Source organism: Taudactylus pleione, unplaced genomic scaffold, assembly GCF_031769625.1.
Source record: "Taudactylus pleione unplaced genomic scaffold, aTauple2 ptg000190l, whole genome shotgun sequence".
In the NCBI taxonomy this organism is placed as follows: Eukaryota; Metazoa; Chordata; class Amphibia; order Anura; family Myobatrachidae; genus Taudactylus; species Taudactylus pleione.
In genome coordinates this window covers 5608637-5680725 of record NW_028284592.1, presented here as the reverse complement: position 1 = coordinate 5680725, position 72089 = coordinate 5608637, and positions in this window count along the sequence as shown.

Sequence of the window (72089 nt, the reverse complement as noted above, 5' to 3'; positions counted from 1 at the left end):
AGCATTGCTGACAGGTGCAGACTTTCTATTATCGCTGTATGAAAACATCACAGGGAAGTCTCCTGTGATTAATTGCTGCACCTGTTCACTCACCTGGTCTACTAGTCCAATGGCTAGAGACCAATCCCTACTGAAGCCAATTCCTGTGTGCAACCCATGCCCTGAACAATGAGTTCATACCAGGATAGTTCAAGGTTTCAATAGTACTTTGTTACCTTTATTGTGTCCTCCGTGGCTTCCTCATTGCCTCATTGATTCCAGCATTTACCATCCTTCGCTGAATAACGCTCACCTGTCAGCTTCACAGCTTTTACGCTGCTACAGACCAGCATCACAGTGCTCACACTGATCTGCCGAGTTTTAGCTATTGCTGTATTCCTATCCTGTCAGCGCTGCAGCTTCCACACTGTGCACAGATCCATTACTCATCTGCCACTGTGTCACCTACACATCATCTTGGAAACATCCACTGCAGTGCTTAGTTACCTGCCAGGCCTGCAGTTCCCAAACTGCATACAAGTCAGCCTTACCATCACACTGCAGCCTGCAAGTATACTCTACTATTTATCTGTGAACTGTATACATCCTCGGTCTATACTTTCATACCGCTGGGACATTGCTTGTTGTTCTGTTCTACTCTGTGCTCAGTAGTTATCCAGGTGTATAGTGTAATACCCTGCTAGTGCTATTGGTTTCCCTGCACTGTATGCTGTTATAATACTGAGACTGTATTACTTTTCCTAACATTCAGTTTCAGAGTTTTGCACTAGTTCCAGTTCCAGGTCTTGCATCAGACCTGTGCCAGGGTTACAGCTTTCTCAAGTTATATCCTGGACACATAAAACTCCAATTCCTGGTCTGAGTTCTGAGTTCCTATGTACCAGTACTATGCTATTCTGAGTTCCGGGGTCACCCTTGTGGTTGGAGCATGTTTCTAGTCTAGTAGGCCTCCGTGGTCACTAGGCGAGGGAGTGCCCAGTTATCTCTCTAATCACCCCAGTTCCAGTTTAACATCTCTGCACGTCACTAGTCTGTGGTTCCTACACTTGCAATAGTTTCTAGCCTCCTGTTTGTTAATGAGCCAGAGCTGGATCAAACCATCTAGTTTCACAAGCACAATTGCCAGACCAAGGGATCCCGAGCCAGATCTACAAAATAATCAGACTGTGACAGTGCGTCAAGTGCACGAAAGATAATCCTATCCTATTGGTTTTGTGATTTCTGTGAGTTGCTTCGGTACCCAGCATGAACACTTTTTCCTGTACCACAGTTACTCATGAACGAGGTTGTGCACAGTACCCACTGAGATGTTCAGTTTGTTAGCAATATCACTAACTGAAATGCATCTGTCCTCCTGAATCATACCTTCAATTTGGCACAAATTGTCATCTGTGGTGCTTGTGCTTAGCCGGCTGGATCGCTGCTCATCTTCAATGTCTGTCCTGCCGTTTGCACCAAACCCAAACCTGTTTCCGTGAGATGATGTTATCACCGTATACCTCAACAAGTTTCCGATTAATTTCAGCTGCTGATGTGCCCTTTAGATGTAGAAATCTGATCAAACAATGCACCTCAATTTTTGACCAGGTTTCCACCAGGTTTCCGCCAGGTTTCCGCCAGCCCTACCATCTTAAAACAGATATTTGGACTGCATGACTGATATGAGGTGCAGTCTAATGGCTGTGAAGGGAAGCAGTGGTCTGCCTGCTCTGCCCTGGCAGGAAATTAGAATAAAATAGAGAATATTACACATGTGAAAGGTGTTACCTTAATTATTGAACCACCCTCGTCTATATCACTCAATTTCTGAATGTTAAATGTACTTTTTTTACCAATAGTTTGCACCATCTTCAGATGGGGTAAACTGCTTTAAGTCTATGGAGGCTTACGAGCAGGAGAAAGATCTTTTGATCTCCCTGTAGCAGCCTCCGGCCAGAGGCAGATGCTAATACTGTGCGCATGCCGGGGATATAACGCGCACGGACAGCGGTTACCGCAACCCTGATCCTGCGAGTTCCCCTTTTGTACATAGTGGGGATATTTTCATTAAAAATGAAAATATCCACCGCAATATGAAACCTTAATAATAGTGTCATTTTCACGATTATTAATTAGGGGTGAGCGGGTTTGGATTTCTGAAATCCGAACCCCCCCCCAGCCCCCCCGATCCGAGGCCGATCCGAGTCAGGCTCAACTTTTCCCGCCTGACTCGGATCTGAAATCGAGGCAAAACGTCATCATCCCGCCTTCCGGGTCTCGCGGGTTTGGATCCTATATAAGGTACCCGCGTCGGCGCCATTTTCTCACTCGGCTGTGGACAGTGAAGAGGGAGGGTGGGAGTTAGGGCTGGCTGGGCTGTGTAGTGTAGTGTAGTGTAGTGCAGAGTAGTGTTGTGCTGTGCTGTGCTGCGCTGCGCTGTGCTGCTGTTGTCCATAGGGGCTGTGTCCACTACTTCAAAGTCCACAGGGGCTGGCTGTGTTGTGCTGTGCTGCTGTTGTCCATAGGGGCTGTGTCCACTACTTCAAAGTCCATAGGGGCTGGCTGGACTGTGTTGTGCAGTCAGTTGTCCATAGGGGCTGTGTCCACTCCAAAGTCCTGTGCAGTGTCCCAGTCCTAAAGGGGTGCTGTAGTGTTGTCCAGGGGGTGCTCTGTCCGTCAGGGGTGCTCCCCCCAAGTGCTAAAAAAATATATATATTTTCTGTGTTTGTGAATTGTGTGCGCAGTAGCCGAACGTGCATCAACAGAGTAGTGCCAAGCGTGCGCCTGTGTCATAAGTAAAGGGCCGGCTGGCTTGACCGTTAAAGGGTGCTGTAACCCCCAAAGTACACTCCAAACCAAATAAAAAAATATTTCTGTGTTTGTGAATTGTGTGCACAGTAGCCGCACGTGCATCAACAAAGTAGTGCCAAGCGTGCGCCTGTGTCATAAGTAAAGGGCCGGCTGGCTTGACCGTTAAAGGGTGCTGTAACCCCCAAAGTACACTCCAAACCAAATAAAAAAATATTTTCTGTGTTTGTGAATAGTGTGCACTGTGGCTGCACATGCATCAACAAAGGAGCAGCGCCAAGCGTGCGCCTGTGTCCCATAAGTAAAGGGCCGGCTGGCTCATTTCTTAAAGGGTGGTGTAACCCACAAAGTGCACTAGTCTCCAACAAAAATAAAAAATTATTTTCTGTGTTTGTGTGCGCCTTAGCCGCACGTATATATCAAATCGATATAACATAAATGGAGGACCAAACTTTCTCCGATAAAAATAAAATAGGGAAAGATCAAGAACCACTTCCTCCTAGTGCTGAAGCTGCTGCCACTAGTCATGACATAGACGATAACATGCCATCAACGTTGTCTGCCAAGGCCGATGCCCAATGTCATAGTAGAGGGCACATACAATCCCAAAGATGGAAGCCCTCCTCCCACTAAAAAAATCAAATGAGTTAAGCTGGCAAAAGCACAGCGAAGAACTGTGCGTTCTAAGAAGATATCACAAATCCCCAAGGAGAGTCCAAGTGTGGTGGCGGTTGCGATGCCTGACCTTCCCAGCACTGGACGGGAAGAGGTGGCTCTTTCCACCATTTGCACGCCCCCTGCAAGTGCTGAAAGGAGCACCCACAGTCCACTTGCTGATAGCAAATTGAAGATGTCACTGTTGAAGTACAACAGGATGATGATACTGGTGTAGCTGGCGCTGAGGAGGAAGTTGGCGAGGAGGATTCTGATGGTGATGTGGTTTGTTTAAATCAGGCTCCGGGGGAGACAGTTGTTGTCCGTGGGATGAAAAAGCCCATCACGGTAATGCCTGGGCAGAAGACCAAACATTCCACCTCTTTGGTCTGGCAATATTTCTATCCAAATCCGGACAACAACTGTCTTGCCATATGTACCATATGTACAGGTGAAATAAGTAGGGGTAGGGACGTTAACCACCTAGGAACATCCTCCCTTATACGGCACCTGCAGCGAGTTCATAAAAAGTTACTGTCAAGTTCAGAAACTTTGGCTAAGAGCGTAAGCTGTCCAGGGACACCTAAATCACTTTTTCCTGTTTTATCCAAGGAATCGGTGGATGAGGAGGATGAGGACGACATCTTGCCTCCGTAGAGCCAGTTTGTGCAGGGACACATTAATTGCCAGCTTGTTTTGTGGGGGCCCAAACGAACCAATCATTTCAGCCACAGTTGTGTGGCAGACCCTGGCGCTGAAATGATTGGTTTGTTAAATGGTGCATGCCCTATTTATACAACCATAAGGGTGGGTAGGAGGGCCCAAGGACAATTCCATCTTGCACCTCTTTTTTTTCTTTGCAGTATGTACTGTTTGGGGCCTAGTTTTTCAAACTGCCATCCTGTCTGCCACTGCAGTGTCACTCCTAGATGGGCCACGTGTTTGTGCCGCCCACTCGTGTCGCTTAGCATAGTCATGCAGCTACCTCGGAGCAACCTTTTGGCCATAAAAACAATTTTGTGAGGTGTTCAGAATAGACTGGAAATGAGTGGAAATGAAGGTTATTGAGGTTAATAATTGAATAGGAGCATAAAAACCCACAAATTCTGTGATTTTAGCTGTTTTTATGCTTTTTTAAAAAAAAATACAGATCCAAACACAAAACCCAGAACCCAAAACACGGAAGGGTGGTTTTGGCAAAACCAATCCAGATCCAAAACACGAAGAAAGATCCAGATCCAAAACCAAAACACAAAACACGAAAAGTGGCCGATGCACACCCCTATTATTAATACATAAGCCCTTAAATATGAAATAATTAGTGTTTCACACAGAAAATATTCAAATTGTAATACCTATTCCCAAACATTATACATTATTTTATTAATTATAATTTTTAGGCGAATGCTGAAGCCAGCCCCAAGTTATCTTTTTTCTATCTTCTTTTGCCAACATTATTACATTTTGTAACATTTTTTCATTGGAAAAAACAGAAATCTTTTCTGGGACAGAAAACTATGAAAATATCAACATATACCCCGTCTACATACATTTCAGGAAGCACTGTGCAGATGCACATGTAAACACTACCAAAATGAATCTTCTTCCGGCTCTGCCAAAAGTTTTCTGGCTCCCAAACTCATAAACTGTACTTCAAAGAGGTTACTCATTGCATGTTTATATTGTTGCTATAATTGGTCGGAAAACAATAAATCTATGACCTAACTAGAATGTTTAACTAATATCTTGATGGCTTTTGAATGATTTTTTGGCTAGAGGTACAAGTATCGTTGGCATTCTTTTGGCATTATTATGGCTGACATATTAATAGCGGTCTTTTACCTGGAAGCAGATGTGGCATGTTTTATCCAATAAAAGAGAAGAGAAAAAAAAAACATTTGATACCTCCTCATTTTAATCCCACAGCTCTCATAACCTGATACTCTTTTCCATGTGCTTCGTCCAACAAATGAACAGCAATAATTTATAAATCTGTTTCTGGCTTTTTACTGGCAGAACAAAACAAACATAAAACACTTATAAGTTCCTTATATGCCAATGAAATTATTATGAAATAATAAAAATGAGAGAAGTGAGAGAAGGATATTAACCACTGAGTCTGATTGGATTATTGCCTTGTTAGCTTTCTTCTGTGTTTGATTTCTAAATATTGGAAAATGGGGGTCTACTGAATTGAAAGAAGTTTAATTTACCTAAAACAAAATGCTATCAGGAAATATATTTTTTAATTAATTAGACATTAACATGATCAGAAATAGCATAATATAAACAGCATGCATACCTCTGAATATTACATAATGCGCACTGGGGTGCTTAAATAATATGATTAAAATCCCCATGTATATTATCATATGACACCAACAGATTCATTGATTAAGCGCTCTTAGTGTATCTGAACTATCACCATCTTAATAAACTATGTCTATCACAATGATAGATATATTATAGGCAGTGATTCTGGGTCGGGTGCAAAGTGGCTGTGCGAGATGCAGCAGAAGCCTAATTCACTACCTTATGCTAATGCCAGTTTCCTGTAGATCTAATGTGAGGATCTGTACAGCTTGAAGCTGGAAGCTGCGCCGCTCACTGTTTTCCTGTCCACAGCCACCACAATCATCATTAGGATCGACACTTTGACCAGCCCCATGCTAGATGTAAAAGATCATCTGAAACATTGCCCTTCTCCGTACGTAGGACTCAGAATAGCAAGGAATTCAAGCTACATGGCCACAAGACAGAATAGCTCAGTGTGATCGCATTGTCACCACCCAATTCACACCCAAAAGTGCCCAATTTATGGAAATACAAAACCGGAAAAGATTGTCTGAATAGGAAGAAGTATTCACAAATTCGCATATACACATGCACTGTATGCTAAAACTCGCTATTTGTGTCCACGAAAAAATAGATCCATCACACTCAGAATCTGCTCCATATATAGTAATTGCTGTCTATTTTTGGAGAAAAAAATACAGTCCTTCAATAGCTTCATTTACTTTATTTCAGTCCAGTTTTTTAACTGAGTAAATATTTATGCATTGTCTATTTTACACTTTCCAAATTTATTAATGCTACGCACCGCATAAAAATGGTAAAAGAATAGTATATCAGGATAACTAGACATTTTTATTAACAAGTACCAATTTATGTCTGTAAAATGTTACCAAGAACACCATTATGAGTAGTGTAACAATGGTATTTTTTTTTTTACTGTAGTTTTTTATGGCGCTACATCAATGAGTATTTTTTCATGAGTGATTTTTCTGCATCTGAAAATTTCTGCCGAGAATCCCTAAGTATTGAACGTTTTTTGAGGTCTGAATATTACCTGGCACACACAGCATATTCACTGCTATTAAACAATGATTTGTAACTGCTTTTTGTCTATGTATGTCAAACCTCAGTGTTCAGAAAAACACTCAACACGTAGTGATGATTAGCAATGATCTTCCCCAGTGGATAAATTGCTTATCGCTCATGAGAATAGATTCCGCATTGTATTGCTGTGGAAAAATTGATGCAGAAAATGTTTAAAAATGTTCACTGACCATACTCTATTTCTATAAATGCGAATCAAGACCAAAGCACCTGGTGAATTATGGAATGTCTTACATATTATATGAAGGATGTTTGTTCCAAGTTACACTTAACAGTCTTAAGTTACCTTAAAAGTGTTTCTTGGTATCGTACACTTACAATAGCCTGAGAAACAGTGAAGTAAAATATATTATATATTTTTATTTTAATATTTTATATATTTTTATAATTGGCCCTCTAAAATGAAAGGAAATAAATAATGCTGAGAAATTGTATGGCAACACTGAGGGCACTTGTATACTGTAAGGAATAAGATGATTGTCATATCATGTAGGTGGTTAAATTACATATTACCCTATTGCTAATATAATAAATATGTCTGTAAAATTTCTTATTGTATTGGTATAATACTATAATTCAAGCCTGGCCAACCTGTTGCTCTCCAGCTGTTGTGAAGCTACAAATCCCAGCATGCTCTACCAGCTGATCGGTGGAGGGTATGCTAGAACTAGTTTCACAACAGCTATAAAGTCACAGGTTGGCCAGGCCTGGAATACTTTATTATTTTTGATTTGGCTACATTTAAATGTTATGGTTTTTAACTGCTTTATCCTAGGCTGAGGGATCACAATGTTAGGAAAAGGAACACTTTCAATTATTAGTAAGGGACCCATTTATCAATAATTGCATACCGCAATGCGATCTGCGTGCAATATTGGTGCCGGGATGTATTAATAGCACAAGCACGGACCATGGCTCCAAAACGAGCCTGTCTCTGCGATGTGCTTGGAGTGAAGTGACTGCATCATTGGTCTCTTCAGGGGCAAACACAGGATTTTTCCAGGGGGGTTTCCACACACACACATATATACATACACATACATATATACACACACACACACACACACAAATATACATATATGTGCACACATGCATATGTCACACATACCTTACAAACAAATACATATGTCACACATACATTACACTTACCTTGCAGCAGCTGCGGGGATGGGACCTAGCAGGTTGGCACCATGTCATTAGGCTCCTCCCCCTAGCTGCAAAGTACCATGATTTGCAGATCAATTGAGAGGAGGTTTGGCCAAATGACACGATTCTACTAGAATTGTGTCATATTGGCTCCGCCTCCTCCTTATTAACCCACGTATCACAGCATTTTGCCGTGAGGGGGGCGGGGCTTAATAACATGGTGTCTGCTCTCGAGGCTTTCAAGGGGGGGTTTCTGGGTACTCAGAAACCCCCCTGCATGCGCTGCTGCAATCCCTCCATAATACATCTGGAGGATACCTAATATTTGCAGGTATCCCCCGAAAATGGGTGTCATCATGGAATATGCTGCAAATATTTAATGAGAAATAGGCCTCTAAGTGAGGTATCTGATTTAGGTTATATTAAATAAACTGCTGTGGCTATGTAGGTATGTTTCCCGCATGGGACACAGTGGATTACTTGTGCTGGAAGAGGAGGCGCTGTGGCATTTTAAATTAGGCACCTGTTTGTGGCTCATGGAGCGGCGGACAATCAGCGAGGGAGAAAACCGAAAGACAGGAGAAAACCTATTAAAGAAAAGAAGAAAGAAGAGCCTGCAGAAGTAGGATTCCCGGTGGTAGAAAAAAGACAGAAGACACCAGCTAGATAAAGAGAGAAGAAAAGGCGCCGCTAGCCAGGAAGGGTCAGCGGCAGCAGTGGCAAACGCAGGATTTCTAGAGGGGGGTTTTCAAATGCTTGATTTTAGAGTGAGTGTGGCCAGTCCATGAAGAGGGTATAATTAGTACTTATCCAGCTTTAATATGCGTCATACAAAGTATATTGTGTGTATTAATATTAGGGGTGAGCGGGTTCGGATTTCTGAAATCCGAACCCCCCCGAGCCCCCCCGATCCGAGTCCGATCCGAGTCAGGCTCGACTTTTCCCGCCTGACTCGGATCTGAAATCGAGGCAAAACGTCATCATCCCGCCTTCCGAGTCTCGCGGGTTTTGGATCCTATATAAGGTACCCGCGTCGGCGCCATTTTCTCACTCGGCTGTGGACAGTGAAGAGGGAGGGTGGGAGTTAGGGCTGTGTAGTGTAGTGTAGTGTAGTGTAGTGTAGTGCTGCTGTTGTCCACTACTTCAAAGTCCATAGGGGCTGGCTGTGTTGTGCTGTGCTGCTGTTGTTAATAGGGGCTGTGTCCACTACTTCAAAGTCCATAGGGGCTGGCTGGACTGTGTTGTGCAGTCAGTTCTCCATAGGGGCTGTGTCCACTCCAAAGTCCTGTGCAGTGTCCCAGTCCTAAAGGAGTGCTGTAGTGTTGTCCAGGGGGTGCTCTGTCCATCAGGGGTGCTCCCCCCAAGTGCTAAAAAAATAATATATTTTCTGTGTTTGTGAATTGTGTGCGCAGTAGCCGCACGTGCATCAACAAAGTAGTGCCAAGCGTGCGCCTGTGTCATAAGTAAAGGGCCGGCTGGCTTGACCGTTAAAGGGTGCTGTAACCCCCGAAAGTACACTCCAGTCCAAACCAAAAAAAAATTATTTTCTGTGTTTGTGAATTGTGTGCGCAGTAGCCGCACGTGCATCAACAAAGTAGTGCCAAGCGTGCGCATGTGTCATAAGTAAAGGGCCGGCTGGCTTGACCGTTAAGGGTGCTGTAACCCCCGAAAGTACACTCCAGTCCAAACCAAAAAAAAAATTATTTTCTGTGTTTGTGAATTGTGTGCGCAGTAGCCGCACGTGCATCAACAAAGTAGTGCCAAGCGTGCGCCTGTGTCATAAGTAAAGGGCCGGCTGGCTTGACCGTTAAAGGGTGCTGTAACCCCCGAAAGTACACTCCAGTCCAAACCAAAAAAAAAATTATTTTCTGTGTTTGTGAATTGTGTGCGCAGTAGCCGCACGTGCATCAACAAAGTAGTGCCAAGCGTGCGCCTGTGTCATAAGTAAAGGGCCGGCTGGCTTGACCGTTAAGGGTGCTGTAACCCCCGAAAGTACACTCCAGTCCAAACCAAAAAAAAAATTATTTTCTGTGTTTGTGAATTGTGTGCGCAGTAGCCGCACGTGCATCAACAAAGTAGTGCCAAGCGTGCGCCTGTGTCATAAGTAAAGGGCCGGCTGGCTTGACCGTTAAAGGGTGCTGTAACCCCCAAAGTACACTCCAGTCCAAACCAAAAAAAAATTTATTTTCTGTGTTTGTGAATTGTGTGCGCAGTAGCAGCACGTGCATCAACAAAGTAGTGCCAAGCGTGCGCCTGTGTCATAAGTAAAGGGCCGGCTGGCTTGACCGTTAAAGGGTGCTGTAACCCCCAAAGTACACTCCAGTCCAAACCAAAAAAAAAATTATTTTCTGTGTTTGTGAATTGTGTGCGCAGTAGCCGCACGTGCATCAACAAAGTAGTGCCAAGCGTGCGCCTGTGTCATAAGTAAAGGGCCGGCTGGCTTGACCGTTAAAGGGTGCTGTAACCCCCGAAAGTACACTCCAGTCCAAACCAAAAAAAAATTATTTTCTGTGTTTGTGAATTGTGTGCGCAGTAGCCGCACGTGCATCAACAAAGTAGTGCCAAGCGTGCACCTGTGTCATAAGTAAAGGGCCGGCTGGCTTGACCGTTAAGGGTGCTGTAACCCCCGAAAGTACACTCCAGTCCAAACCAAAAAAATAATTATTTTCTGTGTTTGTGAATTGTGTGCGCAGTAGCCGCACGTGCATCAACAAAGTAGTGCCAAGCGTGCGCCTGTGTCATAAGTAAAGGGCCGGCTGGCTTGACCGTTAAAGGGTGCTGTAACCCCCGAAAGTACACTCCAGTCCAAACCAAAAAAAAATTATTTTCTGTGTTTGTGAATTGTGTGCGCAGTAGCCGCACGTGCATCAACAAAGTAGTGCCAAGCGTGCGCCTGTGTCATAAGTAAAGGGCCGGCTGGCTTGACCGTTAAGGATGCTGTAACCCCCGAAAGTACACTCCAGTCCAAACCAAAAAAAAAATTATTTTCTGTGTTTGTGAATTGTGTGCGCAGTAGCCGCACGTGCATCAACAAAGTAGTGCCAAGCGTGCGCCTGTGTCATAAGTAAAGGGCCGGCTGGCTTGACCGTTAAAGGGTGCTGTAACCCCCGAAAGTACACTCCAGTCCAAACCAAAAAAAAAATTATTTTCTGTGTTTGTGAATTGTGTGCGCAGTAGCCGCACGTGCATCAACAAAGTAGTGCCAAGCGTGCACCTGTGTCATAAGTAAAGGGCCGGCTGGCTTGACCGTTAAGGGTGCTGTAACCCCCGAAAGTACACTCCAGTCCAAACCAAAAAAAAAATTATTTTCTGTGTTTGTGAATTGTGTGCGCAGTAGCCGCACGTGCATCAACAAAGTAGTGCCAAGCGTGCGCCTGTGTCATAAGTAAAGGGCCGGCTGGCTTGACCGTTAAAGGGTGCTGTAACCCCCGAAAGTACAATCCAGTCCAACCAAAAAAAAATTATTTTCTGTGTTTGTGAATTGTGTGCGCAGTAGCCGCACGTGCATCAACAAAGTAGTGCCAAGCGTGCGCCTGTGTCATAAGTAAAGGGCCGGCTGGCTTGACCGTTAAAGGGTGCTGTAACCCCCGAAAGTACACTCCAGTCCAAACCAAAAAAAAAATTATTTTCTGTGTTTGTGAATTGTGTGCGCAGTAGCCGCACGTGCATCAACAAAGTAGTGCCAAGTGTGCGCCTGTGTCATAAGTAAAGGGCCAGCTGGCTTGACCGTTAAAGGGTGCTGTAACCCCCGAAAGTACACTCCAGTCCAAACCAAAAAAAAATAATTTTCTGTGTTTGTGAATTGTGTGCGCAGTAGCCGCACGTGCATCAACAAAGTAGTGCCAAGCGTGCGCCTGTGTCATTAGTAAAGGGCTGGCTGGCTTGACCGTTAAAGGGTGCTGTAACCCCCGAAAGTACACTCCAGTCCAAACCAAAAAAAAATTATTTTCTGTGTTTGTGAATTGTGTGCGCAGTAGCCGCACGTGCATCAACAAAGTAGTGCCAAGCGTGCGCCTGTGTCATAAGTAAAGGGCCGGCTGGCTTGACCGTTAAAGGGTGCTGTAACCCACAAAGTACACTCCAGTCCAAACCAAAAAAAAAATTATTTTCTGTGTTTAGCCGCACGTATATATCAAATCGATATAACATAAATGGAGGACCAAACTTTCTCCGATAAAAATAAAATAGAGAAAGATCAAGAACCACTTCCTCCTAGTGCTGAAGCTGCTGCCACTAGTCATGACATAGACGATAACATGCCATCAACGTCGTCTGCCAAGGCCGATGCCCAATGTCATAGTAGAGGGCACATACAATCCCAAATGGCAAAGTTCAGGAAAATGACCTTGAAAAAGACATTTAAATCAGCTGAAGAGAAACGTAAACTTGCCAATATGCCATTTACGACACGGAGTGGCAAGGAACGGCTAAGGTCGATCCCTAGTATGTTCATGACTAGTGGTTCAGCTTCACATGACGATGGAAGCCCTCCTCCCACTAAAAAAATCAAAAGAGTTAAGCTGGCAAAAGCACAGCGAAGAACTGTGCTTTCTAAGAAGATATCACAAATCCCCAAGGAGTCCAAGTGTGGTGGTGGTTGCGATGCCTGACCTTCCCAGCACTGGACGGGAAGAGGTGGCTCTTTCCACCATTTGCACGCCCCCTGCAAGTGCTGAAAGGAGCACCCACAGTCCACTTGCTGATATGCAAATTGAAGATGTCACTGTTGAAGTACAACAGGATGAGGATACTGGTGTAGCTGGCGCTGAGGAGGAAGTTGGCGAGGAGGATTCTGATGGTGATGTGGTTTGTTTAAATCAGGCTCCGGGGGAGACAGTTGTTGTCCGTGGGATGAAAAAGCCCATCACGGTCATGCCTGGGCAGAAGACCAAACATTCCACCTCTTTGGTCTGGCAATATTTCTATCCAAATCCGGACAACAACTGTCTTGCCATATGTACCATATGTAAAGGTGAAATAAGTAGGGGTAGGGACGTCAACCACCTAGGAACATCCTCCCTTATACGGCACCTGCAGCGCATTCATAAAAAGTTACTGTCAAGTTCAGAAACTTTGGCTAAGACCGTAAGCAGTCCAGGGACACCTAAATCCCGTTGTCCTGTTGTATCCAAGCGCCTGCAAACCACACCGTCAACTCCCTCTTCGTCAATTTCCTCCTTAGTCAGGATCGGAAGTAGTCCTGCAGGCCATGTCACTGGCATGACTGACTCTCCTATCCGGGATTCCTCTGGAGGATCCTGCATTGCTACGCCTACTGCTGCCGCTGCTGCTGTTGCTGCTGCTGGGAGTCGTTCATCATCCCAGAGAGGAAGTAGGAACACCACTACTTTTACTAAACAATTGACCCTCCAACAGTCCTTAGCGAGGAGGATGAAGTACGACAGCAGTCATCCTGAAGCAAAACGTATAACTGAGGCCTTGACCGCTATGTTGGTGTTAGACGTGCGTCCGGTATCCGCCATTAGTGCAGTGGGATTTAGACAATTGATGGAGGTAGTGTGTCCCCGGTTCCAAATCCCGTCTAGATTCCACTTCACTAGGCAGGCGATACCGAGACTGTACAGAAACGTCAGAAAAAGTGTCCTCAGTGTCCTGAAAAATGCCGTTGTACACAATGTCCACTTAACCACGGACATGTGGACAAGTGGAACAGGGCAGACTAAGGACTATATGACTGTGACAGCCCACTGGGTAGATGTATCACCTTATGCAGCAACAGCAGCAGCGTCACCAGTAGCAGCATCTCAGAAATGCCAGCTCGTTACAAGGCAGGCTACGCTGTGTATCACCGGTTTCAGTAAGAGGCACACCGCCGACAACCTCTTAGAGAAACTGAGGGAAATCATCGCCCAGTGGCTTACCCCACTTAGACTCTCCTGGGGATTTGTGATATCTGACAACGCCACCAATATTGTGCGGGCATTACATCTGGGCAAATTCCAGCACGTCCCATGTTTTGCTCACACAATAAACTTGGTGGTGCAGAATTTTCTGAAAAGTGACAGGGGCGTGCAGGAGACGCTTTGGGTGGCCCGAAAAATTTCTGGCCACTTTCGCCATTCAGCGACTGCGTGCCGAAGACTGGAGCGCCAGCAAACACTCTTGAACCTGCCCCGCCATCACCTGAAGCAAGAGGTTGTGACGCGGTGGAACTCAACCCTCTATATGCTTCAGAGGATGGAGGAGCAGCAAAAGGCCATACAAGCCTATACATCCACCTATGACATAGGCAAAGGAGGGGGTATGCACCTGACTCAAGCGCAGTGGAGAATGATTTCCGTGTTGTGCAAGGTTCTCCAGCCCTTCGAACTTGCCACACGTGAAGTCAGTTCAGACACTGCCAGCTTGAGTCAGGTCATTCCCCTCATCAGGCTTTTGCAGAAGCAGCTGGAGAAAGTGAAGGAGGAGCTAAGACGGAGCGATTCCGCTCGGCATGTGGGACTTGTGGATGAAGCCCTTCATTCGCTTTGCCAGGATTCCAGGGTGGTCAATCTGTTGAAATCAGACCACTACGTTTTGGCCACCGTGCTCGATCCTAGGTTTAAAGCCTATGTGGTGTCTCTCTTTCCGGCTGACACAAGCCTGCAGAGGTGCAAAGACCTGCTGGTGAACACACTGTCAGCTGAAGCGGAACGTGACACGTCAACAGCTCCTTCTTCATTTTCTCCTGCAACTGGGGCTGCCAGGAAAAAACTTAGGTATCCTAAGCAACCCGCTGGCGGTGATGCAGGGCAGGCAGGACCAAGTTTGGACATCTGGTCCGGACTGAAGGACCTGGCAACAATTTCTGACATGTCTACTGTCACTGCATATGATACTGTCACCATTGACAGAATGGTGGAGGATTACATCGGTGACAGCATCCAAGTAGGCATGGCAGACAGTCCATACCTGTACTGGCAGGAAAAAGAGGCAATTTGGAGGCCCCTGTACAAACTGGCTCTATTTTACCAGAGTTGCCCCCCCTCCAGTGTGTACTCCGAAAGAGTGTTTAGTGCAGCCGGGAACCTTGTCAGCGAAAGGCGTAGGAGGTTGCTTCCACAGAATGTGGAGAAGATGATGTTCATCAAAATGAATTATCAGCTCTTCCAGGGAGACCAGCCTCCAGAAGGTACAGAGGGACCTGTGGTGGTGGATTCAAGTGGGGACGAGTTAATACTTTGTGAGGATGAGGATGTACACACTGAAGAGGGTGAGGAATCGGTGGATGAGGAGGATGAGGATGACATCTTGCCTCCATAGAGCCAGTTTGTGCAGGGACACATTAATTGCCAGCTTGTTTTGTGGGGGCCCAAACGAACCAATCATTTCAGCCACAGTTGTGTGGCAGACCCTGGCGCTGAAATGATTGGTTTGTTAAAGTGTGCATGTCCTGTTTATACAACATAAGGGTGGGTGGGAGGGCCCAAGGACAATTCCATCTTGCACCTCTTTTTTTTCTTTGCATTATGTACAGTTTGGGGCCTAGTTTTTCAAACTGCCATCCTGTCTGCCACTGCAGTTTCACGCCTAGATGGGTCACGTGTTTGTGCCGCCCACTCGTGTCGCTTAGCATAGTCATCCAGCTACCTCGGTGCAACGTTTTGGACATAAAAACACTATTGTGAGGTGTGAGGTGTTCAGAATAGACTGGAAATGAGTGGAAATTAAGGTTATTGAGGTTAATAATAGCATAGGAGCAGAAAAACCTACAAATTCTGTGATTTTAGCTGTTTTTATGCTTTTTTAAAAAAAAATACAGATCCAAAACACAAAACCCAGAACCCAAAACACGGAAGGGTGGTTTTGGCAAAACCAATCCAGATCCAAAACACGAAGAAAGATCCAGATCCAAAACCAAAACACAAAACACGAAACACGAAAAGTGGCCGGTGCACACCCCTAATTAATATACAGGACCAGTGATCACAGTAAGCCATAAGATGTGTCAGTAGGGCCATCCTGCCTAAGCTTAATTTTTTTTTTTTTTAGATGTGGGCACCATTCCAGAGTATTAGAGCAAGTCTGGGAGTCTGGAAGCAACCTAGCACTGCCCTGGACATATATGTACATATTGGGCTCTATAGCAGCATATTCCTAACAGTGAATATTTTCCAGATCTCCTAGTTGGTGCACAGGTTATTTATTACTGGCTGATACATGTTAAAAGATCCACAGGTGGTGCTAATTATTTCATTTGTGATACTGAGAAGAACATGCAGCACTTGTAAAATTCTATTATATTACTATTTCTATTGTAGTCATGGTGTGGGCTGGGGAGGGGGGGGTTTCCAGGCAGAAGGAAACCCCCCCTGCGTTTGCCCTTGGGCAGAAGATCCAGAAGCCCTGTGACCAGCAGAGGTCTCTTGCAAAAAATGGCCTTTTACCCTTTGCTGTCAATGTGAAGCCTTCGCCAGTCAAGCTGATAAGATCAGCTGTGAAGCAGTGCTGATCCCTGCAGGGTCAGTGCAGATGTTATCTATCTTTGTATGTGCTCATTCAGGTCAGCCAGAACAGGTAAGGCACCGGTGGCACGCCTTTATTTATTAGCCACTACTCCACAAGGGTGTTGCCACAAGTTGAGTAAGCACTAGGCCCATTTGAATGTTTTAATTCAGGCTATAGGCCCATGCTGCATATTTAAAAACGGTCTAGACCCATGCCGCAGTTCCCTAGCTACTGTAGAAGTGTGAAGGGGTTGTCGGCTCCCGCAATGTTCCCCACACCACCTGTTTGCTGTTTGCCTGCCAGAGTAACCTGTCTTGTGACCACAAGATACCATGGGATACAACTTACAAGCAGTCCTATGTGTGTGTGTATATGTGTGTGTTCCCACCGCCAGCCCCTGATAGAAGGTGACTCCTTAGTCCATTTACTGTGTACTAAGCACAGCACTCACTAGCGCCCCAGACCATAGCCCCCATCACCTCATCACTGGTTCTCCCAACAGTCAGGCCATCATTAAAGGTATTTTGGTTTCATTGCACTTGCATAATACTGTTATTGTTGTTAGCCATAGGTGCATAGTGAGGGATAGTGCACACAAATAGCTGTAGTTGTGTTCCACACCAGGGGTTCAGTTTTAGGGCCTGTGTTGTAGTCAGGATAGTGTTAACCATGTGAGTGGGGCCTGAGGGTGAGAATGTGTGGAGGGAGGTAAGCGCCAGACTACAAATGCACCCATGCAGACTCCACACATCTTACAGCCATACCACTTCAACAAACAGGGCATATGTCCTTTTTTTAAAAGAAGATCCAAGACTATGTGGCACTGGGCAGTGGCACCATAGGCCAGTATCTGTTTCCCAGCACATTACTGCTAGTGTGGAGCAGCAGCTGACAGTTTCAGGTTAGAAACAGATGTCTGCTTCTTTTTCATGTAAGTGGCCAGCACTCCATGTTGGAGCACTAGAATGACATTACAAACACTGGAACACATTGTTTTAGGCACTCCCTATCCTCAGGCGCTTAGATGAACACCTAGGGTATCAGAATTGGGCAGGAACACCCCTTTATATGCTCTCTACTCCATTTTGTGGCTTTTGAATATATCTCTAGTGTAGTGCAAGAGGAGGAGGCAAGGCTTAATAATATCATTATGTCTCCTAGTGTGATAATGTCATCAAGCTATGCTCATCCGAGTGAAAGCTACTGTTACTTAAAATTATTTTAGGTAAGTCCCATTCCCTCCCCCCTTGAACGCTTGCAGTGCAGTCCCTCTTGACCTTAGACTGTCTACTTTTTTCCAAATACAATTAGAATTAGTGTATTATGTATTCATAATCCGTTTAGATTCGTCATTGGGATTCCCAGTTCCCCATATTTGTATCAGAAGGAAATTAATATTTTCCATATAGCTACTGTTTGTTTACAATATTGGCTGATATTTTTTGGATTTATACACCTATCCTAGCAGGTATTTTATGAACTGAATTAGATATGTTGCAATATCATATAATTGTCATATTATGCAAACAATCAAAGGAGCCTTTTATTGAATATAAATATAAATTGTATTATAATACTATTCTGGTTATGTTGTATATGGTAGCCATATATGGTAATCACTTTACAGGTGCCTTATACCATTGGAGCCAGATCTGCGGGTGCTGGGAGTACTTGAGAGTCCCCAATATTAGAAAGAAAAGAGAATAGCACTCTCTTAGTTGGGGCACTCACCCTACCCAAATTAAACTAAAACTTACCGTAGCTTTTAATAATATTCATTAAAACACATCCATAGTAGAATGCTGCAGCAAGAAGTCATAATTCAAAAAATATAAATCCAACAATAGTAAGGTTAAAAACATATTAAATTATGAATGGCAGATGTTGATCCCGCTACCTATCCACATAGAGAGTTGGTACTATCAGCAGTCTGTTAGAAACTTCTGAGATATAATTGTCTCAGATCTAAAGGGGTATAACGTACTGGGAAGTATAGATTACTATTTTGACCATGCAATACAAAATAGTGTTGTCACAAATCTAAACTCTGATCTATTCTATCTTAAAGAATAGCTGTGTGGTTATTAGTTTGGTGGAAACAGCTTTATAGAGTTATAGTTATCATATCTTTTTTACTTTCTATTTATCAATGCCCACTTAAAAGTGCTTGTAAATATAAATGTATGCCACATATCGCAACAATAAGAAATTGAGGGGTCTATTTACTAAGCAGTGTTAGGAGACAGAGTGAAAAGTGATAAGGAAGTGATAAGGTGCCAGCCAATCAGCTCCCAACTGCCATCTCACAGGCTGTGTTTGAAAAATGACAGTTGGGAGCTGATTGGCTGGCATCTTATCACTTTCTTATCACTTTTCACTCTGTCTCCTAACACTGCTTAGTAAATATACCCCTGAATATTGGATCACTGCATCAAAAATGTAATGCAGGGACAAATGCTCCGATAGGAACCTGTCACTAAGAAGCTTGAAAAGTAAAGTTATCGCTTATGCAGACCCATTAAAGCAACTGAGCATGCACTGCCATCTTGCCAAACAACTATTACCAGATGGAAAAACTTTTGCTATTGGTGCTAACAATAATATATTGCAAATCTATGTGTGTGCAACAAATAAAACCAAGGGGATTTAGTCATGATTTGATCAAAGCATTTAAGCCTGCAGCTATCAGTATCTGCGGTTAGGAAGATCTTTTTGCTTGCAGATTCCAGCCTGAGACATTGCAATACTTACTGCCTGTCTGTGAGCAATGTCAGGTGCACGCTAATTAATTCTCCTACACAGCTGCATCGTTAAGGGAGGCTTGCTCTAATTTGGGCCTGTTCCTGTTAAAACCCAGCCAGTCCATCATTCCATGCCGGTGATAGAAGTTTCTTCGTACTTCCGGTTCCTGTCTCCTGTATGTCAGTCGAGTTCCTGAGTCAGTCTTGCTGTGTTTTGTGTGTGCTGTTTATTCCATTCAGGCGGCTCCTCCCGCATCTCGTCCACACGTGCTGCTTGTACCATCTGGGCAGCATGGAGCGCTTCCTACCCCAGAAGCGTCTGTCACCATCCGGTGGCTTGTGTCAACCCGGCCGCACCAGTCGCAGTTTAGTGTTCCAGGTGTGCAGTCTAGCACACTGTCGCCAGTGTCATCCCGGCGAAACTGGTAGCAGCTCTGCGTTCCAGGTGCGCAATCTAGCACACCGTCGCCAGTGTCATCCCGGCGGCACTGGTAGCAGCTCTGCATTCCTGGTGCGCAATCCAGCACACCGACATCAGTGTCATCCCGGCGGCTCTGGTAGCAGCCCCATGGTCTCTGTTGCATACCTCTCCTGAGTCTCATCAGCCCAAAGGACCCAGGTCACTATCAGCCCTTAATAAGGCTGCGTCACATCATCAGTCCCTTGGCCACGACTATAAAGGCCACAATCACCCCCAAGGATGCTCCAACAGCCCAAAGGCTGCATCACACCTCCAGCCTTCTAGGCTATCATCAGTTACTCTACATACTTTGGTGCTTCCCTCCTGTTACATTGTCACCGGCCATACAGATTTGTAGAGCCACAGGTTGCAGTCATGGATCCCGGTCAGAATCTAGCTCAAATTCTGGCGGCGGTCCTGACACAAAAAATCCAAGAGCTATCCCTCCGGGTAGAGGAAACATGGGCAGATCCACCCCCAGCTTCAGTTTCCACTCCAGTTCAGTCCCCTGAGCCTAAACTTAATCTGCTGGATCGATTTTCTGGTAACCGTAAGGATTTTCTTAATTTTCAAGGAATTTGCAAACTGTACTTTAGGCTTCGGCCTGGGTCTTCTGGGTCTGAGATTCAACGAGTCGGTATTATAATTTCCTTGCTTCAAGGTGACGGCGAATGACTCAGGATGGAACGACCCTGCACTTTGGAATCAAATCCGCCTTGGTCTTTCTGATCAGATAAAAGATATCCTTGTCCAGCATATGGTTCCGGAGACTTTGGATGACTTCATGCATCTTGCTATTCGCATAGATCGCCGCATCCGTGAACGAAGAATGGAGCTGGAGCTTCCAACACCTGTTCCTCGGTCTCCAATTTGGGTAACTCCTCCGGACTCTGGAGAACCCATGCAGTTGGGTGCCAATCGGCTCTCTGCTGAGGAGAAATGTAGAAGATGCTCCCAGGGCCTCTGCCTATATTGTGGAGGGAAAGGGCATACGACCCTGAATTGTCCAGTTAAGTCGGGAAAAGGCACGTTCTAGGTGTTTTAGGAGGGCTACACCTAGGCCTTGCATCTGTCTCTCCAACAAACTCAGTCCTAATTTCCCCAATAATTCAAGGAAAAGATGGTCAAGTTTCAGTTCCGGCATTTCTAGACAGAGGTGCAGCAGGAAATTTTATGGATAACTCTTTCTTCGGCTCATTGGGACTGACATCCAAACTTCTTATACAACCTCTCTCTGTAGTGGGGCTTAATGGTGAAGAACACTCCAGAGTTTTCGTGACCTCTCAAACATCTCCAATCCAGTTATCCATTGGAGCTCTACATTCTGAGGAGATCACGTTTTTGTTGCTTCAGTGTCCACTGGCCCCATTATTGCTAGGTCTTCCCTGGCTCAGAAGACATGGGGCCTGATTCAGAGCCGCTCGTAAGCGGCCGCTCGTTCGCTCTGAGAGATGTTCGCACAACTGCGCATGCGTATGGGTCGTAATGTGCATGCGCAAACCAGTCATTGCGGTCAGAAATCGTGCGCTCGCAAAACAGCGAGGGGCTGCTAATTTGATTGACAGAATGTACCGTTTGTGGGTGGTAACAGGGGAAGGTGCTTGAAAACGGGGGAGTGGAGATCCGAACACAGGCGTGCCTAACGGTCAATAGGGCATTTAATGGGAGTGCATAATAAGTAAAGGAGCATCATCGACCACGTCACTTGGTTGTCTTTTAGCCTGAACTGCTCGCAGTGATAGCGGTAAGAAAAACCTACCACAAGCACTGTGAGCAGTTCAGATACCTTTCGATGTACCCAATTAATCTAATAAATACCGGAGATGACATGTGATGCGAACGGCAAAGGGGCGTCTTTACAAAATAGCGAGTGCATTTTTCATTCGCTCGCTCAGACATAGAGACGTCAACAAACCGCAAAGAGCGAGTGCTCAATTTAAATAGCCTGCCCCTTTTTTGGAATGACCGTCCGCAAATAGCGTCCGGCTCTGAATCAGACCCATAATCCTGTCATTAAGTGGCTTACTTGAGAAATTCTTCAGTGGAGTGAGACCTGTTCCTCTACCTGCATCATGTTACCTGTCCGTCTAGCTGCTGCCATCAACCGAAAACGGCTTCTGGGATTCCGGCTCCTTATCAGGACTTAGCAGATGTATTTTCTAAAAAAAAAGGCAGATACCCTTCCACCTCACCACTCCTATGATTGCGCTATTGACCTGTTTCCCAGAGCAAAACTTCCCAAAGGCAGACTTTATGCTCTATCTCTTCCTGAGAGCAAGGCTATGGAAGAATATATTCAGGATGCGTTGGAGAAAGGCTTCAATCGGCCTTCCAAGTCGACGGTTAGAGCGGGCTTCTTTTTTGTGCAGAAGAAGTATGGCTCTCTTCAACCTTGCATAGATTTTCGAGGACTAATTAACATCACAGTGAAGAATTCCTATCCTTTGCCCTTGATTTCTGTGTTGTTTGATCTTCTCCAAGATAGATCTCAGATACGCATATAATCTGGTCCACATTAGAGAAGATGGCAAGTCGAAAACAGCTTTTAATACCCATTCCGGTCATTATGAATACTTAGTGATGCCGTTCGGCCTCTCTAAGGCCCCAGCTGTCTTCCAGGACTTCATCAATGATGTGTTGAGGGAGAAACTCGGGGTATTTGCAGTGGTCTACCTCGACAATATTCTAATTTATTCCAGCTCCCTGGAGGAACACCGCAAGCATGTCAGACTGGTGTTGCTCAAACTCCTGGAAAACAACTTGTATGCGAAACCGGAGAAGTGTCACTTCGAAATTCAAGAGGTGTCATTCCTGGGAAACATTATCTCCTTTCAGGGATTCTTGATGGATCCGAGCAAAGTTAATACCATCTTGGATTGGGTTCAGCCCATCAGTCTTAAAGCAATACAACGCTTCCTTGGCTTTGCCAATTATTATAGAAGATTCATTAATTCCTTCTCGTCCATAGTTGCGCCCATTGTGGAGCTTACTAAGAAGGGAGCTGATGTGGCAAACTGGCCAGCCAAAGCTCTTCAAGCCTTTGACTCCTTAAAAACTGCCTTTACCTCCGCTCCAGTTCTTCGGCATCCTAACCCAAAACTTCCATTTATTGTCGAGGTAGACGCCTCAGAGATCGGTGTAGGGGCTGTATTGTCACAGAGGGATCCTGAAAATGGCAAACTCCATCCCTGCGCTTTTTTCTCCCGGAAATTCACCTCTGCAGAGAGAAATTACGATGCAGAGAATCGTGAGCTGTTGGCCATCAAGTGGGCATTTGAGGATTGGAGGCACTGGCTGGAAAGAGCAAATCATGTCATCACAGTGCTCACCGATCACAAATATCTTTCCTATATTGAGACCGCCAAGAGGTTGAACGCCAGACAGGCATGGTGGGCATTATTTTTCACTCGTTTTAATTATGTCATCTCATTTTGACCTGGCTCCAAGAATTTAAAGGCAGACGCACTGTCCCGCAGTTTTCAACCAGTCCAATCACTCACCGTTCTGGAAGAAACCATCATCCCTACCTCCAACATTCATTTGCGGTGACTAGAGATCTAGCGGATGTCAATTGCACCTGCCAGACTGAAGCTCCTGCAGAAATGCCTCCAGGGTTCTTGTTTGTTCCAGAAAGGTTTTGTCATCCTGGCGGCACTGGTAGCTACTCTGCGCTCCAGGTGCGCAACCTACCTCACCGTCGGCAGTGTCATCCTGGCGGTGCTGGTAGCAGCTCTGCGTTCCAGGTGCGCAGTCTAGCACACCATCACCAGTGTCATCCCGGCAACACTGGTAGCAGCTCTGCGTTCCAGGTACGCAATCTAGCACACTGTCACCAGAGTCATCCTGACGGCACTGGTAGCAGCTCTGCATTCCTGGTGCGCAATCCAGCACACCGACGCCAGTGTCATCCCGGCGACACTGGTAGCAGCCCCATGTTCTCTGTTGCATACCTCTCCTGAGACTCATCAGCCCAGAGGCTGTAACGGTCCTGGGGCCCCAGGGCACTATCAGCCATCAAGGTTGCTGCAACAGCCCGAAGGCTGCTTCACTCCATTAGTCCCTTGGCCACGGCTACAAAGTCCACAATCAGCCCCAAGGCTGCTCCAACAGCCCAAAGGCTGCATCACACCTCCAGCCCTCTAGGCTGTCATCAGTTACTCTACGTATCTTGGTGATTCCCTCCTGGAATCATTACATTATCACCGGTCATACAGATTTGTAGAGCCATAGGTTGCAATCATGGATCCCGGTCAGAATCCAGCTCAAATTCTGGCGGCCCAAATATAGGTCCTGACACAAAAAATCCAAGCGTTATCCCTCTGGGTGAAGGAAACATGGGCAGATCTATCCTCAGCTTCAGTTTCCACTCCAGTTCGGCCCCCTGAACCTAAACTTGATCTGCCGGATCAATTTTCTGGTAACCGTAAGGATTTTCTTAATTTTGGAGAAAGTTGAAAATTGTACTTTAGGCTTCGGCCTGGGACTTCTGGGTCCAAGATTCAACGAGTTGGTATTATAATTTACTTGCTTCAAGGTGACCCTCAGACCTGGGCCTTTGGTTTGCCTCTGGCTCACAGTGCTCCTCAGACAGTGGATGCTTTTTTGCTGCTCTGGGCCTTCTCTATGATGACCCAGATAAAGCGGCATTAGCAGAGTCAAAACTTCTGGCTCTGTCACAAAATCAAAGAGATGCAGAAGACTATTGTACGGAATTCCGTAAGTGGGCGAATGACTCAGGATGGAACGACCCTGCACCTTGGAGTCAATTCCGCCTTTGTCCTTCTGATCAGATAAAAGATATGCTTGTCCAGCATACTGTTTTGGAGACTTTGGATGACCTTATGCATCTTGCTATTCGCATAGATCGCCGCATCAATGAATGAAGAATGGAGCTGAAGCTTCCAACACCTGTTCCTCGGTCTCCAAATTGGGTAACTCCTCCGGACTCTGGAGAACCCATGCAGTTGGGTGCCAATCGGCTCTCTGCTGAGGAGAAACGTAAAAGACACTCCCAGGGCCTCTGCCTATATTGTGGAGGGAAAGGGCATACGACCCTGAATTGTCCAGTTAAGTCGGGAAAATTCAAGTTCTAGGCATTTTAGGAGGGCTACACCTAGGCCTTGCATCTGTCTCTCCTGAAACTCAGTCCTAATTTCCCCAATAATTCAAGGAAAAGATGGTCAAGTTTCAGTTCCGGCATTTCTAGACAGAGGTGCAGCAGGAAATTTTATGGATAACTCTTTCTTCGACTCATTGGGACTGACCTCTTATACAACCTCTCTCTGTAGTGGGGCTTAATGGTGAAGAACACTCCAGAGTTTTCGTGGTCTCTCAAACATCTCCAATCCAGTTATCCATTGGAGCTCTACATTCTGAGGAGATCACGTTTTTGTTGCTTCAGTGTTGATTGGCCCCATTATTGCTAGGTCTTCCCTGGCTCAGAAGACGTAATCCTGTCATTAACTCCCGTAGTGGAGAAATTCTTCAGTGGAGTGAGACATGTTCCTCTACCTGCATCACGTTACCTGTCTGTCTAGCTGCTGCCGTTCAACCCAAATCGGCTTCTAGGATTCCCGGTCCTTATCAGGACTTGGCGGAGGTTTTTTCTAAAAAAAAAAAGGCAGATACCCTTCCACCTCACCACTCCTATGATTGCGCTATTGACCTCTTTCCCGGAGCAAAACTTCCCAAAGGCAGACTTTATGCTCTATCTCTTCCTGAGAGCAAAGCTACGGAATAATATATTCAGGATGCATTGGAGAAAGGCTTCATTTGGCCTTCCAAGTCGCTGGTTGGAGTGGTCTTTTTTGTGCAGAAGAAGGATGGCTCTCTTCAACCTTGCATAGATTTTTGAGGACTAAATAACATCACAGTGAAGAATTCCTATCCTTTGCCCTTGATTTCTGTGTTGTTTGATCAGCTCCAGGGGGCTTCCATCTTCTCCAAGATAGATCTCAGATACGCATATAATCTGGTCCGCATTAGAGAAGGTGACGTAGGCAAAACAGCTTTTAATAACCATTCCGGTCATTACGAATACTTGGTGATGCCGTTCGGCCTCTCTAAGGCCCCAGCTGTCTTCCAGGACTTCATCAATGATGTATTGAGGGAGTATCTCAAGGTATTTGCAGTGGTCTACCTCGACAATATTCTAATTTATTCCAGCTCCCTGGAGGAACACCGCAAGCATGTCAGACTGGTGTTGCTCAAACTCCTGGAAAACAACTTGTATGCGAAACCGGAGAAGTGTCACTTCGAAATTCAAGAGGTGTCATTCCTGGGAAACATTATCTCCTTTCAGGGATTCTTGATGGATCCGAGCAAAGTTAATACCATCTTGGATTGGGTTCAGCCCATCAGTCTTAAAGCAATACAACGCTTCCTTGGCTTTGCCAATTATTATAGAAGATTCATTAATTCCTTCTCGTCCATAGTTGCGCCCATTGTGGAGCTTACTAAGAAGGGAGCTGATGTGGCAAACTGGCCAGCCAAAGCTCTTCAAGCCTTTGACTCCTTAAAAACTGCCTTTACCTCCGCTCCAGTTCTTCGGCATCCTAACCCAAAACTTCCATTTATTGTCGAGGTAGACGCCTCAGAGATCGGTGTAGGGGCTGTATTGTCACAGAGGGATCCTGAAAATGGCAAACTCCATCCCTGCGCTTTTTTCTCCTGGAAATTCACCTCTGCAGAGAGAAATTACGATGCAGAGAATCGTGAGCTGTTGGCCATCAAGTGGGCATTTGAGGATTGGAGGCACTGGCTGGAAAGAGCAAATCATGTCATCACAGTGCTCACCGATCACAAAAATCTTTCCTATATTGAGACCGCCAAGAGGTTGAACGCCAGACAGGCACGGTGGGCATTATTTTTCACTCGTTTTAATTATGTCATCTTATTTTGACCTGGCTCCAAGAATTTAAAGGCAGACGCACTGTCCCGCAGTTTTCAACCAGTCCAATCACTCACGGTTCTGGATGAAACCATAATCCCTACCTCCAACATTCATTTTGCTGTGACTAGAGATCTAGCGGATCTCATTTGTACCTGCCAGTCTGAAGCTCCTGCAGAAATGCCTCCAGGGTTCTTGTTTGTTCCAGAAAGGTTTTGGAAAGCAGTGCTTTTGGACTTTCATTCTTCTAAACCATCAGGACATCCAGGCATTGAGAAAACTCGTTCTGTTTGGTGGCAGTCTATGGGTCAAGATGTTAGGGAATTTGTATTGGCTTGTGATGTCTGTGCTCGCATCAAGTCTCCTCGCACAGCTCCTCCCGGGCTACTGCTTCCTCTTCCTACTCCTTCCAGGCCATGGACCCATATTGCCATGGATCTACCATCTTCTTCCCGCTGCTCTGTTATCTAAATGATTGTTGACCGGTTTAGCAAAATGGTTCATTTTGTTCCACTCACCAAACTGCCTTATTCTAAAGAATTATCTTTGTTATTTGTTCTCCACATTTTCAGACTCCATGGCTTACCGACCGATATAGTTTCCGACCGAGGGATACAGTTTGTGGCACGGTTTTGGTAGAATTTCTGCTCAGCCTTGGGTATCAACATCAGCCTGTCATCCGGTTACCATACACAATCTAACGGGCAGATGGAATGGGTGAACCAGTCATTGGAGCAGTATCTCTGGTTCTTTGTCTTCAAGTACCAGAACGACTGGGTATCTCTTCTTCTTCCTGTGGCAGAGTTTGCTTTCAATAATTCCTGTTACTCCTCATCGTCTGTTTCACCTTTTTTCTGCAACTCTGGGCTTCACCCTAAAGTGAGCTCTTTTGAGGCAGTTTCAACTGGTATCTCATCATCCACATCTATTGCAAGATTACGGTCAGTTTAGAAAAAAGTTCACCAATGTCTGATTAAAGCATCCTATCGTGCCAAAACTTGGGAGCATAAGCATCGACTACCATGCAATTACCATGCAACTTCAAAGTGGGAGATTTGGTGTGGCTGTCCTCAAAAAATATCAATATCCATTAGCGGTCGTAGAAATTGGGTCCCGGGTTCATTGGGCCATTTAGGATTATCTCTCGAATCAATCCTGTGGCCTTCCGTCTGAAGCTTCCTACTAACCTGAGGATTAACAATACATTTCACTGCTCCATACTCAAGCCGGTGTCCTCTTCCCTCGGGTATAGCTCTAGATGGCCAGCAAGACCTCCACCCGTCCTTGTCCAAGGACATCGAGAGTTTGTGGTGCTGAAAATTCTGGACTCCAGACTCTCACGAGGAGCCCTTCAGTTCCTGGTGCACTGTTAAAACCCAACCAGTCCATCATTCCATGCCGGTGATAGAAGTTTATTTGTACTTCCGGTTCCTGTCTCCTGCTTGTCAGTCGAGTTCCTGAGTCAGTCTTGCTGTGTTTTTTGTGTGTCCCATTTATTCCATCCAGGCAGCTCCGCCTGTATCTCGTCCACATGTGCTGCTTGTACCATCTGGGCAGCACGGAGCGATTCATACCCCAGAAGCGTCTGTCACCATCTGGTGGCTTGTGTTAACCCGGCGGCACCAGTTTAGCGTTCCAGGTGCGCAGTCTAGCATACCATTGCCAGTGTCATCCTGGAGGCACTGGTAGCTACTCTGCATTCCAGGTGCACAACCTAGCACACCGTTGCCAGTGTCATCCCAGGGACACTGGTAGCAGCTCTGCGTTCCAGGTGCGCAATTTAGCACACCGTTGCCAGTGTCATCCCAGGGACACTGGTAGCAGCTCTGCGTTCCAGGTGCGCAATTTAGCACACCATCGCCAGTGTCATCCTGGTGACACTGGTAGCAGCCCCACATTCTCTGTTGCATACCTCTCCTGAGTCTCATCAGCCCTAAAGGCTGCAATGGTCCTGGGGCCCCAGGTCACTATCAGCCCTTAAGGCTACATCACATCATCAGTCCCTTGGCCACAACTATAAAGGACACAATCAGCTCCAAGGCTGCTCCAACAGCCCAAAGGCTGCATCACACCTCCAGCCCTCTAGGCTATCATCAGTTACTCTACATACATTGGTGATTCCCTCTTGGAATCATTACATTAGCCTGTCATCAAGGGTACTCCTTCTTTTTCTGCAGGTCCCTAGCATATATGCCCAGCACACCAATACATTGCAGTTAAATGTACTCACCTCCTAGATACAGAGGGACACATCTATGCAGGGGATGGCTTTGAGCCACACACAACTAGGCCTTTTATAGCCTTAATTGAAAGCTGCCATGATAGCACAAGCCTTGTATAGATGTGTCCCTCTGTACCTTGTGCTGGCTCTCTACAGAGCACAACCCGAAAATGGAGGTGTGACCTAATTACCATAGGTTATGCCCCCTACATGACGTTATTTCCAAATTACATCAGGCTGGGGAGAGCATCACTAGCTGGGCTTCCCCCAGCTCTCTCCCATCACTGAATTCAGACTCCGGAGTCTGGCACAGCTGCGGCGGTGGGGGTCCCCAACCACCCGATTTGACCACCCGCGGGCCACTTCGGCCCACGGGTGGAACAGCGGGACAGTACTGTCCCGATGAAAGTCGGATGTTGGGGAGGGGTGTGCCCTCTATGGGTGGTGCCCCTGTTCGACCACACTTATCGAACACTCTTAGAGTCGGCCCTGTCTACAGATATATTGATGCATCGTGCTGTTGGGCGTTCAACGCGCCACCTGGCTGGGCCGGGTTCTGCAGATGATCTTCCATTGAGATCGCGTAGGAGCAGCAGCTTCTGCAGTGCATCGTACATCCATAAGCATGGCACAGGATATTCGGTGCGCACAGACAGAATCCCGCTGCCAGGCTACCTGAGATTTGGATGGTGAGAAGATTACTGCCGGAGGGGGCTGGGACACTGTTGAGGGGAGGTAGATGTCAGAAAGCCTGTTTAGATGGAGCCGTAAGCGGGAGCCTTGACCTTTTTTTTGTGGGGAATATAATCATTGGGAGGCATGGTCAGAGGGAGCCCCTGACCAGCGGAAGAAGTAAGTGACGTGCGGGAGCCATCAGCCCTGTCAGTGGGAGCTGTTACCTGGGGGATGAGGGTATGCCGCTTTCAGTCTGAAAGCTGTGACTTGGGGAGGTGGGGGAAGGGGTGCGGCTGCCGCAGCTGTGACCATTGGAGAGGGTTGATGTGACCATCAGGGGGCCTGATCAGAGGGAGCTGACAATGGGATCTGTGATAGACGTGTGAGTGTGGGGAGGGGGAGGTTAGGTTTAGGCACTAGAGGAGGAGGTTAGGGTCAGGCACTGGGAAGGGTTAGGGTCGAGAGAGGGGGAGGGTTGGAATACTGACCGACAAGTGTCAGTATTCTAACCCTGTCAGGATGCCAGTGTCGGGATTCTGACTGCCGGAATCATGAGCGCCGGCATCCCGCACCCATCCCATATATACTCTGCAGTACACACTCCTGCTGAATACAAATACAAGCCTGGGTGGAGAAGCCTTCAGGCAGTAATTTCAGAAAATCTATATTACAGAAAATGGACCTATAAACAGACAAGGACACCTTAAATTGAAAAAGAAAAATTCTTTACTGCCCATTTCAAAATATAAAAAATAACCCAGGCACAAATACTACTGTTCTCTCATGGTGTAGCCCAGGCACAAATACTACTGTTCTCTCCTGGTGTAGCCCAGGCACAAATACTACTGTTCTCGCCTGGTGTAGCCCAGGCACATATACTACTGTACTGTCCTGGTGTAGCCCAGGCACAAATACTACTGTTCTCTCCTGGTGTAGCATAAGCACATATACTACTACTCTCCTGGTGTAACCCTGGCACATATACCACTGTTCTCTCCTAGTGTAGCACAGACACATATAGTACTGTACTCTCCTGGTGTAGCCCAGGCACATATACTACTGTCCTCTCTAGGTTTGATCCAAGCACATATACTACTGTTCTCGCATGGCCGGCGGTTCGATTCCCGGCAGCGCCTGGTCGATAAATGAGCAGAGCCCGGCAGCAGAAGCACGACAGCGCTGGAAATCCTGATCGTCGCTAAGGTAAGTATATACTAACCTAACCCTAACCCTCCTTAGAGGTGCCTAACCCTAACCTCCCCCCCAGTGCCTAACCCTAATCCCCCCTCTAAGTGCCTAACCCTAACTCCCCCTTCCCCACTGCCTAAACCTAAGTCCCCCGGGGAGGTGCCTAACCCTAAGCCCCCTCCGGGGATGCCCATCCCTAACCCTCCTTCCCCCTAGCCTAACCCTCCCGGGGGGGTGCCTAAACCTAAGTCCCCCCCGGGTGCCCTAAATCTAACCCTCCCCCCGCGGCTGTCCGCTCACAGCGCCCGGCATCCCTTCGATCGGGATGCCGGGCGCCGGTCTCCCGGCGTCGGGGAAATGTCAGGCGTCTACAGCTAGACGCCCGGGAATTTCACCCTCGCCGGGATATGACAGCTGGGAAGCCGGCTGCTGGTATTATGGCAGCTGGTTTCCCGATTGTATACCATCCAGGCACATATACTACTGTTCTCTCCTGGTGTAATCCAGGCACATATACTACTGTTCTCTCCTGGTGTAATCCAGGCAAATATACTACTTATACTTTACAGTAGTGGCATAACTATAGAGGGCGTAGGGGTTGCACTTTCTATGGGGCCTGGCAGCTAAGGGGGCCCGCCAGCCCAACAAGCGTCCCCCTGCACCCTCTGTAGCACGTCCGGCCAAGTTGCTGGTGCAACTGGGAATGCTGGTCTCTGAAGCGATTAGAGACTAAAGACACCTCTGATCACTTCAGAGGTCAGCGTTCCCAGTGATGCAGTGCGTGTGTGTGCGGGTGATATCATGATGTCACCCATGATGAGAGGAGCCTGTGCCTGCTGCTGGATCTGGTCAGATCCAGTGAGCGGCAGTGTCTACGTGGGGAGCTGATGGAGTGGACTGGAGCATGAAGAGAGGTAAGTACTGCACAGGGGAGGGGGGCCACAGCATATGGGGCAGTACTAGGGACATTAGTGAGGGAACAGCATAAGGGGCACTACTTGGGGCACTGCAAAATGGGCACTACTGGGGGCACTGCATAATGGGCTTTAATACAGGGGGCACTGCATAAGGGACTAATATATGGGGCATTGCAAAATGGGCACAACTACAGGGGGCTTTGCATAATGGGCACAACTACAAGGGGTACTGCATAAATGGGCACAACTACAGGGGGCATTGCATTAGGAGCACAACTACAAGGGGTATTGCATAATGAGCACAACTACAGGGGCACTGTATTGGTAGACCTAAGGGGGCCCAAGGAAACTTTGCTATGGGGCCCCCATACCTCTGGTTACGCCCCTGCTTTACAGTTATACTATATTGTTTGCAGCTGGAAGTAGGAAGCAGGAAAATATATTTTAATAATTGCTAGGTAGAGCTGCACTAATGTGGCCGCCATCTTAGGTTCCCAGAGCCACACCCCTGACCCATATAATCATATTTTAAAGTTTATCTAAACATAGATAGTATTTACTTTTTATTTGTCTTATGACACAAGGTACTATTACACAGATGGTGATATAGCAGCAGAGGATAATGGGAGAATAGAGGGTTTATTTAATTTCCCTTTGTGCTCTTCAGTAGGCCAGCCCACTATGTAAATTACAGAAATAATTGGCACATTTCACAAAGATGATCTGCCAGTGTGTACGGAGTAAAAGATTAATTGGCCAATGTCCTCACAACAGATATATATCTTTAGATGGCAATGACGGTTGGTCAGTGTGTATGAATGAACAACCATCATCTGCAGATATATCTTTCAGGTGTGTACCCAGCTTTAGAGTCTGAATGAAACATGTAGACAAGAGATAAGGATCACTGGTAGCATGGATAGTGCTAGGGTTCAAATACTAAGGGGAGGGGGTGAGTAGTTGGAGGGTGAACTGAGGAAAAGAGCAGGTAAATTGAGTTGAGGAAAGTGGATATTTTGGAGGAGACATGGGCCCTCATTCAGAGCCGCACGTTAACAACAGTACGCTCGTTGCGTTCCGATGTTGACTAACCGCGCATGCGTCGGTGTTACACCGCGCATGTGCGTACGGCAGATTGCGAGCTTTTTTTCTCTCGTTCCTAAAATAGCGTACAGGAAGTGACATGTCAAATGTGATTGACAGAACAGGGCGTTTTTGGGTGTTGACGGGGGTGGAGATGACAAAACGCAGGCGTGGCGAAGCGTTTTTGGGGCGTACATACATTAGCAGATGCGAACGTCAAATGTGTTCGGACCGTCTCATACGTCACTGAAACATCCGCTTTCCCTTCAAAATGCTCGCACAGCTTAGGGTCAGGATTACTCGACCACATTGGCGATGGCCTTCTCCTCCGTCCCGGGACTCCACGATGGTGCAGCGATTAATCGTGGCTGGTCAGTAAAGTAATTAGTGTTGGATTGAAATCCGGCTTGGTATGTGTTTGGAAAGCAGTTTATTGGGATAGCACAAAAGCGTACGCAGGTGGAAATCAGAGCTGCTAATGTCATGATTACATAATCAATTAGCGTACATTTTTGGGCTTTTATTTTGGCCACAATTTGGTGGTTATGGCCTATTGTAAAAATAATGTCATCATCTTTTAATTAGCTCCCCTTTTTTTTGGTTTACTGTGGAATTTGCATCGCTATGTGTTTTTTTAAACGTTCCTTAAAGAGGCCTTTTTTTTAACAAAAGAGGGTCAGTTTTTGCGTTTAAGGCCAGGATTAAATGTAACCCATTTGTACAATAATGTCACAATACAATGTCAGTGTTTTTTTTTAAATTTATTGTTTACACACAAACAAATTGGCATAATATTGTATTGCCTTTTTTTGTGGCCAAGATATTTGATTAAAAAAAAAAAAAAACATAACTACTAACATAATCGTAAATACAAAATTTAAAAACATTTCACAAGAAAGGAGAGGGAAGTTTTGACCAGAAAGGAATATGAGCCAAGCACAGAAGGAAAGTGGGAAAAGTCGCCATTGCTGTCACCGTTTTCTCGCCCGTTTGGCTGGGTGAGGGTGGGCGCCAGACCGGGTCCGGGATGCCATCGGGCTGGCCTGTCCAGAGGCAGATGTTGTGGCCTCTGGACTAGGCACAGGGCTAGGCACATTTGGAGGATTGCCTGATGTTGTGCCAGAGGTAGAGGATCTGGATGTTCCGGCAGGAAGGGAGGTCGGCTCCACCATGTGCTGGCGAACGAGCTGCTCCAGGGCATCGGCGATGCGGATGTTGGCCCTGGTATTTTCTGCCAGGGCCTGAGCAATGGTCACGTTGGCCGCAGCATTTTGCTCCAGGGCCTCAGCCACCCGTATCAGACTGGCGTCCATCCTCTGCAGAATCTCCGTATGGCAATCCGATTTAAAATTGAGTTCTGTGAGGAGGCCCACTGCCTGCGAGGGGGCACGCCCTGGACTGGCTTCTGCAGGGTCCTCAGCCGGATGTACTGGTTCCTCCCCTGCAGAGTCAGCAGAAATTCTGCGGCCAAGGCTCCCCTCTGGAGCAGACTCATCCGCCTCTGTCTCTGTTAGGAAATTGGAGAAAAGACTCACATTAGAATCTACATATTGGCACAATAGCATTTCTGAGTTGGTGACATCACAAGACTTACCTTGGCCAACATGAGGAGCCGCAAAGTCTGGCATGTCCGTATCCATGTTGGACACGCCAAACACCTCCACAGCCTGCACACACCCCTGTGCCATCTCTTCTAAGTCTGTCAACTCCAATGACACAGGGGTGGGACCCCCACCTGTCCCCCTTGCATGCCTAGCCCTGTCGGCAAGTTTTTGTTTTAGACGATATTTGAAGTCTGCCCATCTGTGGAATGAATTTGGAACCATTATCCTTTTTTTTACAATGGGGTTTGTTTATAGGATGGGAAAGTGTTTACTTACCGCCGTTTGACATCCCGGGCTAGACGGACATAATCACCCACCCTATTGACAGCAACGGCGACCTCCTCCCACATTCTCCACTTCTGGCTTTGGCTCATATTCCTGGCTGCCTGGGGCAGGATGTCAACGCACTTCTGGATCAAAACCTCCATCTCCTTGCTTGTGAAATGTGGCTGCCTTTTTTTTTTTGCAGCTTTGGCGGGTTGACTGGGGCCAGCAGTCTCTTCCATGTCATCCTCCTCACCTATTTGGGTAAATATGCAGATTTAGCCACTTCACAACTTGCACAATATTATGTTTTAAAATACTCATTGACACAAAATGTATGAAGGCCTTACCGCCGCAATTTAGACCATTGTTTCCCTGGTTTGAAGCCATGTCTCTGCTTCCAGCATGAAATCATCCAGAAATTCTATGTGATTTCGTGACGTATTTATACATGCGTCGTTAGTTTGCGGCCGCATCATTGATTGTGCGTCCCTATGATTCATCCTTAATTTGTGCGGGAAAATAAACACTATTTATGGCTTGGTGTGTGTGGATTCGAGGTGGGGTTGTTGGAGTGTTGTTGGTTAAGTGGTTTGGATTTGGTTGGTTGGTTGCGTTTGGAGGATTTTGGAGAGTTGTTTTTTTGTTTGTTTTTGCTACATTTCTTTGGTTTTTCCGTTCGCATTTTTTTCATTTTTTCAACATCCTTTCCTGATTTGGTAAGTTTTGTGCATTCAAATTTGTGGCCAATTGGTGTATTCTTCTGTTTTGTGGTTAGTTAATTTGTTTAACACTCATTTCATCTTTTTTAGTTTTTTTTTGTTTTCGGACCCAAAGAAGTTTTTTGAGGACATCTTATATATTCGAGTTGGGTAAGTCCATTTTTTGTCTTGCATTTGCGAATGAATTACGGCATTTTTGACTGTTGGTGTAGCGCCTTGCATTTGCGAATGAATTACTGCATTTTTGACTGTTGGTGTAGTGACTTGCATTTGCGAATAATTTACCGCATTTTTGACTGTTGGTGTAGTGACTTGCATTTGCGAATAATTTACCGCATTTTGGACGGCTTATTCATCATATAATCCAGTTTTGCTTTTCCCTTTTCCATTTTTTGGGTCCATTTGAACCCTATTTGACGTACGGTGTGCAATGTAGTTTTCATCGATGGCCAAATGTGTTTTTCCGCTATTTTCTGTGTTGGCTTGCAACAATTTTTAACCCAAAAAAAAACCCTCTAAATTTTTGACGTCTCATTGTTGCCTTTTTTACAGTTTATACGTATCATGACAATACCCCGGCATGTAAGCAGCTATGGATGGTATCAGAAAGCTAAGTTGTTTTTTCTTACTTTTGGGGTGGGTCAAAAGCCTTACATTGTAAACTTTGAATTTCAGGTAGATCTGGGGCGAATTGTTCTGGCCCTGCTCCCGGAAGACGACCAACCTCAAACTCGTCCCAGGCGTAGGCATCGTAGGCATGCAAGGCCCCAGATATTTCGAACACGTGTCACCCTTTTTGGAATGCCCGATGATGAGGTTTTAAGACGCTACCGTCTACCTCCCAAAATCATCATAGACAGTCTCTCATTAATAGAAAGTGATCTTGAGCGGCAAATTGACAGTCCAACAGCAATACCACCACTGACGCAATTTATGGCGGTGTTACATTTCGGTGCCTCAGGATCGTTTCAAACAACGGTCGGAATAGTGGCGGGCATCTCCCAATCCTCCTTTTCCCGGATCCTGAGGGCAGTGATGGAGGCACTTTTCAAGCACCTCCATCATTTTATTAAAATGCCTTTGGATATGGGTGCCCTTAGTGTGGCCAAGGCCAATTTTTACCAAATAGCTGGCTTCCCACACATCATAGGGGTTGTGGATGGTACTCACATACCACTTCAGCCTCCAGCACGGCTGGAGGCCATATTTAGAAACAGGAAACACTATCACTCCCTGAATGTAATGGTGGTATGTGATGCCTCCCTCCAGATCCTGTCCCTGAATGCTAAATTACCCGGAAGTGCTCATGACTCCTTCGTCATCCGGCAATCAGGGATATGGCAGAAATTAACCAACCTACAAGCTGGTGATGCGTGGCTTCTGGGTAAGTGGAGACCTTTAGTACATAACAATGTTAAGCTTGATACACAGTGTTCCTGATGTGGTCTATTTTTGTTCACAGGAGACAGTGGATACCCTTGCATGTCCTGGCTGCTCACTCCTTATTTGGCTCCCACACCAGGGCCACAAAGTGCGTATAATTCCGCACTTACAGCCACCAGGCAAGTGGTGGAGCGCTGTATCGGCCTTTTAAAAGGCCGATTCAGATGCCTCCACCGCTCTGGTGGCGAGCTCATGTATGTGCCGGATATGGTGTCTAAAATTGTGGTCCTGTGTGGGATATTTCACAACATTGCCATAAGGAGTGGTGTCCCAATGCAGCCAGAGGATGCCTTACCTGAGGATGGCCCCCCCGAGGTTGGTCGAAGGTCAGTATGTGGGGGGGCCATACGCGATGATGTGGTGGCCAGATTTTTTAGGTAAGTTTGTTCAAAACTCCAGTGTTTATACCTAATGTGTTTGTTTTTTTTGGCAAACATCTAATTTATTTTTAATTTTCTCACCATCTTCTGTTTGTTCACATAATCTTTGGCACTCCAACGCTCACTACTTCCTGCTACCCTTACCAAACCTGGATCTGGTCCTTTTGGGCATATATTCTGGAACCCATATCGCAACGCCATGTTTGTGGAATCATGTTGGCATGGTCCTTCGTCAACCAGTTCTTGATTTTGTATTTTTATTTATTTTTTTCTTGGTATGTGTTGTATTTGAATTTATCACTGTGTATTTTTTTTGGGAGTGACCACTTTGTTTTCTCTGTTATGTGGTGAATAAATGTTTGAAGAGTGAAATGGTCTTCCTTTTTTGGGACGTTAACAGCAAGTGTAACCAGGTTAACACAAGTTACATTTGACTAAGGGGTAAACCAGTACTGACGCCAGATGAGCAAAACTGAAATATGTTTTCAGCTTTCCAATCCACACCAAAAGGAAGCCTGGCCCAACCTTGGGATTTGTAAGATTGGCCTAAGCAGCTTGCGCACCAAGTAGGAACCTGGAAAATGTAGAAATCTGAAATTGACACTACACCCAAAAAGGGAAATTACATTGTTACTGTTATGTGTTTCTGGTGTCTGTTTGACATACAAAGACAAAACACAATCTAACTTTTAAAAAAGGGAAATCCTTGCAGGAACTTATGTCAGGCTAAACTATCTTGGTTTTGGTTTTTAAAAATGAGCCACAACGTATATTTGTCTTTAAAATTTTATTGGGAAAATACAACAAAAAAAAAAAAACTAATGCCGAAGGAGGCCAGACAGCCGGTCGAGGGCCACCAGAAGGCCGATTACATGGTGGCGCATCTGCCCCACAACATCCGCCACCTCTTGCCGACGCCTCTGTTCCTCTGTGGGTGAGAAAAGTGTGTGGGTTAATACAACAATAGGGACTCCACAGAAAAACATTAATTAAAAAACAAATCACTCCTAAACCCAAAAACATAAATAAAAAGGGTGGGCTGGCAAAAATACAAGGCCTAGGTACAAATTCCCACAGGTATGATATGTGTATGCTTAAATCACCAGGAAGAGGTAAAGGCAAACCTTCACAATCAACAAAAGTCAAGCCACAAAAACACGAAGAAAGGCACGACACATGATTACATACAAACAGTTTGTGCTTTAAAAAAAAATAATAAAAAACATACCGGGAAACAAATCGGGAGCTCCGGCAAAACCTCCATGATCCTCCTCGGAGGATCCGTCATTCCCCAAAGAATGGGGCGGAGTTATGCTGGACTCCGGGGAGGGGGTAATTGGAAGAGGGGTGGGTGGAGGAGAGGGGGAAGTGGGACGGAGGGGAAGGAGTCCCGACATTTCCGGGAGAGGGTCTGGGAAGGATGGGGAGGAGTGGGGAATAGGCGAAAGATTTGGGGTGGAGTGTTGGCTGGGGGTTGGGGAGAGTGGGCGGGAACGCCGACGTTGACGGCGGAGTCTTGGCTGTCCCCCTAAAATATGTCAAATAAATTGCGTTTAGTTTATGGACAAATCCGGCCAAACAAACAAAAAAAAAAAAAAAAAAAAACAAACAAAAAAAAATAGCAGTAGAATTAAAAATTCATAAAAAGAGGGAAAACATGCAGACGCAGATATGAGTACAAATAATAAATAGAACAGACATGAAAACATGCACACGCAGATATGAGTACAAATAATAAATAGAACAGACAGGAAAACATGCAGACGCAGATATGAGTACAAATAATAAATAGAACAGACATGAAAACATGCACACGCAGATATGAGTACAAATAATAAATAGAACAGACAGTAAAACATGCACACGCAGATATGAGTACAAATAATAAATAGAACAGACAGGAAAACATGCACACGCAGATATGAGTACAAATAATAAATAGAACAGACAGGAAAACATGCACACGCAGATATGAGTACAAATAATAAATAGAACAGACAGGAAAACATGCACACGCAGATATGAGTACAAATAATAAATAGAACAGACAGGAAAACATGCACACGCAGATATGAGTACAAATAATAAATAGAACAGACAGGAAAACATGCACACGCAGTTTGCCCCACAAACACAAACATTAAAACCACAATACATAACACTTACTTGCCAGGATCTGCATGCGAAAGCATGCCAGCAAGCGGGGCGTTCGCCGTTGCAGGTCGGACCACCTGCGCTCCAGCTGCCCGATGTTGCGGCGTGATCCAAAGGACCGCAGGCGGGAGCGCTTCTGCCGGTTGGTCATGGGTTCTGGCTGGCTGGTGATCCGGCGATCCATGACCTCCGTAAGCACCAGCAGCTCACGCCTGGTGAATGCGGAGGCTCTCATGATGGCAATGGTGTTTTTCTTAAAAATCATTTTTGATAAAGTGTGTAAAAATTTTCTGATTGGCTAATGTATTTTGGAAATTAACAGGAGCAATTTTATTGGTTAGTGTATGAGTCATGTGTTCGACAGGGCCAGAAATCTATGGAGAGTTAGGATAGGCTTGATGCAGTGACATGCGTAAGCAAATTTAAATAAAGAAATGAACCCAGGGAAATATGCGGGGATACACAGCAATAGTACAATTGTTTAATTGTGGTTCACATGTTTTTTAAACAATACAAGCGAATGTTTCATCCGTACGTATTCTGCGGGTAAACACAAACACAGACAAGAGTAAAGTTTCTTGCATTGTGTTGAAAAAAAACAAACAATTAAGCTAATTGATACATTGATTGGCATGATACGATTGATGGAGGTAGGCAGAATAAAGGAGCAGGTAATCGACATCTGACAAGGCCACTTCCTGTTTATACTTGTGCGTGCGTTCCTTTCAAGCCATTTCGGGGATGTACGCTCGCTATTTCGTACGCTCGTTAGTTAGAGGAGGGGTCGTCAGAGTTTAGGGAGGAATTTTAGATGCGAACGAAAATACGAGCGAGCCATTGAATTTAAATATTTTTGTACGTACGCCTAACGTACGTGCGCCCGCTTGCGTGCGGCTCTGAATGAGGGCCATGGTAAGCTGTGATGGAAAGGTGTCTTGGGGATTGAGTGAGTTCAATAGGAGGGGTGGAGAGTGGGAGAAATTTTGGAAGTGAGCTTGAGAGGAAATAACAAGGGTTTTGCTGAGGTGGTAATCAATGGAAGAACAGAGGTTCTGAAAGGGAGTGTGGACTGGAATGTAGAAGGGGGTAGAATGAGTGAGTACATGGTTTCTGAGAGTGAGAATTGTGAACTGGATTCTGAAGGGGATGGGGACCAAAGCCCAAAAACATTCCATCTAAGTAGGATAGAATGTGACTGGTCCAAAAAGTACTAAAATAACGGTGAAGAAGGGATTAAAATGCACTCAGCGTGATATACAGTACTGTAGATACACCAAGGTTATGCAAACAATATTGATATTTATTGAAAGTTGAGTCTGGATGAACGTACGCAAAAGAATGACATAGATGTTCTGGGTGTCACCAGTGACAAAAGTATGTGTTTTTTTTGGGAGCAGTGTAATCAATAAGTCACTGAGGATAAGCATTCACATAGCGTAGGTTAATATATACAACAAACCTCCAGTTTGGTGGCTGTTAAATAAACCACTCCTTTAATCTGATGAATAATATTTATAGCAAACCTCCAATCTGGTGGCTTGTGTAGAACAGTACCTCCAAACTGGGGGCTATAGTATATTGTGGGACCTCCAATCAGGTGGCTAGAATGCAAAGCAAGGACTATTATGTGATGGCTTACTTGGTCATTTTTTAATAGTGTTGAAAAGGAAATGGTTGGATCCAGTTGCACGACAATATCAACCTGCAGTGCAGAAATACTAGTAGTAGAGGCAGGGGAAGTGGAAGGAAACTTAACATTCCGGATCCAATGGAACCTGGTATCTACATAATCATGTTCACCAATGTTTGAGAGAGCGGGTTTACCTCTTTCAAACATTGTGCCCCCATAGTAGTTATTTTCTGGTGACCACCAGGCAATAACACTGTCAGGATCTGCGGTTAGGAAGATCTTTTGTTTGCAGATTCCAGCCTGAGGCATTGCATTAATTACTGCCTGTCTGTGAGCAATGTCAAGTGCACGCTAATTCTCCTACACAGCTGCATCATTAAGGGAGGCTTGCTCTGATTTGGGCCTGTTCCTGTTAAAACAAAGTCAGTCCATCATTCCATGCCGGTGATAGAAGTTTATTTGTTCTTCCGGTTCCTGTCTCCTGCTTGTCAATTGAGTTTCTGAGTCAGTCTTGCTGTGTTTTGTGTGTGCCGTTTATTCCATTCAGGTGGCTCCTCCTGCATCTCGTCCACACGTGCTGCTTGTACCATCTGGACAGCACGGAGTGCTTCATACCCCAGAAGCGTCTGTCACCATGCGGTGGCTTGTGTCAACCCAGCGGCACCAGACACAGTTTAGCATTCCAGGTGCGCAGTCTAGCACACCGTCGCCAGTGTCATCCTGGCGGCACTGGTAGCTACTCTGCGCTCCAGGTGCGCAACCTACCTCACCGTCGGCAGTGTCATCCTGGCGGTGCTGGTAGCAGCTCTGCGTTCCAGGTGCGCAGTCTAGCACACCATCACCAGTGTCATCCCGGCAACACTGGTAGCAGCTCTGCGTTCCAGGTGCGCAATCTAGCACACTGTCGCCAGAGTCATCCTGGCGGCACTGGTAGCAGCTCTGCATTCCTGGTGCGCAATCCAGCACACCGACGCCAGTGTCATCCCGGCGACACTGGTAGCAGCCCCATGTTCTCTGTTGCATACCTCTCCTGAGACTCATCAGCCCAGAGGCTGTAACGGTCCTGGGGCCCCAGGGCACTAACAGCCGTCAAGGTTGCTGCAACAGCCCGAAGGCTGCTTCACTCCATTAGTCCCTTGGCCATGACTATAAAGGCCACAATCAGTCCCCCAGGCTGCTCCAACAGCCCAAAGACTGCATCATACCATTAGTCCCTTGGCCACGGCTACAAAGTCCACAATCAGCCCCAAGGCTGCTCCAACAGCCCAAAGGCTGCATCACACCTCCAGCCCTCTAGGCTGTCATCAGTTACTCTACATATCTTGGTGATTCCCTCCTGGAATCATTACATTATCACCGGCCATACAGATTTGTAGAGCCATAGGTTGCAATCATGGATCCCCGCCAGAATCCAGCTCAAATTCTGGCGGCCCAAATATAGGTCCTGACACAAAAAATCCAAGAGTTATCCCTCTGGGTGAAGGAAACATGGGCAGATCTATCCTCAGCTTCAGTTTCCACTCCAGTTAGGCCCCCTGAACCTAAACTTGATCTGCCGGATCAATTTTCTGGTAACCGTAAGGATTTTCTTAATTTTGGAGAAAGTTGAAAATTGTACTTGAGGCTTCGGCCTGGGACTTCTGGGTCCAAGATTCAACGAGTTGGTATTATAATTTACTTGCTTCAAGGTGACCCTCAGACCTGGGCCTTTGGTTTGCCTCTGGCTCACAGTGCTCCTCAGACAGTGGATGCTTTTTTGCTGCTCTGGGCCTTCTCTATGATGACCCAGATAAAGTGGCATTAGCAGAGTCAAAACTTCTGGCTCTGTCACAAAATCAAAGAGATGCAGAAGACTATTGTACGGAATTCCGTAAGTGGGCGAATGACTCAGGATGGAACGACCCTGCACCTTGGAGTCAATTCCGCCTTTGTCCTTCTGATCAGATAAAAGAAATGCTTGTCCAGCATACTGTTTTGGAGACTTTGGATGACCTTATGCATCTTGCTATTCGCATAGATCGCCGCATCAATGAATGAAGAATGGAGCTGAAGCTTCCAACACCTGTTCCTCGGTCTCCAATTTGGGTAACTCCTCCGGACTCTGGAGAACCCATGCAGTTGGGTGCCAATCGGCTCTCTGCTGAGGAGAAACGTAAAAGACACTCCCAGGGCCTCTGCCTATATTGTGGAGGGAAAGGGCATACGACCCTGAATTGTCCAGTTAAGTCGGGAAAAGGCAAGTTCTAGGCATTTTAGGAGGGCTACACCTAGGCCTTGCATCTGTCTCTCCTGAAAACTCAGTCCTAATTTCCCCAATAATTCAAGGAAAAGATGGTCAAGTTTCAGTTCCGGCATTTCTAGACAGAGGTGCAGCAGGAAATTTTATGGATAACTCTTTCTTCGACTCATTGGGACTGACCTCTTATACAACCTCTCTCTGTAGTGGGGCTTAATGGTGAAGAACACTCCAGAGTTTTCGTGGTCTCTCAAACATCTCCAATCCAGTTATCCATTGGAGCTCTACATTCTGATGAGATCACGTTTTTGTTGCTTCAGTGTCGACTGGCCCCATTATTGCTAGGTCTTCCCTGGCTCAGAAGACGTAATCCTGTCATTAACTTCCGTAGTGGAGAAATTCTTCAGTGGAGTGAGACATGTTCCTCTACCTGCATCACGTTACCTGTCCGTCTAGCTGCTGCCGTTCAACCCAAATCGGCTTCTAGGATTCCCGGTCCTTATCAGGACTTGGCGGAGGTTTTTTCTAAAATAAAAAAGGCAGATACCCTTCCACCTCACCACTGCTATGATTGCGCTATTGACCTCTTTCCCGGAGCAAAACTTCCCAAAGGCAGACTTTATGCTCTATCTCTTCCTGAGAGCAAAGCTACGGAATAATATATTCAGGATGCATTGGAGAAAGGCTTCATTTGGCCTTCCAAGTCGCTGGTTGGAGTGGTCTTTTTTGTGCAGAAGAAGGATGGCTCTCTTCAACCTTGCATAGATTTTTGAGGACTAAATAACATCACAGTGAAGAATTCCTATCCTTTGCCCTTGATTTCTGTGTTGTTTGATCAGCTCCAGGGGGCTTCCATCTTCTCCAAGATAGATCTCAGATACGCATATAATCTGGTCCGCATTAGAGAAGGTGACGTAGGCAAAACAGCTTTTAATAACCATTCCGGTCATTACGAATACTTGGTGATGCCGTTCGGCCTCTCTAAGGCCCCAGCTGTCTTCCAGGACTTCATCAATGATGTATTGAGGGAGTATCTCAAGGTATTTGCAGTGGTCTACCTCGACAATATTCTAATTTATTCCAGCTCCCTGGAGGAACACCGCAAGCATGTCAGACTGGTGTTGCTCAAACTCCTGGAAAACAACTTGTATGCGAAACCGGAGAAGTGTCACTTCGAAATTCAAGAGGTGTCATTCCTGGGAAACATTATCTCCTTTCAGGGATTCTCGATGGATCCGAGCAAAGTTAATACCATCTTGGATTGGGTTCAGCCCATCAGTCTTAAAGCAATACAACGCTTCCTTGGCTTTGCCAATTATTATAGAAGATTCATTAATTCCTTCTCGTCCATAGTTGCGCCCATTGTGGAGCTTACTAAGAAGGGAGCTGATGTGGCAAACTGGCCAGCCAAAGCTCTTCAAGCCTTTGACTCCTTAAAAACTGCCTTTACCTCCGCTCCAGTTCTTCGGCATCCTAACCCAAAACTTCCATTTATTGTCGAGGTAGACGCCTCAGAGATCGGTGTAGGGGCTGTATTGTCACAGAGGGATCCTGAAAATGGCAAACTTCGTCCCTGTGCTTATTTCTCCTGGAAATTCACCTCTGCAGAGAGGAATTATGATGTAGGTAATTGTGAGCTTTTGGCCATCAAGTGGGCATTTGAGGATTGAAAGCACTGGCTGGAAGGAGCAAATTATGTCATCACAGTGCTCACCGATCACAAAAATCTTTCCTATATTGAGACTGCCAAGAGGTTGAACTCCAGACAGGCACGGTGGGCATTATTTTACACTAGTTTTAATTATGTCATCTAATTTCAGCCTGACTCCAAGAATTTAAAGGCAGATGCACTGTCCCGCAGTTTTCAACCGGTCCAATCACTCACGGTTCTGGAAGAAACCATCATCCCTACCTCCAACATTCATTTTGCTGTGACTAGAGATCTTGCAGATCTCATTTGTACCTTCCAGTCTGAAGCTCCTGCAGAAATGCCTCCAGGGGTCTCGTTTGTTCTGGAAAGGTTTCGGAAAGCAGTGCTTTTGGACTTTCATTCTTCTAAACCATCAGGACATCCAGGCATTGCGAAAACTACCGAGTTGCTATCTTGTTCTGTTTGGTTTCAGTCTATGGGTCAAGATGTTTGGGAGAGTGTATTGGCTTGTGATGTCTGTGCTCGCATCAAGTCTCCTCGCACAGCTCCTTCTTCCTCTTCCTACTCCTTCCAGGCCATGGACCCATATTGCCATGGACTTCATCGTGGACCTACCATCTTCTTCCCACTGCTATGTTATCTGGATGATTGTTGACCGGTTTAGCAAAATGGTTCATTTTGTTCCACTAACCAAACTGCCTTCTGCAAAAGAATTTTCTTTGTTATTTGTTCTTCACATTTTCAGACTCCATGGCTTACTGACATTGTTTCCGACCTAGGGACGCAGTTTGTGGCACAGTTTTGGAAGAATTTCTGCTCAGCCTTGGCTATCAACATCAGCCTGTCATCTGGTTACCATCCACAATCTAATGAGCAGATGGAACAGGTGAACCAGTCATTGGAGCAGTATCTCCGGTTCTTGGGGCCTGATTCAGAGCCGGACGCTATTTGCACTCGCTCGTTCAGAAAAAAGGGGTGGATATTCAAATGAACCATTCACTCTTTGCGGTCTGTTCACGCCTCTAGGTCTGAACGAGCGAACAAAACATGCGGTCGTTTTTTGGAAAACTACGTCCCCTTGCCGCTCGCATCCTACGTCATGTCCGCTATTTATTAGATTAATCGAGTACATCGACCAGTGTATGAACTACTCGCTATTCTTTGGTTTTGCCTACCGCAATCTTGCGAGCAGGTCTGACTATAAAATAACCAAGTGACATAGTCAATGACGCTGCTGTATTAATTATGCACACCCTTAAAACGCCCGTTTTGACCTTTAAGCACGGCTGCGTTCTGAATTCCACTCCCCGTTTTCAAGCACCTTCCCCTGTTACCACCCACATACGCCTCCTCCTGTCACTCAAAATAGCAGACATTCGCTATTTATAACAAACGATTTTTGGCCGCACTGACTGGTTCGCTCATTTGTATTATGATCCGTACGCATGCGCAGTTGTGCAAACATCGCTCGGAACGAACGAGCGGAACAAGTGGGTCTGAATCAGGCCCTTTGTCTCCAAGTACCAGAATGATTGAGTATCTCTTCTTCCTATGGCAGAGTTTGCTTTCAATAATTCCTGTCACTCCTCGTCATCTGTTTCACCTTTTTTCTGCAACTCTGGGCTGCACGCTTTGAGGCAGTTTCAACTGGTATCTCATCCTCCACATCTGTTGCAAGATTACGGTCACTTTGGAAAAAAGTTTGCCAATGTCTGATTAAAGCATCCTATCGTGCCAAAACTTGGGCGGATAAGCATCGACGACCATGCAACTTCAAAGTGGGAGATTTGGTGTGGCTGTCCTCAAAAAATATCAATATGCGTCAGCGGTCGCAGAAATTGGGTCCCAGGTTCATTGGGCCATTTAGGATTATCTCTTGAATCAATCCTGTGGGCTTCCATCTGAAGCTGCCTACTACCCTGAGGATTACAATACATTTCACTGCTCCTTACTCAAGCCGGTGGAGAAAATTCTGGACTCCAGACACTCACGAGGAGCCCTTCAGTTCCTGGTCCATTGGAAGGGGTATGGGCCAGAAGAATGCTCTCTGGTACCTATAAGATCTTTGAATGCTTCTGCATTAGTAAGAAAATATTTTCAAGATTTTCCGGAAAAAACAGAAGCTAGGGGTTCCTTAAGCCCTTGTCAAGGGGGGGGGGGGGGGTACTGTCAGGATCTGCGGTTAGGAAGATCTTTTGTTTGCAGATTCCGGCCTGAGGCATTACATTAATTACTGCCTGTCTGTGAGCAATGTCAGGTGCACGCTAATTAATTCTCCTACACAGCTGCATCGTTAAGGTAGGCTTGCTCTGATTTGGGCCTGTTCCTGTTAAAACAAAGCCAGTCCATCATTCCATGCTGGTGATAGAAGTTTCTTCGTACTTCCGGTTCCTGTCTCCTGCTTGTCAGTCAAGTTCCTGAGTCAGTCTTGCTGTTTTTTGTGTGTGCCGTTTATTCCATCCAGGCATCTCCTCCTGCATCTCGTCCACACGTGCTGCTTGTACCATCTGGGTAGCACGGAGCGCTTCCTACCCCAGAAGCATCTGTCACCATCTGGTGGCTTGTGTCAACCCGGCGGCAACAGTCGCAGTTTAGCGTTCCAGGTGCGCAGTCTAGCACACTGTCGCCAGTGTCATCCTGGTGGCACTGGTAGCTACTTTGCGTTCCAGGTGCGCAACCTAGCACACCGTCGGCAGTGTCATCCCGGCGGCACTGGTAGCAGCTCTGCGTTCTAGGCACGCAATCTAGCACACTGTTGCCAGTGTCATCCCGGCGACACTGGTAGCAGCTCTGCATTCCTGGTGCGCAATCCAGCACATCGACGCCAGTGTCATCCTGGCAGCACTGGTAGCAGCTCTGCGTTCCAGGTGTGCAATCGTTCTCTGTTGCATACCTCTCCTGAGTCTCATCAGCCCAAAGGCTGCAACGGTCCTGGGGCCCCAAGTCACTATCAGTCCTTAAGGCTGCTGCAACAGCCCGAAGGCTGCTTCACTCCATTAGTCCCTTGGCTACGACTATAAAGGCCACAATCAGCCCCCAAGGCTGCTCCAACAGCCCAAAGGCTGCGTCATACCATTAGTCCCTTGGCCACGACTTTAAAGGCCACAATCAGCTCCCAAAGATGCTCCAACAGCCCAAAGGCTGCATCACATTATCAGCCCCTTGGCCACGACTATAAAGGCCACAATCAGCCCCCAAGGCTGCTCCAACAGCCCAAAGACTGCGTCATACCATTAGTCCCTTGGCCACAACTATAAAGGCCACAATCAGCCCCCAAGGCTGCTTCAACAGCCCAAAGGCTGCGTCACATCATCAGTCCCTTGGCCACGACTACAAAGGCCACAATCAGCCCCAAGGCTGCTCCAACAGCCCAAAGGCTGCATCACTCCTCCAGCCCTCTAGGCTGTCATCAGTTACTGTACATACCTTGGTGATTCCCTCCTGGAATTGTTACAAACACCTTATACTGTACTGGAGAAGGCGTTAAGAAGTCCTGACATGAAAGGTTCTGATGTTCAGATATCCCCCATCCTGGCATCAGTATAACAGGGGTCCCCTTAGTTGTTGTGGCAGGTTGTCTACTTTTCTAAATTGTATGCATTGTTGAGCTACAGATATCTACACATTCATCTATCTTTCGTGCGCTACAAGTCACGTTACACATAATGTGAGTGCCATGTGACTCGGTAGCGCCGAGCATCTTTTCATGCAACTTTTTCTATGTCTTATTCACAAAGTGATGCAAATAAGATAAACAAACAGCTTCTGCGGATTAAAATGATATGTGACATGCCTATATTCTGTGTGCAACTGCGGTTATACAGTGCCTGCATGCAAAATGCTGCGTTACAGTGTCATATTATATATAAAATCATTATCATTTTCAAGTGCATATTTTATTATAAAACAAAATTTGAATACTGCTTTTTGCTATTTTGTCAAAGCAACAACCACAAAGTAATTTTTATATGTGTGAGTCAATATCTTATTTTTTGGTTTAGTTTTATTAGATGCTAAAAATTTATAATACTGTGCTTAAACTATATTTGCATTTTAAATGATTCATATTTTCTTACTGCTAATATTGCTTAATTGTTTTTTTCCAAAGATCACAAAAAATTAAATATTTAAAAATAAACAAACAATAATGTGCTTTAGGATACAACCATAGGTCTTGGAACATGAGGGGGGGGGGAGGCAAGGGGGCAACTCGCCCCCCAAACATATGAGGCACCAGTATATGTACTGGTCATAGGGAGCAGGTTACCATGGGGTCGGGGACGGAGATATTCCCCTTTTCAGCTGCTCTACCTCCTCTGTCCCCACAGTCCTTCCCTGCCAGTCTCTTCCAACCTCCACCACACTCCTGACACCCCCCTGGCACACCCATCCTTGCAGAGTTTAGTACACATATGGTGTTATATTGACAGAGATCCTGGTGAGTAACCTGAAACGTCGATCCAGTGTATATGGTTTTATTACCATTTCAAGACTATCTACAGTATATTTACAATAAAGATGTAATGGTTGTGTCTGTACATAGACATTTTTTGAGAAATGTTCTCTTTGTGACTGTGTATGAACTATGGAGACCAAAAATATATGCAAACAATTATATATGTATGCATATATAAACAGATATACATATATAGATATATATATCTCAAGATCTATTTTGCAGGAAAATCCAACTATATATTAACCACTAATCAGGCAGCATATATTGACTCATGAAGTTGCAGTATACATGTCAATCCAGTAGATTGCTCACCAAGACAAATACTTCATCTCATAGAGTCGCTGCTTATGTTACTTGCAAACTTTCAGGGTTACTGTAGGTTAAGTGGCTTGTTCATGAGTTAGTTGCCCCCAGCATCTTTTTGTGTTAATCCCTGAAGGAAAAATGGCAAATATTGTTTACAAAGACATTTGTGATCAATGTCTACAATACAAAATATACATCACAATATTAGATGCCACTACTGTCTTTGTAAAATTAGTTCCGCTACAACAGACATCCACATGAGTGTGGCATTGGGCAAACGCTAAAATATATATATATATATGCGTGTGTGTGTGTATATATATATATATATATAGAGAGAGAGAGAGAGAGAGAGAGAGAGAGAGAGAGAGAGAGAGAGAGAGAGAGAGAGAAATATATACTGTATATGTAGGGGTGCCAAAATTTAATTATATCTTGGCTACCGCAACTTAAAAAAGTTGTGGTGCCCCTGGATACAATCAAACCAATGAACATGCAAGAGAACTATGACATACTCCCAGAGGTCTCATACCTAGAAATCAGAGTGAATGAATACAATGGTGAGTGCATTAAAATTAATAAATGGTTTTAAGATTGTCAAGAAAGTGATAACTGCACTCAAGTGTATTAGTTATTAAGTAGGTGAGTTTTCACTGTGTATATGTCTGCCTACTGTCGGTGAAAGCATGCTAGCTGTAAAAGCAATACTGTTGAAGGACAGCTGGAAAAGGTATAGGGAGCAATTAAAGACAGCCTGTGTTGTATAGGAAGACTGCTCTTTAATGGCACTTTTCACATTAGAGCAGATCTAGTCTGCAAAAAAGATAAGGAGGAGGGAACGGACTGCGTGCAGTCACACTTAGCTATTTTGTAGCTTTCTGCAAACCTATCCACTTGGATAATTGAGTAATTTATTTCATTTGGCTACATTCACTTAGCTGGAGTGTCAGTCCTCATAGGCATGATTAAATCCTGTGTTGGTCCCCACCTGCCATGTCTGGATCAATTTTCAGGACCTAGCCATTTCTAACCAAATCAATTTACAATAAAACATCATTTTCCCTGCCGACAAGCAAAAGATAACCGCTGGTGGAAATTAACTCTAGTTTCCCTGACAGTAATTTAGATAAACCTAACATCATGTGGTGAACATGGTTAGAATATGTGGACTACAATGACATCTGAATCAATAGAATTCAGTGCATAGCTGTTGTTTTAACTTTCTGCCTGCTTCTGTTTTATTGTCTGTTGGATTTTGGCTCTCAGTTTTCCTCTTCTGAGGCCTACAATCCGCACCAAATGTTTCACATTACTCAGTGTGAAAAACCTCCTATTCTTTCAGATTTTTTACAAGTTCATACATCCGTGGAAACCTGATATTTCATATTTCATTCTGCTTTGTGGATGTCATTGTGAGGGATGTTGGTTCACATGCAACAGGCCTCTGTCGTCTTTGATCAGCTTGACCGCAACTAATTGTAAATGGAGAACAAATGAAAGAAATATTTACAAATTTCATGGGAATTCAGGCTGGGCCTAAGCCTTTACTAATGCCTCCATTCACAGTAAATGTTTATAGAATACTTTTAGTCTACTGTGTGCTTCAATATTTATATAGTATTAGATTTAGCTTGTTTAGAATAGATCCAAGACAGGGTAAGGTGACCCTCACCCCCCCCCCCCCCCTCGCACACCCCATTGCCTCTTCCCTAATGCTGTTGGCATTATCTAATGCTGTTGCTGCCTTGAGGTTGGATTCTTGCAAGTGTCCGAATTCCATGACCATAAGCAGGGCACAAAAGATAACCGTGAAGTCCCAAATACGTTTTACAGTACAAAGCTGATTTTGTAAAAGAAAAAAAAAAAGCAAACCTAAAATGTTTGTAAAGCGGACTTAAATAAAGTCATAAACTCCAATCACCAAGTTAAGCAGCTGTTGGGTCACACAGGTTAAGTACAAAAAGAAACAAAGACAAACTTTTAATATTTTGAAATGAATCTGTCTCTAGCTGGATTATTATTTAAAGCACAGCGCTTATTGTCTGCTTTTGCACCGTATAAAGGCTAAAGCCATATATTTATAAAAGTGTTTTAAGCATTTTGTCTCTCCAGTGACAACAATTAACAGAACTATAAAAAGCATTTTAAATATGTAGTAAGTCTTGATAAAAGGTGTACATTTGAAATTGGCATCTATATGCTGCATGTAATACCCTATTCATCTTAATGAGAGACTTTCTTTTTGATAATTTAATTAGGCCTACATATTTTCTTACCTTTTGTCACCAGCACATTGTACAGAGACATAGGGGTCTATTTACTAAGCAGTGTTAGAAGACAGAGTGAAAAGTGATAAGGTGCCAGCCAATCAGCTCCCAACAGTCATTTTTCAAACACAGCCTGTGAGATGGCAGTTAGGAGCTGATTGGCTGGCACCGTATCACTTTTCACTCTGTCTCCTAACACTGCTTAGTAACTAGACCCCTTGGAAAGAAAATGTGCTTATACTGTCTTATATAAATGAGTGTCTAGTACTGTACACTGATAACATAGCTAAATTATTTTATTAGAAGTTATTTTATTTTGGTTGCAGACATGACAGTGGTTTTGTTGCTTAATATTCCAAAGTTTGGTTAAAGTATGTTTTCATTTTTACTAAACACATATGACTAGTGTAAATTAAGTTCATTTCAATTGAAAAGTTAGATTGAAATAAATATTTCTGTTTTGGAAGCAATTGGTGACTGCAGGAATAAACAAAACAAATAAGATCACTTTATATTGCGCCCGTTTAATCTCAAAAAATGCTTTCCTATATTGCCATAAGAATCACTGCATCGTAGAATGGATGTAGAGTACCAGAAAAGTTCATAAAATCCAAATAAAAGTCTCCTAATGTTAGAAATACAATGGGAGGCCACCCACTGTGGTTCTAACAATTAGCGACTTTTAACTGGATTTTATGGACTTTTTCTAGAAAGTGTGTTACTGTGAGTTCCAGTCAGGATGCTGACATCCAGAATGTAGACACAGAATAATGTCGACATGTTCAAAATGTAATCACTCTGAATGTCGACAGTCACAATGTCGACACATGTGTCTAGGATTAGGGTTAGGCTGCAATTTGGGTTAGGGTGAAGCTAGGTACATACGTGTTCAGTCTTCCATGGATACAACTCCCATCTAGACTGTTGACAGAATCCTAATGGGGACCTGGTCGCAGATACAACACGCAATCTCTGCGTACACACCTGTTCAATTTTGTTGCAGATCTCAAATCTGCAACTGCTGAAACCATCTGCCAAAAGGATTGGGTCACCGTACACACTCTTAAAATCTTTTGTAGACTGGCTGCCACTCACAGGGTTGAATTGGGAGAAGAATTAGACCAGTCGCAGGAGAGTACACACTTCTAAATTGGTCGGATGATTGGCGATCTGTCCTTCTGATATTTCAGCAGATTTAGAGATCTTTTGACCAGATGACCAGGATATTATCTTTATCAGTCTCTGACATCACTAGTCACCAAAGACAGTGGTGCATCCTCTGTAGGTGCAGGGTTTGCAGGGCACAGGGGGCCAGTGGCATAAGTTCATCTCAGACGCCCGGAGGCAAGTTATAATTTGGTGCCCCCCCCCTAAAAAGGGGAAAATAAATATGGTGCATATCTATCTGTCCACACGCACAAAAAACACTAATATAGAATATGTGAATTTGTTTCTATTGAAGTAAATTTGCAGGATATCCCCCCAACACATCCTTTTTCAGGGAGTTGTGGGTGAGGGGGGGTGGGCGTATGTGTCGCACTGGCATGATAAGCTGCTGAGGGGCAGCGACACCAATAAGCGAAGACAGGCTACAGATAGACGGAAGCGGTAGCTGATAACCTAACACAGAACCCTCCACTAGTATATGGTTATGGTAGCTTCTCAGGTGCTGGACATCCGTGTGGGTACTCTCCGGGAACATATTTACAGCCCTAAGTGGGGTGAATATTTTGTGGACAATGGAGAAGGTGTCCCTTGAGTGCTGGCGCCCGGTGGCAGTCGCCTCCATTGTCTCCCATAGTTCTGCCCCTGCAGGGGGCTGTGAATCAAGGAGGCTCTGTGCCAGACAAACCGTTGGGAATACACACAAAAGAAAACTTTCTTGTGGCAGTGTTAAGGGCATATTGCCAGAGATACAGCATATTCTGAGTCATGCATATGAATAGGAGACTCCTATTTCAGTTGTATCTCTTGCACCTAGCATGGGGTAGGCATCAGTGCAATGATAATGATTATGGCCGCTATCTCTTAGGGAAAACATGGGGCGGTGCTATGTGTACGCAGTCACATAAGCAATCTATTTGCAATCCATTCGCATTCAGAATGTGGTCGCATTCATACCTGTGTGTATCTCAGAATCAGGCTTAATATGTGTATTAAGATAAGAGGGTACATTTACTAAAAGTGGATTTTGGTGTATTTGTAGCTGATTTTCATTCGATTGTGCAATTCAGAGATTTACTAAAGTCAAAACTGACTATCAAATAGAATATACTGTAAAACCGAATCCTACCCAACACCGAACATCGACCAAACATTCATACTTTCACATAAATCACTACAGGTTCCCCTTATTTACTAACAGTCGGATTTAAAATCTTATTAGTATCAACTACAAAACTGACATTCAACTTCCAAAATAAGTACAACTGCCTAAGTCAGGTGATTTGGTGAGAAGCGCTGCACAGATCACTCTGATCTGTGCATGCTTATTAGGGAGTACAGCTTTGTCAAAGTTAAATATTTAAAAAAAAAATAGCGTACCTCCCACACCTTTAAATCCATAACCAGCCCTGGACCTTTCAGCCTGATCTGGTCATGGAAAGTCAGGGGAAAAATCGACGTGGGGTTCCCAATATTTTCTATTAACCAGCACCAGGCTGAACCAGCTGGGGTGGTAATGTCACACCAGGAGGACACACATCGTGGGGTCTTTCTGTCAAAGCATTAAATCAGTCCCAAACTGGTGAGCCCAGGGCTTGCAATTCTCAGAAAGTTGGGACCCCCCGAAAAGGGGTCTCCCCTCCAGAGCATCAAAGAGCCTTCTGCTGCATTTCTGGTCGTGGTGGACGCACTGGTAATGGTTGAATTCGATTTTGAAAATTATTTAAAAAACAAATGTTAGTAAATGAGAGATTTTGCCAGTGATTTATACGGTCAAATTTAAGTCGATTAAATCAACATAAAGATTGACTCAAAAATCTACCTTTTTGGGTGTGTTATTAATGTAATATGTATGTGCGTGTGTATGTGTGCAATATTAATACAAAGTAATGAGGGCTAATAACACAGGTCTGCAATGAAAAAGATTTTTTAACAAATTATGTGATACTTATAGATTTTTGGCTTCTGAACATGAAAATGACTCCCGATTTTGCAAATCACCACGTTTTTCTGCAAAACGTGTATTTATGAATGTCATTTTTTTCATATTCTTTAAAGTAATAAATGTATTCTGCCTACATTTATTATAAAACATTGTCTTAAATTACTTCAGATGGTAGTATAGAATGTTGCAATTCAGTTCTCGTCATAAAACTTCCCCCCGCCCAGTGCCAGATTCAGGTCCACATGGGCCTGGAGCTGAAATTTACAACGGGCCTAAACCCCATACTGTCTAAAGGAACATTGCGCACACACAACAACTACAACTACAAGGTGAGATGGCGAAGGTGGAACCAAACACAACAGATGCAACACAGTTTTGCCCTGTGCAGGCTCATTTTAACCCCTGCCTACCACCACATACACACACACAGTACACACTACACACACACAGTAAATATACAGTACACACCACTCATACAGTACAGTATACACCCTAATTGATGCTACTCATCAAGTAGTCATCCTAAACTAACCTGCTAAACTGCATTTTTGCAGGCTCTGACATTAGAAAGTTAATAAAAGATGAACATTTCAGGCGTGTAATGAATATTGTGGAACTTTTGGTGTGGACTTCGTTCAAACAAGTGATTTCAAAATTTTTAGGCAATGTCAAGGATCCAAACTACAAAGAAATTGTCAAGGAGCTGTTTATTACAGAAACCTTGGCTGCAATATGAGTTTAACCACTTGCCTGGCATGGTCGTATCAGATACGACCATACCATACTGGGCTTTCCCTGACATGGTCATATCTGATACGACCAGTCAGAATAGCTCTATGGGCGGCTGCTGGAAAATCATTTTCTAGCAGCTGCCAATCACAGAGGGACCCCCTGGTCCCTCTGCACACTTTGCCCATCCCCGTGGGCCGATCACTGCAGTGATCGGCCAGCCCAGCACCGGCGAACCCCCCTCCATCCTGGTGGCTGCCGAGAGGACAAGGTAGAGAAGACAGCGCTGTCCTTCTCTCCCTCCTCCGGAGAGTAGCAGCCCAGCGGCTGCTGACAGGGAAGAGAAGGCAGCGCTAACAGCGCTGTCCTTCTCTCCCTCCTTGCTGGCTAGCCGCAGCCCGGCGGCTGCTGACAGGGCATAGAAGGCAGCGCTAACAGCGCTGTCCTTCTCTCCCTCCAACTCCGGCTAGCAGCAGCCGCCGGGCAGGGAAGGTAGCGCTGTCAGCGCTGTACTTCCCTCACTCCACCCCCGCTATCAGCAGCCTCTTCCCCATTGATGATAACCCCACCCCATGAATAAATTAGAGCCCTGGCCATAATATATGTATATATATATATATATATATATATATACAGTCAGGTCCATAAATATTGGGACATTGACAGAATTTTCAGATTTTGGCCTCTATTCACCACCACAATGGCTTTGAAATGAGACAAACAAGATGTGCTTTAACTGCAGACTTTCAGATTTAATTTGAGGGTAATTACATCCAAATCAGGTGAACGGTGTAGGAATTACAACGGTTTCTATATGTGCCTGCCACTTTTTAAGGGGCCAAAAGTAATGGGACTATCAACTCAAAAGCTATTTCATGGACAGGTGTGGGCTATTCCCTCGTTATTTCATTATCAATTAAGCAGGTAAAAGGTCTGGAGTTGATACTAGGTGTGACATTTGCATTTGGAATCAGTTGCTGTCAACTCTCAATATGAGATCCAAAGAGCTGTCACTATCAGTGAAGCAAGCCATCATTAGGCTGAAAAATCAAAACAAACCCATCAGAGAGATAGCAAAAACATTAGGTGTGGCCAAATCAACTGTTTGGAACATTCTTAAAAAGAAAGAACGCACCGGAGAGCTCAGCAACACCAAAAAGACCCGGAAAACCACGGAAAACAACTGTGGTGGATGACAGAAGAATAATTTCCCTGGTGAAGAAAAACCCCTTCACAACAGTTGGCCAAGTCAAGAACACTCTCCAGGAGGTAGATGTATGTGTCAAAGTCAACAATCAAGAGAAGACTTCACAAGAGTGAATATAGAGGGTTCACCACAAGATGCAAACCATTGGTGAGCCACAAAAACAAGAACACCAGATTAGAGTTTGCCAAACAACATCTAAAAAAGCCATTACAGTTCTGGAACAACATCCTATGGACAGATGAGACAAAGATCAACTTGTACCAGAGTGATGGGAAGAGAAGGAAAGGAACTGCTCATGATCCAAAACATACCACCTCATCAGTGAAGCATGGTGGTGGTAGTGTCATAGCGTGGGCATGTATGGCTGCCAATGGAACTGGTTCCCTTTTAATTATTGATGATGTGACTGCTGCAAAAGCAGCAGAATGAATTCTGAAGTGTTTCGGGCAATATTATATGCTCATATTCAGTCAAATGCTTCAGAACTCATTGGACGGCGCTTCACAGTCCAGATGGATAATGACCCAAAGCATACTGCAAAAGCAACCAAAGAGTTTTTTAAGGCTAAAAAGTGGAATGTTATACAATGGCCAAGTCAATCCCCTGACCTGAATCCGATTGAGCATGCATTTCACTCGATGAAGACAAAACTGAAGGGAAAAAGCCCCAAGAACAAGCAGGAACTGAAGACATTTGCAGTAGAGGCCTGGCAGAGCATCGCCAGGGCTGAAACCCAGCGTCTGGAGATGTTTTTGCGTTCCAGACTTCAGGCTGTAATTGCCTGCAAAGGATTTGCAACAAAGTATTAAAAAGTGAAAGTTAGATTTAGGATTGTTTAGTTTGTCCCATTACTTTTGGCCCCTTAAAAAGTGGGAGGCACACATAGAAACCGTTGTAATTCCTACACTGTTCACCTGATTTGGATGTAATTACCCTCAAATTAAATCTGAAAGTCTGCAGGTAAAGCACATCTTGTTTGTTTCATTTCAAAGCCATTGTGGTAGTGAATAGAGGCCAAAATAGGAAAATTCTGTCAATGTCCCAATATTTATGGACCTGACTGTATATATGTGTGTGTGTATATATATGTATGTATATATATGTATGTATATATATATATATATATATATGTTTATATATATAAATATATATACATATACATGTGTGTATATTTATACATATATATATATATATATATATATATATATATATATATGCATGTGTGTATATATATGTATATATATATATATATATATATATAGATGGCAGCCCCCAACCGATGATAAGGAAACATTGGTAGCTGTGGTCACAATCGATGTTTCTATCGATGGCCAACAGTACTATATAGCATAAAAATTGCCATTTTTATGGTATACAGCGCTTAAAAATTTTTTATTTTTTTTTAGAAAATCGTGTTGGATAAGTTTTAAAAAGCTGTTCCTGACCTAATTCAATAATAAAAAAACCCGACAATTTCGGAGCGGTTTTTGGAGAGAGATTTCGTCAGTTAAGTGGTTAATGGTAAATTTTTTGAATTCCATATTGAGCATTTCCCGAATAATCTCAGAGACTACAGTGAAGATACCAGGGTCGTTGGCACGTCAGCATGATGGCTGACTACTGCTGGATGATACACAGAGACGACACAGAAAAAGCTAATAAGCGAAAAGCGACAAAACGAAATTTGAAGAAAAAAATAACAAGATATTAATGATTTTTTCAATAATTATGGTTTTGTTTCTATTATTGTTTGATTTTATTGTTATTTTTTTATGTAATTAAGATAAAAACACAGTGATATCTACACTTCTTTATATTTCACAATAAATATGTCAAAAACAATTAAAATTCTTGTTTTTTCTTAAAAATGTATGTAACGTAAATGTGATGTGGTAAATTTTTTTAATATACTATTTCTTGATGTACACAGGAGTATAATTAAGACTATAAAAGTATTATTAAAAAAGCTTTCAATACCTTACATTTTGCAGACCTGTGTAATTTATCTGCTGGAGCAATTAATGTAAAGTAAGCCAGGTATAAATGAAATGTGGCTGAATGTGGGAACTCTTCATTTAATATATGTTCTATTTTTAAAAATATGGAGCCTATTATTGTAATTAGCTGGAGGAGCTGACCAATCAGAACGAGCCCATTCATTCCTATGAGAGTGTTCGCAAGAAGTACCCTTGGATGCCTATATAACTCGAAGAGGGCAATACCTTTAGAATTATGAAAGTAATAAATGGGTAAATAAAGAGTCTGGAGCTGTTTTATTTCAATAAATATGTTTTTAAATTTGGTATGTGTACTGTTTTCATTATACAGGTTGAGTCTCCCCTATCCATATTGGAGTTTGTTTAGCATGACTGAGATAGTGAAACCTTTGCTTTCTGATATTTCAATGTACACAAACTCTGTTTAAGACACACAATTATTAAAAATATTGTATCAAATTACCTTCAGGCTGTGTGTATAAGGTGTATATGAAACAAATTAATTTAATGTATGTATGCAAACTTTGTTTGATGTACAAAATTATTAAAAATATTGTATAAAATTAGCTGCAGGCTGTGTGTATAGGGTGTATATGAAACATAAATGCATTCTGTGTTTAGATTTGGTTCCCATTCCCAAGATATCTCATTATGGTATGCAATTATTCCAAAATACAGAAAAATCCAATATCCAAAATACCCCTGGTCCCAAACAGTTTGGATATGGGAGACTCAACCTGTAATATTTCTCACAGGTGCCAATGGGCCTTGTCTCGAAGGGCATGTAGTAACTTGTGTTCTCCAAATGGCAGCATGCCCTGGCAGTCCTAAAAAGTAGGACTTAATACTATTAACTATTCATTACCAAAGTACCCACCACTCTGGGGTATGGATATACTATTGGCACTAAGCCTGGTTGTGCTCAGGAAAGGGAGACCCTCACATATTTGTTTATATTTGTTTATTTATTTAGTTACTGTGTGAAGCTCCTAGACAGAATTTCATTCTCATCCAGAACTATGTGTCGAGCAGTGGTGTCTGTAGAGCTTTAAGGGTAGCACATCCACACTGAAAGCATTATCTATCTACACTTCCTTTTGTTAGATTTTCTATTTCGTCAAAATCTGGAAACAATGATTCAAAAAGTCACTGGTGTTAAATCACATAATTTACCACAAGGCAGAAGAAATACAAGTTTCCCTTTATCGTCCCCTCCCTAACAGTTTACAGAAGCATGAAGTTATGGAACAGGAAAGCAGCATTTTCAGGATCCTAGTTGGAACAACTTCTAACAGCCTTTTTGTTCCTGCAGAAATAATGATGGCAAAGCAAGGACCAAACTCTTTGTGATGACTATTGTTTACAGAAAACACCAGGGAATCCTGTGTGTGGCAGGATTTCAAAGTATGAAAAATAAATGCTCACTACTCATGATCACTGGGTTCTAACATTATCAATCAAGGTTACAGTATATGACAAAATTTAATTCTGCAACCTAAGGGTCCCACAGGAAGAAGTTGCAAGGCACACTCATAGTCAGGTGAGGTTTATTTTGAGAAAATGGGGAGACAGTGCACTAGCATCAGGGTTGTTACATGTCCATGAGAAGACACGTGACCGCCGCCATCACAGCTGCTGTCACGGCCACTAGCTAGAGGAAGTTCTCTCTCCTCCAGACCTCAATACACACATGGACAAGCGTTTCCACAGGATTTGCAGAGTTCCAGTTGCCCACTAGAGAATCACCACTGAGTGCAGAACAAGGAGACCCCAGCATAGGAATGGAGCCATGAAGGGCCCACCAGCGAAATGCAATGGCAGGGGCCCATTGAAGAGACGTGACCAACCATTGGGTAGATGTGGCCATCAACTGGAGGGGCATGGCCAACCCACAAAGGATCTGTAGACATACCACTGTTGTGTACAACGACGTGATGTGTCGTTTCATGCTGCATGTAACAGCTCTGCGTCGTACATTGCATCATCCCATCTGCTGTGCTGAACGGACAATGCAATGAACGAACGATGAACGAACATTGCTAACGATGGATCTGACGTACACATGTTGGAATGATATAACGTTCAGTTCCATGTCGGAACAACGGATATAATAAAATGTGTACCCAGCTTTGCTTTATGCTTCCCTGGACTGTTCTACATGGTTATTAATTAGCACGAAAATTGAGAGGTCACATACCTCTTATTTCTCATATAGTTCAGCAATTTAATAGCAATTTAATATTAATGTAAGTTAAATAAAAGTAGTTGAAACACAGATTATAACTGCGGCTTTGCCTGTAAAATGTGTAATGTACTTCTAATCAGATCAGAGGTCAGCTAAAGCACACACAAGTCCAAAATGTAGCCTCCAAATTCCCTAATCCTTAACAAACTGCTAAAACCTAGTATCAGGATTTATGAGAGATCACACACCCCTTATACCCATAACACCGCAATTCCGATGTCATTTAAATAAATTCCATTTGAAGAGCAGTTTAATGTGAATGTGATTCTGTAAACTGATTTAGAGATGTATGTTCATCCAATGATGAACGTACATCTTTGATTATTAGGGGTCTGCATCTGTGCAAGACCCATTCTGATCATGTGCAGAACAAGGTCCTGCGATTATGCTCGCAGACCCTCCCAAGCAGCAGCATCATTGATATTCTGGGGCATTTGGGGGGTGGAGCGGGATCGTGGCTGGTCACCGTTCTCAGAAACGGGGCATGTTGCCCCTGTTTTCCGGGAGGAACAAGGCCAGGATATGCCTCGGCCTTGTTCCTCCCAGATTCCTGAGCTCTTAAGTGACCAGCTTTAGCTCCCACAGCCTGACCAAAGGAGCAACCATCGCGACCATTGGTCATGATGGTTGCGATGGTGCTCACAAATGCAACAAGGAGGTGTCTGACATCCCCTTCTGCATTTGCATTAAGATTAACGGAATTGCAAAGTTGCTTGTGTGTGGCCCCTGCAATTCCATCCATCTCTTAATGAGAACCTATGTGATCTTCCTCTGATCATCATAGATTGTACTCCTATCACAGGATCAGGTAATTCTGTGGTTAAGAGCCAATATTGGACTAACAGATAGTTACGTGGCTTGCTCATATACAGTACTACATTTAATACAGTGAACTTGTGGTGGATTAGTGCAGTGCTGATAAACAGCCAAATAAGAGTCTGTTAAGAAGGAGGATGCTGATTGATTAAGGGCCTGATTCAGACCCACTCGCGAGCGGCTGTCCACTCGCAAGTGGGTCGATGTTATGGACTGAGCATGCGCACGACGGAGGGAGCTCCGTCGTGCGCATGCGCCAGACGCGACGAGCGAAGGAAAGTCCTTCGCTCGTTGTGTCCGATCAAAGGGGGCGTGCTGTCAATGTTGATTGACAGCACGCCCCCTTTGGTGGGCGTGCCGGGGGCGTGCCTCCCTGACGGGGGCGTTCCCATTTGAACGCCTCCCGTCAGAAGCCGGCCCACTGACATCACTAGTGATGTCAGTGGGAGTGATTTTGGCTCTGATAGAGCCAAAATCACTCCGGAGCTTGCGGTTGAAAACCTCAACCGCAGGCTCCGGCTCGCAAATACGATGGTCGCGATGGTCTCGACCATCGCGACCATCACAATGCACGCTCGTATAGCCTGTGGGTGGTGACCCACAGCTATACGAGCGTCCAGGAGGACGCTCCATGAAAATGGAGCCCGGCCCTCATTCAGAGCGTGCGCTCTGCTCAGAGCGTACGGCTCTGAATGAGGGCCTAAGTGTTTAGTGTGCTGGTGACAATTAATTTTTTTTTTAAGAGATTAATTATATTTATTGTGTGAGAGTCAAATCTGAATGAGTACTCACTGGTACTTAGCTTGACTCCGTGGTTCCACAGATGCTCGGGGTGGTCTGATCTACAGTATATGATGCAGTCTTACAGAGTCCTCCTGCTCATGTCAATGATTACAGTCAGCAGCAGGGCAGTCTGACTTCTTTTACTCCTGCCCTGCATTGGCAGTATGAAGAATGCTGAAAATGATCGGTATAATTACAGTAGTATTTGCAGTCCACTGATAGTTGGACCCTGCCACCCCCATAGTAGACATTACACTGCGGACATGCCACTGGGGAGATATCACCACTATTTGAAATATGGACAGTGGAAAACCCTAAAAGAGTCATCGTATCTTGCCAACAACCTCTCTGACAACAGTCTTCCAACACTGGACATTATTGACAATTTAATGTACATTGGGATGATCTGCAGAGGAGTCACCGAGTCTGGTGACACCCAGTGCACACTCTGGATACCCCGGCGTGCTGGAGGCACGCCCAGCCAAAGAGGGGACATGGCCTAAACAAAGGGGGGGTGAACATCACTCCGGGGCAGGAGCCGGGTGCTGTAGGAGAATGTCACAGTGCAGCACTCGGCTCCTGTCACTGCAGAGGAGCCGGCATTTTGGTGTCACCTCCTCCAAGGGTGACACACGGGTACAGCCTGCACCCCCGCACCCTCCTCATGATGCCACTTATTATCTGGAGTACTGTGTCTCTCTTTTTAGCAATCTAATAAACAAAAACTCACTCTGTACTGACTCAAGTCACTCCATTATTGCCCTACCATACAATCTGCTCTATTTCATCATATACTGTTGCTTATTTTCCACTCAAGCATACCAGATCCACTCAATACACAGAACCTGTAGTAGGGTGAAAGATTGAAGTTCCCGTACAGGACCCAAAATACCTGAAAGCCTAGGGGACTGGCTATGGGTTAATAGGGAACAGATAACTTATTTATTTATTGAAGATGTATACCTGCACACTAGCTCAGCATCATTAGTTTTTCAGATTCTGAGTGTTGAGAAATTATTTTTAGTTCAAGAGCCTTGCATTCAGAAATTCACTTCTCCATGTGAAGATACTCATAGCTGCCCTCAGAAAATAACGTTTAAGAGTATGTACTTACTTTTTTTTCTTCTTCTTTATACAATAAAAGTAATACCTTTTCCTTGTCCTCTTTGCGGCCGTAAAATGCCTAATCACACGTCAAGACAGCAAACATTAGGGGAGCCATAGGTACTGCTATTTAATTGTTTTTCCTTCTTGTATATAGGACCGGACGTCTTGCTCACTCTCTTGAATATTGATCCGGATTACCACCACTTACATATTGGTTTTTAGAAATATCCTTTCCATTTTTAACTATTGGATACACTGCTGCCACTGTTTGTTTTTGAGATATCTGGGACAGTGCACTCTTACAGAGTGTGATTGATATTACAGATGTGTCCTTATGCACTGTGGCTTCAGTCATGCCAAACAGCTCCTCTCGGCGCTTCAGGTCCCGGGTGTCTCGGTAGCCCCAAAAAGTGCATCTTATTCACACACATAAAACACTGTAAGTGTCAAAACTATTCTGCTAGATTGCATTGATTAATTTAATGTGCGACATTTCTACATCTGTGTATGACAGAGTCTGAATCTGTATACAAAGTGCTATGGTGGACAAGGCTTTTTCTCATGCCAAGTTCTGTTGTGCTTCATCTATGACTTTGTATGTGTTTAAAACTAATTCCTGTGCAGTTAAAGTCGAGGAAGATACTGGAACTTTCTGGACTGCAATCGCATCTGTGCGGCACAAGGGCAAAGCTGGAAGCAAGAAGACATGCAGCCAGCAGGGACTTAGGGATAGCCATCAGTTGGCTGTCCATCGATGGTCACCATCAGGGGCGGATCCAGATCAAACTGACAGGGGGGGCACCACGATAGGGGAAGGTGTGTGTACGGGGGGGTTTGCGTGCGCAGGAAGCGCGCAAGTTCCTGGAAAAGTGGATGTGTCCTAATAGCAAGGGGCATGGCCTTACAGAGAGTGCCATACCCATGAGCCATGTCCTCGTTTTCAACATGCTGAGTTCATGGAGTACATACAGTAACCAAGTCCATAACAATTTATGTCCTACCTGCCAGCTGGTGTTCTAAGCTCCGTTGGTAATTGTCTAAATCTTGGAAAGTTTCAGACCTGTCTGGAAAAGAGATGGGGAATAAATACCTGCATTTAAAGGTGTCAAATAATCTAGAGCCCTCCCCCTGAATATGCAACTGCCAGCCAACATAAAGCATTAGAATGCATGGATCTCTCGCATTGCCTCCTCCCTGTCCATATCTATATTACTGCCCCCTCCATAGCTGTTTCATTATCCCCTCCCTCCATATCGATCTGATCACCCCCTCCATTGTCTCATTGCTCTTGCATATCACCCTGATTTCCCCCTTCGTATGTCTCATCTAGTCCTCCTTGCATATATCTGTGACTGCCCCCTCCATAACTGTCTCTCATTAACTCCTCCAAAGCACTTTCTCACTGCCAGTTCCTTCCATATAGCACTGGCCTCCTCACAGCTCACTTATTGACTCCCTCAGCACCCACTGTCCACCTTTGAGCACTCAGTCCTTTTTGATTGTCCACCACACAGCACTCCCCCCTTCACTGCCACCTCATAGCACTCCCCTCCCCACCAAATAACACCCCCCAGCACCTTTAACAACCACCTAACAGCACCCCCTTGGTCTATCCAGTGTCCACCTCACAGCACTCCCCACTCACTTGCACCCTGTGTGAGACTTTTTGAGCGCCCCCATCCAACTATGGGCTCGATTCAGTAAAGAGCGCAACTGCGAGTACGTAAGCTATCCGACTATTAATTCGCACTGTGCACGCATCGCAATGTGCATGCACGAACCAGCCACTGTGATCAGGACTGCGATCACAGAGGCTATGCAGACCCATCGCAGAGTGATTGACAGGAAGTGCCATTTGTGGGCGGTTACGGGGGGTGGTCGTGCGAACGCAAGCATGCCAGTGCATTTCAATGCCGTTGCATGGGCGTGCATAAATTATCCACTGCAACGCCATACACAGCCTCACACTATGAGGTCTCATAGTGTGCGTGGCCATTAGCAATTTCTGAGTAAGGGTGCATAAACACCAGAATGATATCGGCATGATTTGGTGTATCGGCACGACAAATCGTGCATATCGCCTCAGCACTGCCTGGCCCTAACATCCCCCTTGCCCCCAATACTACCCCAGCTGCCTACCCTTTCCCCCTCCCTACCCTTTGTACTGCCTGCCCCTAACATCTTCCTTGCCCCCCAGTACTGCCCCACCTGTAATCCACCCATTCCCCCTTCCTAACCCCAGCCTCTAATTGCCCCCGGCACTGTCGCAACTGCTGTCTACACTTACCCCTCCCTACCGCCAGCTGTTTGCTCTAGCTCTCCTCTAGCCCCAGCTCTACCCCAACTTCTCCCTGACTTTACACCAACTGTACCCCAACTGCTTCTTGCCCTTAACCCCCTGTACCCCAACTGCTAACCCTGCCCCCAGCACTGTCCCAACTGCTGCCTGCCCTCACCCCCAATAATATGAGTAGGACCCCAAATTTTCAAAGTGAGGGGTCCCTGGGACCCACATTTTTTTCGCTCAGTGCGATCACTGGTGTCTCTCCATTTCCAGCCAGCCTCTTTTCTCTATTGCTAGCCCCCATATTGTGTCTCCAGCCTAACTCCCTTCTGTGTCTCCATCCGCAGCAGCCCCCCTTCTGTGTTCGAATCCAGCCCCAGCAGTCCCCCTTCTATGTCACCATCCAGCCCCAGCAGCCATATTCTATATCCCCTGCCAGCCCCCTTCTATGACCACAGCCAGCCCCCCTTCTGTGTCCATAGCCAGCCTCAGCAGCCCCCTTCTGTGTCCAGAGCCAGCCCCCATTGTGTCACCAGCCAGCCCCCTTCTGTGTCCCCAGCCAGCCTCTCTTCTGTGTCCAGAGCCAGCCACAGAGCCCTTTCTGTGTCATCAGCAAACCCCAGCAGTCCTGCTTGTGGCCCCAGCCAGCCCCCCTCTATGTCCAGAGTCAACTCCTGCAGCCCCACTTGTGTCCCTGGTCAACCCATCTTTTCTGTCCCCAGAAGCCCATCTTCTGTGTCCCCAGTCAGCCCCAGCAACCCATCTTGTGTGTCCCCAGCAGCCCCCCATATATGTCCCAAGCCAGCCCTACTTCTGTGTCCCCAGTCAGCCCCAGCAGCCCATTTTCTGTCACCCCAGCAGCATGTCCCAAGCCAGCCCATCTTCTCTGTCCCCAGCAGCCCCGCTTCTTTGTCCCCAGCCTGTCCATCTTCTATGTCCCCAGGAGCCCCCCTTCTGTGTCCCCAGCAGCCCCCTTCTATGTCCCCAGCCAGCCCATCTTCTGTGTCCCCAGTCAGCCCCAGCAGCCCCCCTCTGTGTCCCCAGTCAGCCCCAGCAGCCCCCTTCTGTGTCCCCAGCAGCATGTCCCCAGCCAGCCCATTTGCTGTGTCCCCAGTCAGCCCCTGCAGACCATCTTCTCTGTCCCCAGCAGCATGTCCCAATCCAGCCCATCTGCTGTGTCCCAAGCCAGCCCATCTGCCTTGTCCCCAATCAGCCCCAGCAGCCCATTTTCTGTGTCCCCAGCAGCATGTCCCAAGCCCACACTTACCTTGCTGGCAGCTGCTCACACGGCTCCTCCTAGAGTCCTCTCCTGTCATCAGTGGAGCGCATGACATCATGACGTTACATACGCCAGGTCTTGAAAAAAAAAAAAGAAAATAAACTTTAATGCAAAGCGTCGGAAGGTGCGCACCTCATCAGAAGCTACGGGGACTGGGATGGCAGACAGCAGCGGCCTCCTGGTGGCAGCCGTGCAGCGCAAGCTGCAATAGCAGTAAAAAGAAAAAATCTCATAAACGACAGGGGGGGCACGTGTCTGGGTGCCCCCCCTGAATCAGCCACTGGTCACCATTGATGGTACCACCAGTGATTACCATCGATCGAACAAAGCCATCTGTGGTGAACTATTGATGGTTTGCAACCCTCGATGGCCACTATTGCTGGGGTTCATGGTGGCCTGTAGGCCAATCAGAGTTAAGGCAGGGCTTAGTGTGTGGCTAGTGGGTGAGGCAAGCTCTGTGTTGTCGGAGGGACCATCTGGTCCCAGTCTGCCATCGATGGCAGAGAACCATTGTATCTCTGCCACCAATGGCAAAAGCATCTACAGTTAACTATCGATTGTTAATTATCGATGGTCAATGGCCACCTCTACAGGGACTATATATACAGTATATATATATATATATATATATATATACACACACAGACCGGGCAGACTTGATGTTACCTGTGAGCAGAGCTCAGCCTGAGAAGGAAGTGGAGATGCGCATCAGTCAGCAGTGGATCAGCTATGCAGGTCCTGGACTGTGTGAGGTAGCGCGGCCGGTGTCCGAAGGCAGCAGGCTAGCAGAGCAAGCAGAGAGCCCAGCTACAAGTAGTGGGCAATGCTGAATCCTGGCTTTTGACAACCAGTCAGGGCAGACTCAAAGAGGCAGTTGTTTTGCGTCCTGAAAAGAGATCAGGCGTCGGAGAGGTTGGTGAACGCTGTGCCTAGCGCTCATATGTAACATATACCCTCAGCAAGGAGTTTAGTTAGCTTTGGAGCTCAATAAGGGTAATTTACTTCAGAAAGAGGGAAAATTACAGTAGAAAGGCAAGCAGCGTTCCCCAGCCTAGCAGACTAATTACAGTAGATTCAAACCCACTGTACTACTAAAGGCACACCACCATATCAATGCTGATTATGCATTGGATGTTTTTCTGTGTCAACTCACTAGAATAACCAGGGCCAGATTAAGGGCCAGATAAGCTTAGGGTTTCAAAATGTTCATGTCAGTTACATGTGTTATATACATTTTTCACCATTGGGTGGTACATAGGGGCCTTTACAAACTTTTGCTATGGGGCTGTTATTAAAAGCTGGTATGCATGCGATTAGTGGTGGGATGCATTGCATCCAAAATGCGTTGCTTTATGCATTCCACCAAATGTAAGGTATGCTTACTTTAACCCAGATGTTCCCAAATGTGGTCCTCAAGGCTCCCCAACAGTTCAGAATTTAGAGATATCCATGGTTGAATACATGTGACTTAATTAGTACCTCAGTCAATTTGATTTAACCACCTGTGCTCAAACATGGATATCTTTAAAACCTGAACTGTTAAGGTGTCTTGAGGACCATGTTTGGGAACCTCTGCTTTAACCTAAATGCTATATATGAAAATAATGATAAATAAATAGAAATATTATAAGTAGATTGCAATGGCAAAATTCATGGAGAATGTGATTTTCCACCTCAGTATACTGACCATGTGACTTGTTACATCATAAACAGTCTTTGTGATGTCACTCAGCTTTGGTAGGTCACCATTTTGTAGAGAACTGTCAGTTATCAACTGTATCTGCTGATATGACATATCACAATCTATTGTATGCTTATTTTCACCTACAGTAAATGTTATTAGATAGATAGATAGATAGATAGATAGATAGATAGATAGATAGATAGATAGATAGATAGATAGATAGATAGATAAATAGATAGATACTAGAGATGTGCAGTTCGGTTTTGGTTTGGGTCTTCCCACCAAGTTCAGATCTCAGACAGAACAAGCCAGAACATCATCTTTCTAGCACTTCTGTGCCGAAATGTCAGTGAAAGATGATGATTTGCCTCTTTCAGAGATCCAAACTTGGCAGGAAGATCCGAGGCAAAACTGAACTGCATATCTCTAATAGATACAGAGGTCTATTTACTAAGCAGTGTTAGGAGACAGAGTGAAAAGTAATAAGGTGCCAGCCAATCAGCTCCCAACTGTCATTTTTCAAACACAGCCTGTGAGATGGCAGTTAGGAGCTGATTGGCTGGCACCTTATTACTTTTCACTCTGTCTCCTAACACTGCTTAGTATCAGTGGTGAAAAGCAGGTAGGATATGATTTATAACCTTAATAGGCTGATCATGTGACTTGCTATAAAACTATTAGTTATCAAATATATCTGTTAATATGTCTACTGGCTTTGTAATGTAAGCTTATTTAATTTAAAAGATAGATAGATAGATAGATAGATAGATAGATAGATAGATAGATATGGTGAAATGTAGGTAGAATGTGATTTATAATCTTAATTGGCTGGCCATTTAACTTGCTATAGAACTGTCAGTTATCAAATGTATCTGTTAATATGCCTACTGACTGTAATGTAAGCTTATGTTAAACTACATGATAAATTGATTATAAATAGATTATACTAGACAGATAGCAATGGCAAAATGCATGCAGGAGGTGATTTTTCACCTCAGTATACTGATTATGTGACTTGTTACATCCTAAACAGCCTTTGTGATGTCACTCGGCTTTGGTAGAAAGATCACCAGTTTCAGGGCCGGGTTAAGGGCCACATGGACCTGTTCAAGGAGAGTCCTTAGGATGCTTCAGATGGTCACACCACTGCCCTTATAGCTCCCCAGAGCATCCTGAGGATGCTCTGGGCATTGCTGTAATCACTGGCGATTGTGGCCAAGCCCTCATGTGATGTCACATGGAGGGGCGTGGCCTAAACTGGGTCGCGAATAATGTTATAAATATCAAAACGGCCCTTGGCAGAAAAAAGGTTCCCCACCCCTGCCCTACACAATCAGCCCCACTGTCTCCCTAAATACATAAACATAGAAAAAATGCATAGTTTTGTGAGAAAACTTGAAAACAATTTTAATACTTTTTTATTGCTGAGTGTGTGACCATATAGGCAGCTGATGACTGCTGATGACAGGGCCTATTATTATGTGGAGGTCTAAAACTGTAGCTCCATCTGCCCCAGTGTTAATCTGACTGTGACCATTTTGGAGAGAACTGTCAGTTATCAACTGTATTTGATGATATGCCATCTCACAATGTAAGGTATGCTTACTTTAACCTAAATGTTATATATGAAAATAATGATAGATAGATAGATAGACAGATAGATAGATAGATAGATAGATAGATAGATAGATAGATACATACATACATACATACATACATACATATGGCGAAATGCTGGTAGAATGTGATTTATAACCTGAATTTGCAGATCTTGTTACTTGCTATAGAAATTACAGTTATCAATTGTATGACATCTCACAATGTAAGGAAAGCTTACTTTAACTTAAATGTTATATATGAGAATAATGGTACATAGCTAGATAGCTAGCTAGCTAGCTAGATAGATAGATAGATAGATAGATAGATAGATAGATAGATAGATAGATAGATAGATAGATAGATAGGGTGAGCGGGTTCGGATTTCTGAAATCCAACCCCCCCCGAGCCCCCCCGATCCGAGGCCGATCCGAGTCAGGCTCGACTTTTTCCCGCCTGACTCAGATCTGAAATCGAGGCAAAACGTCATAATCCCGCCTTCCGGGTCTCGCAGGTTTTGGATTCTATATAAGGTACACGCGTCAGCGCCATTTTCTCACTCGGTTGTGGACAGTGAAGAGGGAGGGTGGGAGTTCGGGCTGTGTAGTGTAGTGTAGTGTAGAGTAGTGCAGTGTAGTGTTGTGCTGTGCTGCGCTGTGCTGCTGTTGTCCATAGGGGCTGTGTCCACTCCTCCAAAGTCCATAGGGGCTGGCTGTGTTGTGCTGTGCTGCTGATGTCCATAGGGGCTGTGTCCACTCCTCCAAAGTCCATAGGGGCTGGCTGTGTTGTGCTGTGCTGCTGTTGTCCATAGGGGCTGTGTCCACTCCTCCAAAGTCCATAGGGGCTGGCTGTGTTGTGCTGTGCTGCTGTTGTCCATAGGGGCTGTGTCCACTCCTCCAAAGTCCATAGGGGCTGGCAATGTTGTGCTGTGCTGCTGTTGTCAATAGGGGCTGTGTCTACTCCTCCAAAGTCCATAGGGGCTGGCTGGACTGTGTTGTGCAGTCAGTTGTCCATAGGGGCTGTGTCCACTAAAAGGTCCTGTGTAGTGTCCCAGTCCTAAAGGGGTGCTGTAGTGTTGTCCAGGGGGTGCTCTGTCCATCAGGGGTGCTCCCCCCAAGTGCAAAAAAAATAAATATTTTTTCTGTGTTTGTGAATTGTGTGCGCAGTAGCCGCACGTGCATCAACAAAGTAGTGCCAAGTGTGCGCCTGTGTCATAAGTAAAGGGCCGGCTGGCTTGACCGTTAAAGGGTGCTGTAACCCCCAAAGTGCACTCCAAACCAAACAAAAAAATATTTTCTGTGTTTGTGAATTGTGTGCACTGTGGCTGCACGTGCATCAACAAAGGAGCAGCGCCAAGCGTGCGCCTGTGTCCCATAAGAAAAGGGCCGGCTGGCTTGTCCGTTAAAGGGTGCTGTAACCCCCAAAGGGCACTCCAAACAAAATAAAAAAATATTTTCTGTGTTTGTGAATTGTGTGCGCAGTAGCCGCACGTGCATCAACAAAGTAGTGCCAAGTGTGCGCCTGTGTCA